We start from the raw sequence: 52,484 nt of genomic DNA, 5'->3' as shown, positions 1-52,484 counted from the left end.
GTAATTTGTGACAGACGGATATCAGCAAGAGTGAAAGGGAAGGTCTACAGGACGGTAGTGAGACCAGCTATGTTATTTGGGTTGGAGACGGTGGCAGAGCTGGAGGTGGCAGAGTTAAAGATGCTAAGATTTGCCTTGGGTGTGACGAGGATGGATAGGATCAGAAATGAGGACATTAGAAGGTCAGCTCAAGTTGAACAGTTGGGACACAAAGTCAGAGAGGCGAGATTGCGTTGGTTTGAACATGTGCAGAGGAGAGATACTGGGTATATTGGGAGAAGGATGTTAAGGATAGAGCTGTCAGGAAGGAGGAAAAAAGGAAATCTTAAGAGAACGTTTATGGATGTGGTGAGAGAAGACATGCAGGTGATGGGTGTAACAAAACAAGATGCAGAGGACAGAAACATATGGAAGAAGATGATCCACTGTGGCAACCCCTAATGGGAGCAGCCAAAACAAGAAGAAGAAGATCATAAAACTTTATTCCAGTAGACTTCAGAGTTGCCCATGTGCCTTCTGGCAAACTCTATCTATGATTTCATGTGCATTTTTTTACCCAGTGACTTTTTCTTTGCCCATCTCCCAAAAAGCTATGACTGGTGAAGCATCCAGACAACAACTGTTGTGTGCACAGTTTCTCCAATCTCTCTCGGTGGCCTCCCTCAATCATTTTCTTCATGCATGGTCATTCCATTTTTGTGGATGGTCCGCTCCAGGCAGATTTACAGCTCTGCCATACTCTTTCCGTTTCTTAATGACTAATTTAACTTGACCTCTTAGGAACATTCAGTAACTTGGATATTTACTTGTCTCCATCCCCTGATTTCTGCTTATCTCTTGACATGTTTGGAGTGTTCTTTTGTCTTCATTGTGTAAGTTGGACTTTGATAATAACTCACTCCAAGTTTGGCGTCCAAGATAATTTAAACTCTTCTGAAAAACCAATATCAAGAATTTGGAGATTGCGCAGGTTCTCACAAATAAAGTTAATAACTCACATAGCTAAAGAATAAAGTGTGAAGTGTGAATAAGGTGATTGAGGAAACACCATAATGTTTTTATTTGACAGAAATTCCTGTACCAGAGGCAATGTGTGACATGGAACTTTGCCATGATAGAGGATGAAACCATTTGCTCATTTCTCAGCTCATTTTCTATGCACATAATTTCTAATAAGCCCTTATAATATTCAGAGTTCATTGTTGGGTTCCTGTGTACAAACTCAGCTCACATTCTGCCATCAAGTTCAAAAAATTCAATCATCATCACCTTGATGTTGGATCTTGATTGACGCATGGGACTTCAAGACAGCCACAACAGCGCAACTAAAGATACTCATAAAAGAGGACTTCCAAAACTGCTTAAGAATGTGGCAAGAATGGTGGGATAAGTGTGTTCAAAGTGGAGAGGAGTATTTTGAGGGGGATTAAGGGAAATGTGTCTTTTACTGTAATAGATTTTTTTTTAAATTGAAAGTATTTTTTGATCACACCTTGTAAATTAGTACAGTAATGCATTTCTGAAATACTAAGTATAAACAAACGTACTATATATAATATTGAGTAATCTGTAACTATTAATAATTATATATATATTATTGTTATATATAATTCTGAAACAAATGAATGTAAAAGCTTACATTCAGTTGCATGTACACTCATATGATACAGAATGAATCCAAATCAAAGTCTTAACTACTGTGAAACTTTCCCGGACACCACCAGTCGGAAACCACATGTTTATAAAAAGCACACGTTTATTATTCATAAATAAACTCAGGTTCACAGTCCCAGAACACCACACAATGCACAAAAGCAATAATCACCCCAATAAATCTGTTTCTCAGTCCAATCCTTGGCCGCCTATCTCCTCCTGGGAGCTTTGTCCAACTCCCACTCCCGACTCTGGCTCCCAGACTGTAGGAAGGCAGCGCCTTTTATCCCTGCCCGGATGTGCTCCAGGTGTCTGATGACGTCCATCCAGCAGCACTTCCTGGTGTGGCGGAAGTGCTGCCCTTTGCACCGGAAACATACCGGGCGTCCCTGGCAGGTTCCTTCGCCATCTTGCCGAGTGTGGAGGAAGTAACTATTTTCGAGTCCTACGAGGCTTGAGGCGCCCACTGGCGGTGGCCACGGGTCCCAACAGGCCAGAAGCTTTTTGTTCTTCTCCTGTGGTCCTCTCCTGCTCCAGGGCGGTTTCCCCCTCGTGGCCGGAAGCTATTCCTGCCACCTTCTGGTCCTTTTAGGCATCCCGGCCAGGTAATCTGCCACACTACTTAATGTGCTGGAGAAGAGTCTACAATCACAAGTCCACAAAGTACAATTACAATGACTTCTGGTCAATGGATTGACTGTCTACAGAGCCCCTAAAAGGACACGAACAGTGCACTGTCACTTCACAAGCTCCATAACTGACTGCTCTCTCTGAAATTGTACACTACCTGCTAAATAAGTGGAGTGTCCAGTACACTGTCATATTGGTCATTGCTAATCTAGATAGAAATGTTACTTTTGTTATAACATGTTTACAGTCATCAGTTTATAATATGGTCTTTATGCATAGTATATAACTGCTCTCTGTAGGTTACTCTAGAAATGCACAAAGGTTGGAGGCATGAAGTCACTATGGAAATGAACAAAACATCTCATTTAAAAACATCTCATTTTTTCCATACATTTTCTAAACCTGCATTTTCAAGCAAACGCTACAGATGGTTGTGACCAATCTCAAGAGCATTGACTACAAGGCATGAAAGACTTCTGCCAAAGGTTCTGCAAAATGTGGCAGTTCATCAGAGAACTTTGCCAATGAATCAAGGAACATTTATTTGAGCCAAGTAACAGAAAAACATAAACACTCCTTTGGAAAGATCTTGCACATTTCACACAGAATTTCAGACGGAAAGAACACCAGCAATAAGGTGAACCAAGATCTATGTCTGGGTGGTAACGTTATTTACTGCCTCGCCTGACAGAGGCGTAGCTAGGGGGCGGGCGGAGGGGGCGGACGGGCGGCACATTATTGGTCAAAAGGCTCAGTACAATTCGTGTGTAAGCAGCAGAGTTCGAAAAAATGTCACTCATGAACGAAGAAAGAAAAATTCTTTGTTTTTTATCCACAAATGCTTCATGCTTTCAGACTGTCCTTCTGTGACGGCATCAGACACAGCATTTGAAATTTATGAGGCAATAACAAAAATAAACATAAACATTACACTGATAATAATTTCTAGGAAGATAAACAACTAATTTACAATTTATAATTTCGTTTCGTTATCAATCTGAATGCGTTCTTGCTCTGCGCAGAAAACATCCCCGCCTATCACTTGTACACTACACTGGTTCTGGTTTTCGCAGCGTTATATTAAACTAATAATTAGAACACGGCTTATCAGTGCGTCTATACTCTGTTCTTGTCTAGTTTATGTATATGTGAAAAATTATTGCTGTTTCTCTATATGTGAATAAATCTATGCAAAATGTTAATTTTTCTCTATACGTCATTTTAATTTTCTCTCTAAATAGGTTTAACATATTCAGATATGTTGGAGAGTGGCAAATTGAAGCACCGCCCTGCCCCGAGCGCCACTACCTCGCCAGTGCAATCCTTCCCTCAATAAATACCTTTTTGATATATTTTGTGTTGGTGCTGTACGTGTTGGTCTGATATGACCTGAACAGTTTGACTACACTATGTAAATGTAACAATACTTCTACTATTACTACTATTATTTTACCAATATTATCACACAGCTACCCCTGCTGCGAACATAAGGAGACCGTAATGTTATGTGTAAAAAAAAAAGCCATCAACATTTCAGTACCTTGGACAGCAACAGCTTTACACTGACGAGAACGCGACTTGGTCACGAGCAGCTGCACGTCTTTTATTAAATGCTGTACTAACACTGCAATGCTTTAGCAATTGTTTTGTTGGCAACATGTTCATTTGCAATTCAGATAACCAGCTGCTTATTTGTTTATGGTAATTTTTACAAGACCCACTGTGAAAACAAAATTAATCCTCAACGGTTTTTTTTGTCATCATTACAGGGATAAGGTGTGCTATGGCCTGTTCTCAGCAGCATCGAGCTACGGGCGCTATTTTGTAGCTAGACACACTTTTCGCTCACTTCTATCCGATCAATTTAAAGTCACAATCGGCAAATCTTATTCGTATTTAGGACATAGTTCGTAATATTATCATTAGAGAAAACACGGACAGAAACGGATAAACCGTGCAAACGCAAAGCAAATCGTGTCCTGGTCCAGAATCGAATCTTGAGAGATGTGAAGCATTGCTGGTCACTGAGCCAACATGTAGTTTCAAATTGTGTTTAAAGTTTAACGATAAAGGGTTTCGAAAAAATGATTAGAAACCCATAATTATGACAAATAGTGGTATAAAGAAAATAGTGGGGAATTTTTCATTTTGCTTGTGCTTTCCGTTTTTCATGTATTAGAGCCACAAAGTTCTTGTTTATTGATTGAAGAAATTTAACATATACATAAAGGTCGACTAAAAAGGGAAAAATTGTAAACCCCAAACAGCGCACAGTACCCTTCCACAAAGCCACCTCCATACCCCCCACCCGAGCCTATCAGCATAGATAGAGAGGAGGATAATAATTAGGTAACAGAAGCATCAGAATTGTGATATCAATGGGCATCAAATAATAAAGTTTTCATTTTTTGAAATTGAGGTAAACCAGTTGTCATGGACTGAAAGGCTGCTCCTTTAATCCAAGGAGTTGACAGTTCCATACGAATTAGATTTAAAAAGGAAGCTCGCCAATTGTCAAGAGAAAGCAGCTCGGAAGATTTCTAACGAGAGGCAAGAAGTAATTTAGACGTTACAGTGCAGAGCAGTTCACACTGGTGAAATGTGAGAGAAGGCTTTGAAAGGTCCAACAAAAGTAAAGTTCGATGACAAAGAATGCTGTGTACATAGCCGCACAGTTTTCTAACACGGGAAAAAAAAAACGTAGCTTCCCGACTGGTTGACCAACCGTACTCTCCAGCGCCATCTTTCGACATACATGAGTAAAACGCAGAACACAGCCTACAAAAGGCTTCGAATCATTGCGGCAGCACCGAAATCAATAAACGGTGGCCAGTTCATCCAGCGTTTCGACCCGCAGACCCTGAAATGGGAGGGTCTGACTCAACGTAGTTAGACGACGCCTTCCTTGATTTTTTCCTGCCTTCCTGTTTGAGGATGAGACTTCCCAGCTCTATTTTTGTGTCTGTCTCCCTATTCACAGCCGAGACGATCGCTGCCCTGTACCTCAGCAGCACTTACAGATCAGCGGGAGACAGGATCTGGCAAGGCTTGACGCTTCTCTTTACGCTGGTGCCTTCAGTTCTGGTGCAGCTCACCCTTATTTTTATCCATAGGGATCTCAGCCGAGACAGACCTCTGGTGCTGCTCCTGCACATATTTCAGCTGGGACCAATCGTCAGGTAAAGAAGCTTCGTTAGATGCGTTGTGATCGGGGGATGGTGGGTGTAGTCTGTCATCATTTCGATTATGTCCCACATTGTAATATAAAGAGTACCTGCTATTTTTTTTTCATTCCTGGGTGTATTTTTGAAATTAAACATGTATTGATAGTATGCATGTAACCGCGACTTCACAAGATCGAATTCCACGCAAGTCAGGGATAATAAAAAAGCACAACTATTTTTAAAACGTAGCCGTTTAGTTGGTGCTAACCCAGCACTTCACGAACTAATAGCTTACTACCTCATTATGTCGCGCCCAGTCGTAGTCCGTGTGGAGTTTGCGCGTTCTCCTCGTGTGTGTAATGGGTGGCCTTCAGGTACTTCGGTTTTCGCCCACATTGTCACAGATCTTCAGGTTAGGGTATGTTAATTCATGGAGTCAATGTTAGTATGGCTGTGAGTGTGTGCTGAGGTGGGCGCTGCAATGTCTTTGCCAAGGTGGCTCCTGCCTTGTACCCGCTGTTGCTAGACTAGGATCCGGCGACCGTGACACTGAATTGGACTAACCGGGTTTAAGAATGTTATGGTAAATACAGCCTTGTTGACTACTGTAAAGTGACAAGGTAATTCCAAATGATGTAACACTTAATACTACCAGAGATCCAGAAAACAGGTAATTCATTTTGTAAGGTCATATTAGGGTGCATTTCATGTCCTGTGAGACACTGTAGGCAATAGAGGATCTTTCAAAAGAGCAAGTTTCTTAAGACAAGTCTAATGTCCTGCAGTCTGAAGATGTGGTGACAGCGACTGATATGACTGCAGCAGGAATGCAGATGCAAGGCACAAGTTCTCTGCAAAAGTAGAAATAAAATTACAGGAAATTTTGAACAGCTTGTGGATAACCCATGTTTTTAGAATATTAAAACAGTTATGATGAGAACAGGCCATTCAGTCCAACAACAGTGACTTGGATATTTTCTTGGCTTCATCCCCAATGCGGTGGTTAAATTATTTGAGCTTAAACCATAAAGGCCAGGTTCAATCCCAGCTTCCTACTTACTTTGAAAATCTTATGTTGAGTGTAATGCTGTGTGTGTGTTTATATATATTCACATATACTGTATACACACACACACAGAGTAGATAGATAGATAGATAGATAGATAGATAGATAGATAGATAGATAGATAGATAGATAGATAGATAGATAGATACTTTATTAATCCCAATGAGTATATACTGAATATACATTATATATGTAATGTACATTCAGTATACTGTATGCATATATATAATACACCATATTTATACCCTTACATTCAGGGGAGGATTAATCACTAACAAAATAAGCACATGCTTATGGTCAGACAAAATTCCATTGCCCAATTTATCATGGACCATATGGTGCAAAACTTCAAATGTTGTGCCTGAACCAGGCTCCACAAAAAGGGGCTCCCACATTAATTGAAAAAATTCATTGCATATATATATATATATATATATATAGATAGATAGATAGATAGATAGATAGATAGATAGATAGATAGATAGATAGATAGATAGATAGATAGATAGATAGATAGATAGATAGATAGATACACACACACACTAGAGCGCTTAGCTCGCTTTGCTCACCAACCCCCACCCCACCGGCCTGTGTTATGCACCAGGCACTTTGCGTCTCTGCCGCTTAAGTATGTGGATTTCACTTTCACCAAACAACAAATACACACATACGCCTCTTCATTGTGAAGAAACACTGCTTTTCCCTGATGGTAACACGAATTAGACGATCTACAAGTCTCTCACTTAAAGTTTAAATCCGAACAATATATTCAATCTCTTTTCACTGTTCCATTATTTCACTGAGTAATAATTTTTGTTTGTTTGCGCTAATGAGATCTTTACTATCATTTTTTTGAGACTTTCGAATTTTAGTACTTTTATTACCTCTAACCTGCTGTGCATGTGTATCACAACAACGGGTTTGAACTCTTAACAACGTTCTACTAATCCATCTGTTCTTTGTCTTTTATTTCCAGCCCCGGACGTGGTTAAATCTATTGACACAAAGTCTCATTACGCAGGACATGAAAGTATCTCACTGAAAAAGTCTCGTCTCATCCCAGGATTTTTTTTATATAATACAGAGAGATTATATATATATTTAATAATAGTAATAATAGAAGCAGGCTGGATGCCTGATCTTAACAAAGTATAGAAGCAGATGTGTTATGTAAGATTAGTTTTTAGGATCTGATCAAAGTCATTGCAATTAGAAAAAGTAAGAGAAAACCTTTCAAATATAAACAAAGTGGAAGTATAGAAAAATAAACATTATTTCCCAACTTACTGTAAGTTTTGTTCACAGTAAAAAAATAAAAAGTTATTTTATGGTTTATTATTGTTTATATAGTTAGGTCCATAAATATGTGAACAGAGACAACTTTTTTCTAATTTTGGTTCTGTACATTACCACAATGAATTTTAAATGAAACAACTCAGATGCAGTTGAAGTGCAGACTTTCAGCTTTAAGTCAGTGGGGTGAACAAAATGATTGCATAAAAATGTGAGTCAACTAAAGCATTTTTTTAACATAATCCCTTCATTTCAGGGGCTCAAAAGTAATTGGACAAATTAAATAACTGGAAATAAAATGTTCATTTCTAATACTTGGTTGAAACCCCTTTGCTGGCAATGACAGTCTGAAGTCTTGAACTCATGGACATCACCAGATGCTGGGTTTCCTCCTTTTTAATGCTCTGCTAGGCCTTTACTGCAGCGGCTTTCAGTTGCTGTTTGTTTGTGGGCCTTTCTGTCTGAAGTTTAGTCTTCAACAAGTGAAATGCATGCTCAATTGGGTTAACATCAGGTGACTGACTTGGCCATTCAAGAATTTTCCACTTCCTTGTTTTAATAAACTCCTGGGTTGCTTTGGCTGTATGTTTTGGGTCATTGTCCATCTGTATCATGAAACGCCGCCCAATCAATTTGACTGCATTTAGCTGGATTTGAGCAGACAGTATGTCTCTGAACACTTCAGAATTCATTCAGCTGCTTCTGTCCTGTGTCACATCATCAATAAACACTAGTGTCCCAGTGCCACTGGCAGCCATGCACGCCCAAGCCATCACACTGCCTCCACCGTGTTTTACAGATGATGTGGTATGCTTTGGATAATGAGCTGTTCCACGCCTTCTCCATACTTTTTTCTTGCCATCATTCTGGTAGAGGTTGATCTTGGTTTCATCTGTCCAAAGAATGTTTTTCCAGAACTGTCCTGGCTTTTTTAGATGTTCTTTAGCAAAGTCCAATCTAGTCTTTCTATTCTTGAGGCTTATGAGTGGCTTGCACCTTGCAGTGCACCCTCTGTATTTACTTTCATGCAGTCTTCTCTTTATGGTAGACTTGGATATCGATACGCCTACCCCCCCGGAGAGTGTTGTTCACTTGGTTGGCTGTTGTGAAGGGGTTTCTCTTCACCATGGAAATGATTCTGCGATCATCCACCACTGTTGTCTTCTGTGGACGTCCAGGTCTTTTTGCTTTGCAGAGTTCACCAGTGCTTGCTTTCTTTCTCAGGATGTACCAAACTGTAGATTTTGCCACTCGCAATATTGTAGCAATTTTGCGGATGGGTTTTTTCTGTTTTCGCAGCTTAAGGATGGCTTCTTTCACCTGCATGGAGAGCTCCATTGACCGCATGTTGTCTGTTCACAGCAAAATCTTCCACATGCAAGCACCACACCTCAAATCAACTCCAGGCCTTTTATCTGCTTAATTGATAATGACATAACGACGGACTTGCCCACACCTGCCCATGAAATAGCCTTTGAGTCAATTGTCCAATTACTTTTGAGCCCCTGAAATGAAGGGATTGTGTTAAAAAAATGCTTTAGTTGCCTCACATTTTTATGCAATCGTTTTGTTCACCCCACTGAATTAAAGCTGAAAGTCTGCACTTCAACTGCATCTGAGTTGTTTCATTTAAAATTCATTGTGGTAATGTACAGAACCAAAATTAGAAAAAAGTTGCCTCTGTCCAAATATTTATGGACCTAACTGTATATATACAGTGGTACCTCGGTATACGTCTGCTTTGGAATAAGTCCAACTTGGTTTACGTCCTGTTTGGATGTGGAACATTTTGCTTGGCATACGACTTGCGTGCTAGAACCCCGCGTGTGGTATAGCAGGTCCGAGGCTTCAAAAAAAGGGCCAGGTTTTAACCCGTATAGCTGTGTCATTCTCTGTGGGTGCGATTGCACAACGGGGAAGTTAATGAGGTAGTTGGAGCGAGTCACACCTGCACAGGTGGGCTGTGATCGGAAAGAGTGAGACTGTATTTTTTACCTCGGATTTTATCAGATTTATTTATTGTTGTTTTTATCCCCACAGTTTTTATGGATATTTATTAAATAATTTTTTATTGAAATCAGATGCACTGCACTTTTTGTTTGGACGCTGATTTTTGTTTTAAATAAAAGCATTTGGCATTCTTGCACTATCCCCCTGGCTTCATTTGAGAATTGTCCTCATTTGTCAGCTCATCTCGGTGACATTACCAACGCTGTTGGGTTCAGGGCTCCCCGTAAGGACGTATGGGAGCATGCAGCGGACCTGCATTGTCACACCGCACGCTACCCTACGCTGCCCACGAGCGTCAGTGCGCCAGTTGCTAGCATTCAGTGAACAACCCGTGCTATAACTCTGTGAATTTTCACGTGATTTTGTGTTTTTTCATATAAATTTCAATTGATTGTTGAAAAGTATGAAGGTGGCATGTGTATCCGGGACATGGCTGCTGCATAGCGTATGCCGAGAACGACGGTATCTACGATTGTGAAAAACAAAGACGTTATTAAAAAGTAAAGTGAGGTTAAATTTTAATTTATTTCATCTAATTGCTTTTGTATTTATGTATTTTAGTATTAAGCAGTGTTTAAATTATTTTATACAACCCCATCAATGTATAATATGCCAATAACAATAGGATTTTTTTTCAATGGAACGAATTAATCATTTTCCCTTTATTTCTTATGGGAAAAATTTGTTTGGTTTACGTCCTGTTTGGTATAAGTCAAAGGATCTGGAACGGATTAAGGATGTATACCAAGGTACCACTGTATATATACATATATATATATATATATATATATATATATATATATATATATATATATATATATATATCCATCCATCCATCCATTTTCCAACCCGCTGAATCCGAACACAGGGTCACGGGGGTCTGCTGGAGCCAATCCCAGCCAACACAGGGCACAAGGCAGGAACCAATCCCGGGCAGGGTGCCAACCCACCGCAGGACACACACAAACACACCCACACACCAAGCACACACTAGGGCCAATTTAGAAACGCCAATCCACCTAACCAGCATGTCTTTGGACTGTGGGAGGAAACCGGAGCGCCCGGAGGAAACCCACGCAGACACGGGGAGAACATGCAAACTCCACGCAGGGAGGACCCGGGAAGCGAACCCGGGTCCCCAGGTCTCCCAACTGCGAGGCAGCAGCGCTACCCACTGCGCCACCGTGCCGCCCACTATATATATATATATATATATATATATATATAAAATCTTTTAAGTGCTTAGGGCCTCTAAAAGTCTGAAAGAGATCACAACTTCTGGGTCCTCCTTGTATGGTAGCACTTTGAGCAGTGAGAAAAGTACTATATTATTATGATGATGATGATGATGATGATTCCTGACCTGCTTACATTGAATCAAGCAGGTTTAAGCATATAATGTTATATGTTGACTTGTTGAACCACGTGTTATATGTAATATTATTTACTCATTGGACCACATGTTACATTATATGTTGACTTCTTGTACCAGAAAACACAATTCATTAGCCAAGTCAGAAATTTTTCATCTTATTTGTAATTATTGTGTGTTCGGGGGACAGTTATTACATTTGCTTATATACCTGGGGCCTTTATACAAGGAAACATAAAACATTTCAGCTAAAATTGATTAAATTTGTTTTGTTTTTCCAATTAGGAAGACAGATAAGTGACGTTATTTACAAATGGACACACAGTGTCACTAGCAGGCTTTGAAGCTAACACCTCAGGGTTTGAAGTCTAAAGCCTTAACCAGTACACCACATTGTCTGCCTTTGTTGTTGTTATTATATTTCCATATTTCCTAAAGTTCTGTAAAAGCTAAATTTTATCCTTGGGACTAATAAAGTACTGTTATCTATCTATCTATCTATCTATCTATCTATCTATCTATCTATCTATCTATCTATCTATCTATCTATCTATCTATCTATCGTCTGTCTGTCTGTCTGTCTGTCTGTCTGTCTGTCTGTCTAAGCAGTATGTGTGTGTAAACAGTCTTAAATCAAAATGCAGCATTTTAAACTCATCTACATGGGTTCAATTGTATTCTAACATTTCAAAATAAAGTTCTCAGTGAAGAACAGACAGAATGGTAATTTACTAGGGGGCTCCGCCCCCTGCTCGCTTCGCTCGCCAACCCCTGGTGTTGGAAAATGACAAAGAGCGTGATGTATGAATGAGATATAGAATAGTGTGAAGGTGTAGATGATGCAAATAGAAAGTAAAAATAAAGTGTGTGGCACAGTGTAAAGGGTTATTGGAAAATTTCTTTGTACACGCCTTTTAAGTGTAAAAGGTAATTCCAGGTCAGAGCTTGTAAGGTCAATGAAGATGGTCATCGTCGTGATCAGAGTCAACTTTGTCAGAGCTTAGAAAGAGTTGTGTCTCTCCAGGAAGTAATGCAATGACTTGGTTATTTATGTTTTCTACATTAATATTGTTTGGACATAATATAGCGCGATGTGTTAAAAGGGGCATTTGGTCTAATGAGATTGCTGTTCCAAATATCTCTGTAACTAAGTCGTCGCAGATAAAGGCTTGAGGAATTGTAATAATATCTGGGTGAAGTCTATCTGTATTGGTGAGTGTACCATCTCCCAGATGTAATAAGCAATTGTTATAATATGGCATGTGGAACAATAGCTAAGCACTGTCTAAAATCTCCTCCTAATAAAAGTACCTTTCCTCCAAAGGGAATATTATTATTCATCAACGTTTGTAGAAGTTTATGAATGGTGTTGAGTAAGTGACTGGATGCCATTGTACATTCATCAATAATTAACAGTTTTGCAAGACGGATGTCATGTGCAGTGCCACTGTTCATGTTCATAGTGGATACCGATTTGTAGGATCTAATGCAGTTCATTAAGTTTTCACTTTCAGGTACATCGTTAGTTAGAAGGTTCTGTAGATATTCAGGATATGAATGTAAAGGAGGCAGTCTAATTTGACCCTTTTGACAACAACGTGTAAATTCATTACTTGTATTGTCAGTTGTTTCTTCAGGGAAGTGAAGTGAATGACAATGATTGCAAATGACATTCATTAATCCCAATGAATTTTCCTGAATAGTGGACTCATTATTGAACGCGTTGTCAGCTAACTGGCGCAAGTGTTTATCAGGTGTCTGTCGTTGATGTCCGTGACGTGTATCTTTTGCTTGTGCCGTTTGAGAGGCGTGTTGTTGTATGTGTAGTATTTGGGACGTGTTGTTTTTGAGCTGTAATCGATTTCCCTGTGCTGTGTGAGAAGCCCGTTGTAGTCTACTGCGTGCATTGTTTGTATTGAGTGTTGCTCGTTTTGTATGTCGGTCAGTTGAGCTTTCTCTTTGGAGACTTGCCTGCTTGTTTTTTGGCATTCCAAGATGCGCGGTGTAGACGTCTGCGTTTATTTATTTTGTCCCTTCGCTGCTGTTTCTGTATGTCTGAGACGGGAGGTGTTTCGTTTTGAATCCGTGCCTGTTTCGATGCAGCACTTTGAGACGCGCGCTGTATGCGTTTACGTTCATTGTGTCTGTCCATATGCGTGCGTTTCTGTTAATGTGTTAGTTGAGCTTTGCGTTTTTGGAGCCGAGACATTTTTACTTCCGGAGGTTCAGAAGCGCGTTGTATGCGCCGCCGTGTATTTTGTTTTTTCATGCGGGTTCGTGTGTTTGGTCCCGTTATCCGAGCCGTATCGTTTTGTACCTGTGATCGTGTATTCATGACTTGTTTGTTCTTCAGCGTGAGAAATATGGATAAGTAATAAGGAGGATCGCACTCACTGTTAATATGGAGCCTTTTCTGCAGTTGAACGGTTAATAGTGCTTCAGTGTAAGGAGATCCACCTATGCTGCATAGTGTGAAGGTGTTGAGATGACGTATGTTTAATACGGACGGTTCCTTCAGAAATGGGGCTTTGGGTGTCACTTCTTATTGATGTTAGTGTGTTTGTGGGTCTGAATTGTTGTTTTTGTGAACATTTCGTGTGCAATGTCCGTAGTCTGTCCCGTTTCATGTCTAATGGGCTTTGTGTGGCGGTTACGGCTTCTTTTTTTTGGTGTGCTAGGAGCTTGTTGAATTCTCCTCTTTGTGTGCGTCCCGTTTTGTGTGCAATGGGATTCGTGCGGCGCTGTGTGCTTTGCCGGCGTCTGAGGGGGGGGGGGGGATGTTGCTTGGAGGGGGTGGTGGGATTGGTGGGGCGCGAGCAGCTTCTTTTTTTTTGTGTGCCAGGGGCTTGTTGAATCCTCCTCTTTGTGTGTGTCCCTTCGGTGCGGCTTCTTTTTTTTTGTGTGCCAGGGGCTTGTTGAATCCTCCTCTTTGTGTGTGTCCCATCCATTGCTTGTAGGGGGTGGGGGGGGGTGCTTGGAGGTGGGTGTGGAATTTGTGGGGCGCGAGCGGCTTCTTTTTTTTTGTGTGCTAGTTTCGTGTGCAATGGGTTTCATGCGGCGCTGTGTGCGTCGCCGGCGTTTGACTCCTTTTTTCTGTGCTGACTCCTTTTTTCTGTGGTCGCGGCGCCTCATTTCTTTGACTCCTTTTTTCTGTGCTGACTCCTTTTTTCTGTGGTCGCGGCGCCTCATTTCTTGGGGCACCTGCGCAGTACTTATTTCTTGGGGCGCCTGCGCAGTACGTCTTTTGCTTCCACGGCCCATGGCCGGATGTCCTTGCGTCCATCCGGTTTAACATTCTCAGTTAGTAATGTGGATAGTATTGAAGCATAAAGAGACACCTGAATGTTAGTAGCTGGGGCATTAGTGCTGCAGTCCAACTAGTGTTGTTGGGTTTCTGTTAGTTTATTGTGGCTCCAGGAACAAAAGACATCTGATAAAATTAGTTCTTCTGTAGGAACATCTGGAGCCACTAGGCAGAGCTCTCTGTGGTTGGTGTTGTATGGGAAGTAACTGGAGAAGTTTACCCTGACTGGAGCTTAAAAGTTTCTTATACGCAGATCATCAGTATTATAGGAATACTGGATGTGATACAATCATCAGCCTTGAGAATATGTACAGGAGATTTTCCTACACTGCTTGTTTCAGCACTGTGGATGAAATCTCAAGAAATACCTTTTAGATACAAAGTGTCTACTCTTGACTTTTCATGTTTTTGAATTTTGACAGGATGCATTTTAGAACATCTAGCTAAAACAGTGTTTATAGAAAGGGTGGGACATCAGTACCTTAAAGAATTTATAGGATATGGAGGAAGGTTTGGAAGAACTGTTAAAAAATTGGTGGGGAATGGTGAGTATTAGGTTTTGTTGATCTAAAGTTCCTCCTTAGCTTTTTACTAAATCTAGAGATGGCTCTAACATTTTCACTCCCCTAGACTTAGCTGTAAATGGCACTTCCAAGCGTGTACGGGCATTGTTTTATATTTGCATTACATGGAAGAGCAGAGGGGCCTCCTTGGTGTTTCAAGCATGCTGATAAACACATATAACAGCAAACAGAAGCGGAGGGGGTTTCTGCATTGGTGTTGTTTTGAATTTGAGTGCCTGTGCATTGGGTCTTTAATGTTTAAAAAAGTAATATCCCCAAACCTTTGCTGTCCTAGGCAACCACCTAGTTGCTGGCTGGCACTGACTAAACCTATAGTAAATTTTTTTCCATACAGGGAATAATTAAGTTTGATGAAAAGGAAGAAACTCCCAGAAATAACTTTCAAAAACATATTGTATCCAATTGGTATGACTTTATACAAATTATATAGAAGTAGATCTAAATGTGCAGAAGCAGTTTGTATTCTCCAATTCAATATGTACATTTTGAAGAGATACACAAATTTCCTATCAGTCTTTCCAGCTGAATTAATGACTGTAATATTTGCATTAGCTTGGATAGAGAAAATAAGAACGTATAAAGTGATAATTGGTGTAAATTTTATGGCAGTTTTACTTTCAATTCAAAATGAGTGTAGTACTAGGATGTTGTACTGTATTCACCATTATGAATGCACAGTAGTGAGAGGTCAAGCAAAATGACACCTTTTATTGGCTAACTAAAAAAGATTACAATATGCAAGCTTTTGAGGCAACTCAGGCCCCTTCTTCAGGCAAGATTGTGTTTATATATACACTAGGACAAGTAACAACATTGCTAAATCTTTAAGTGAGACATCTTAAATGCAAAAAATGAATAGACCTCTTCAGGCTAAGATTCATTTAACAAGAGAGAAGAACAATGTATGGTTAAGATCTTTGGATAAGATAACTGTCCAACAAAGTCTTTTGAAGTTTGTAATGAGTTTTTCAAAACAATGTGGATCTGTAGACAAGTTGTCTGGGTCAGTCTGAGAGATGCAAACAATCCTCATACTTGGCCATAAAAATGAGGGAAATGACTCAAGACCTGATATGATTATAGAAATGTTGTATATGCTCAGGGTTCTGTTCAACCATGCATATGTAGAAATAGTGGAAAATGAAGTAATTGACAGACTTTCTATGAAAGCTTCACATGCAAGTGAAGTAGTTTTGATGTTAAGAGTCTCTGTAACAAGGAAAGGTTAAAATTGTGGTAAGAAAGGTTAGAATTTGGAATATGGGTAGGCAGTCAGTAATTATCCAACCCGCTATATCCTAACACAGGGTCACGGGTGTCCGCTGGAGCCAATCCCAGCCAGCACAGGGCGCAAGGCAGGAACAAATCCCGGGCAGGGCACCAGCCCACCGCAGGGCACACACACACACTAGGGACACTAACCTGCATGTCTTTGGACTATGGGAGGAAACCCACGCAGACACGGGAAGAACATGCAAACTCCACACAGGGAGGACCCGGGGAGCAAACCCAGGTCTCCTTACTGCGAGACAGCAGCGCTACCACTGCACCACCGTGCCACCCAATGGATAGGCAATTATTTCAAATTCAAAATTCAGTTTATGGGACTATGTTATTGGAAAACGTAATATGGATTATATCATTATAAACATGCATAATGCAGACCACTCTGGACTAAAAAGTAATCTAATATTAGTTGGAAAAATAACGAAATAACGAAGGGGAGATTGGTTTTTATGCAGGTAATGGTTTTAGGTATCAATGGTCTAATGTTAAAAATATTATTATCAAGTCTAAAGTAAGCAAAGAAATTTATGACAAAGTTTTCACATTTTGTAAAATGGACAGAGCTACATAAAATTATACTAAAAACAACAGAACTGAATATGACAGTACTGCACCACAGGGTGTAGGAACTGTCCGAAAATGAAGAAGAAGAAGACGAAGAAGAAGACCACCCCTGAGTGTGGAGCTGGGAGGAGAGGAGGGACAAGTATTTGACTGGAAGTTGGAACAGAGAAAGTCCATTTAACAGAAACAGAAAGATATAAATAAAATATGCCATTGTAGTGTGCTGCTTTTGATGGGCAAGAGATCAAACAACTCCACATGCTAAACAAATGGATCAAGGCCTGTTTAGGTTGGCACAGACGCTCACCAAGGTTTTGGTTTGTTTCCTTTCTGTTTATTCAACAGCTTTGTGTTATTCTGTATTTATTTGGCTGATCTACTTGGTATTTGTTCTGAGTTTGAGTGGGCTCAAAAGCCATTCTGTCTTTTGTAACATTAAAATGTTTTCTTTAAGTTAAGAACACTATTTAAGAATATGTAAATTGTTATGCAATATATGAATGTATGATTTTGATTCAACTGACACTCTGCTGAAAATTACATAGTTCACGTTGAATAAATGTTTTGAGTGGTGGGAGATATTTAGTCACCCTGCACTATCCACCAGAAGCCCCTGCTGGCTAATGTGTTTCTGACAAAGTTGCAAGAACGGCATGCAAATTATATCCATTCATCCATCCATTATCCAGTACAGGGTCATGGGGATCTGCTGGAGCCAATCTCTGCCATCACAGGGCGCAAGGCAGGAAACAAACCCCGGGCAGGGCGCCAGCCCACCGCAGATGTAAATTATACTGGATATTAATTACATTTTCTAGCTAAAGGATTATACTGGAAAGAGATAGACAGATAGATAGATAGATAGATAGATAGATAGATAGATAGATAGATAGATAGATAGATAGATAGATAGATAGATAGATAGATAGATAGATAGATAGATAGATACTTTATTAATCCCAAGGGGAAATTCACAATATCAGCATATTTATACATGGCACAGCTGTCTTAACATTCACCGGCATTTTCTTGAAATTGCTCCTCCAGTCCCGCCACCATCATTTAAAGCAAGAGTTGTGGTGTGTAACATGTGTACTGGTGCTATAGGTTAACACATGAGAACAATATACTATCCATCCACCCACTATGAACCCACTTAATCCAGTTCAAGGTCTTGCGGGCAGAGCCTAGGATAATATACTCAAAACGTATAAATTTAATTCAAAAATGTTTACTAATAAAGCAATATAATAGACCAAAGTATGAATGCCCTGCAGGCAAATAACATTATGAGTAATGTTTTCAAAATAACAAAAAAGCCAAAGCCATAACTATTCTATTCACACCATGTTGTAAATGAAAATAAATGTGATGTATGAGTCAGTGCCTGGTGATCATAAAACAGACAGTCTAGCCCTAGGGAGATATTGTCACATTATGCAGTTGCTTCTTCTTTTATATTGTCATTTTGTAGACTATAATGCAAAATAAATAGAGCGCCGGCAAACTGATAATTGGATGAAACTTAAAAGTGCTTTAAGACAGCCAAATAATTATAATGCAGGGCATTTGTGCAAGATTTTGTACATCCACAGTATAAAAATGGGGAATTTTAACTGCAGCTTTTTAAAACCCAGTTTATCTCAATAGCAACAACTACGTTGCAATAAAACTCAGGGTGGCATGCTGGTTTCTTACAAGACATCCACAAGCAAAGACACCTGCAATGGGGCAGCTCTGAGAGGACATCTTCATGTCGGCTGAGGAAGTCAGATAAAGACAAGCATTCAACCCCCGCAGAGAAGGCAGCCCTTCTTAAAGGTGAACTTTTACAAACATTAAAAGCTACGTCAAATATGGGGTTTTGGCAAAGGAGAGTAATTTGAAACAAATGTAAAAGTATCATAAAATTTTAAATATTTTCATTCAGTAAATCTGAGAGCATATATCTTTAATGATAAGTTACATATTAGATGGGTAAACAGAGTGCTGTCAACAGATGGTAGCTGAATGCTGGAAGTCATGTGACTTTTAATTCAAGGAAAGACAACAAAATCATTAAGGCCTTTCTAACCTGATGGCCCCTTAGGGAGATTTCACGAGAACTCCGCGTTTTCATTTCATGTATAAAAATAGAAACTCAAAATGATGGGCAGCAGTGATCTTCCTTTGATTTGGATTTTTTGCTAATCCTGCTATTTATATGACACAGTAATGCTTTGTGTTTGAATAGAAAATACCAATTCCTTTACAGCATTTTACCATAAATTATTTACATGTAGTAATACTGGTACATGATTTATACTTCCTAAATATAAACATATAAGAATTAAGTAATCAAAAAGCAAAATCATTAATATTGCATTAGACAAGGAAGAGATTAGCCTTGCATCATTAATTCAGCAGTATTTACCTTTTTATGTATTTTTAGGCAACATATAAACTGTAAGGTAAATATTAAAGTTAATAATCAACATAATAATGACACAAATGCATTGGTCACTAGATTTATTATTAAACAGTAATTCATCCAGCTCAGGCAGATCAGGAGGATGGTCCGTCATTCATATCAGTTGACATATTCATCATATTTACTGACCTCAGCACAACTTTTTTTCCACTCTGCTAATGAAAATTACCTGATAATCTGTCTTACAAACACAAAACTGCTCTGCTCAGCCCACCCTTTAATTGTTTAGCATTAATTCTTGTTGGAAAAGCTGACGGAGGAGGTTTACATCTTTTTTTTTTCCTAATGGAGAAAAGCATGTTTCAGTGTCTAGAGGCTAATAGAGACTGCTGTAAAATGGATAGTGAATGAAGCCAGCTGATCATAAACACCACCTTAACTGTTCTATTTATCTGCTATAGTAAATCACACTTAACTTAAGAGTAACGTCAGAGCCTCTGTCTATGTCCGGTTACTAATCAGGGAGTGGATGCAGAGGTGGTGCACTCCTTACAAGTACTTGAGGGTCCACATCAACGACAGGCTGGACTGGTGTCATAACACATAGGAACTATATAGCAAAGTGCAGATCAGGCTCTTTTACCTTAGGAGACTGCGCTCCTTTAATGTGGGAAGTGGCATCCTTCACTTCTACTGTAACTCTGTGATGGCCAGTGTGATTTTTCTGTGCTGTTGAGTGCTGGGCTGGTAAAATCACTTGAAGAGAGGCCCACCGAATCAACAAGCTAATTAAAAAGGCAAGTCTAGACCCCTTGGTAGCAGTCACAAAGGAGAGAATTAAAACAAAACTGAGTGCCATTATGAACAATGCTTCACATCCTCTCTATGACACACTAACACTGAGGACTTTCAGCCAATTAATTATTCAGCAGAAGTGTGTCAGAAAACGCTACTAGGGCTCCTTTATACCAACAGCAAAATGCCTGCATAATGTCTCACTGTGACACTAACTGTCAAATCAGAAGGTTTCTCTTAATTAATTTTCCCACTTTTTTAGTTATTCTGGTGCATGTTCAGACTATAGTCTATCTATCTATCTATCTATCTATCTATCTATCTATCTATCTATCTATCTATCTATCTATCTATCTATCTATCTATCTATCTATCTATCTATCTATCTATCTATCTATCTAAAGAGCTTCTGTACAAACCCAAATTTCCCTCTGGCAACAAATATAAGTTCTATCTATATGAAATATTTTGTAAAGAGTGTAAACTGTAACACTCCATATAGCCCTCTTGCTTGGAATAAAACTGGATATCAAGCACTGCAAGACACCATAGCCATTTAAGGCACTAACCTACTATATTAGGAGATATTTTCATTCGCTCGCCAGCCCCTGTCCTTGGGTAACCTGCAATAGATTTGAAAGAGATTATTGTCTGTCTTGATAATTATTACATATGTATCATGTTCACCGTCACAACATATGTAGGTCTATGTAATATATGTAAATGACAATAGCAGTTTAATTGTTATGTTATGTAAGTATAGAATGTCTTTGAGTTTGCGCAGATCTATGTATGAGATATATTGGAGTGTAAAGGTGTAGATGATGCACAAAGGATATCTTCATACACCACATTTGTAGTAAAGATGGCGTGTTGTCCTTGAATGAGTTTTCCTTGGTATGGAGTTATTATAATCTTGACGTTAACGTCACATGCATGCCGAACTCTTGAGAAGGCTACATAAATTTGTCCATGTCTAAATACAGGCTCAGAGAGGTAAAGGCTGACTCTGTCCATGGTCTGTCCTTGGGATTTGTTAATTAGGTATACTTTGTTTACTGTTAGTAATATGGATAATTGCACTTACTGTTAAAATTACCTATTTCCGTTAGTTGAACTCTTTTGGGGCGGGACGCGGAAGCCTCTTCTGTTTGTGTTTTCTGTGAGTACTTATAGTGTTGTATTACTGTAATGTGATTTACATATGCTGTGGAGTCAGGATCTTCGGGGCTTCTGTACTATCTCGGGTTTTTGCTTGCGGTGATTTAGAAGTGTGTTGTAGGCGCCTGCACCTTCCGCACTATGTCGGGTTTGACTATGCTGTGTAGTGTGGACGTGTGTCAGTTGAGCACTTTCTTTTTGGAGCTGTGCCTGCTTTGCTTGCGGCATTTCAGACGTGCGTTGTAGGCGCCTGCGTTCATTGATTCTATCCAGGCGGGCTCGTGGTTTACCATTCTCGGTTAGCCTTTGTTTTCTGTGGTTGTACTGTCAATATTGTATTACTGTAATGTGCTTAATATTGTATTACTGTAATGTGATTCACATATGTTGTGGAGTCCGGATCTGTGGGGTTTCTGTACTATCTCGTGTTTATGCTTGCTGTGTGTTAGAAGCGCGTGGACCATGCTGTGTAGTGTGGACGTGTAGTTCAGAAGCGCGTTGTAGGCGCCTGTGACTTTCGTACTTTCCCGCGCCTTCCGTACTATCTTTGTAGACCTGTGGGGTGCAGCGCAGAATCCTCTTTTTTGTGTGGCTGTGTCGTTAGTCATTAGCTATGGGCGTGTTGTTGTTTCATTTCTTATTCATGTTAGTTGAGCTCTTTCATTTTTGGGCCGTGACTCCTTCGTTCGCAGTGGATCAGACTTCGCTTGCGGTTTATGAGACGCGCGCTGTAGGCGCCTGCGTGTCTGTGCCGTGTACCTGCGTCCGTGCCTTCCGGTTTACCATTCTCGGTTAGTAATATGGATGAGTTTAAAGTCCTCAAAGAAATTTATTAATTTATTTATATAAATAACTTATTTAATTTAAGCTTGTGTAACTTTCCTAATGCATCACTTTGTTTCTGTGTCAATTAATCTTGATTTTTATTTAGATTAAGCTACTAACAGTTATTGTAAATTCACTAAGTACTTAATATGTTTCCATAATTTCTTCTTAAATATCTTCCCATACTAATAATATTCAAAACATGAATGTCGTTCAAGACCTTTCTTTTACTTTATAGCAATGTGAAGCCTACTTGATCTAATTCAGGACTGAACATGAGTAATGTCTATTACAGCAGCATCTGGTCTTATACAGAAGATGATCCTGGACAAGGTGCCACTTCATCCCTGAGTCTACTTCGGCACACAGGACCTATTTAGAACTGCAAATTCACCTACAGTTGAACCCAGGATGCTAAGTCAATGAGGCAAATAGTGTTACTGCACTGCCACACTGCTGATTTAGCTGGAAACTTTGAGGATGTTTCATACTACCATGGCTGTTTTCCAGTTATGTTTTCAGTATTTTTTTTTCGTATATTTTATTGATGTTCCAGGTGATCTAAGGTTTTGGTACTTTTTTGTTGCATTTTCTCTAAACTCTAATTTTGTCCATCCATCCATCCATCCATCCATCCATCCATCCATCCATCCATCCATCCATCCATCCATCCATGCACCCATTTTCAGTTTGTGTGTTGCAGGTTCTTGAGGAACTAGAGTATATGCCATGATATGCCAAGGTACACCTACCCTCACTCATGTTTTTTTTCCAGTGAACGTTTTAATTGATGTACTCATGATTACTGATAAGGTCTTAACAGGCATGATTTTTTTTTTTTGTCTGCAATTTCTTTTTTACTTAACCACGTTTCACCTGCTCATAGTTAGACACCCCCAACTCAAATGTCAAGATGTATTGTTTTTTGTACCTGGTTCCTATTTGGGGTTGCATGGGATGCATGGATGTGGTCCATGTAATTAATTCATCCCTTCATTCCCTGAGCCTATTTATTCTAAAACGGGGCCATGGGGCCTGAAGGCTTTATCAGCAGCATCCTGTGCGAAAAAGGCACAAGCCTTGATGATAGTACTGGTTCCTTCAAAGAGCACACTCACTCAGACAGAGGTCTGTTGAAGGGACCAGCATGTCTTTTGGGATGTGTGGTGCAACTGGAGTACTTGGAGAAAACCCATATGGACTCAGGCAGAAGATACCCACTGTGCCAGAATGCCAACCTCAGATGCTATATAGTGAATTTCTGAAATATGTACTATGTTGGCAAAAAAGAACATTGAACTTCAGTATAATTTTTGCATGGCAAGTCATATAATTCAGTTAAAACTTGGCTACTTTGGGACATGTAGAGGATATTCTCCCATGAGGTTATGACACTGTTTTTGAAATAATTTATTTATGAGTATTTTTTCTATAGTCTATTATTTTTTTATGGATAGTAATAGTCATCTGCTTTAGCTGTATAAATTAAATCATACATTAATTCACAGTTCATCAAATCTAAACCTAAACTTAAATCTAATAAATTTAATAATAATAAATCTTAAGATTCAGCATAAGTCCTTACAGTAAGAGTTTGTATTAGATATTTCAAAAGTGTTAGTCCTCTCTTTATTTGCCTTGTTTTTGTTAATAATGATTTTTCACTTTGAATCAGAGCTCCTTTATATTTCTGCACACATACACATTTTGTACATGTTTGATTAATCATAGAGTGGGATGGTGAAACCGTGTTATACTGCACACCACACAATGTGCAATGTACTGTACAATAAAGACGAAGTGTTGGAATGATTCATTGCTTGGTGTTAGTCATCTGTCTGCTTTAAAAGACCTTTCACAATTATTTGCATGAAGCAGGTGCTGACTTTCCACTGCGGTACTCACACAGATTTACATGGAGCTGCCTTTGAAAGGCATCAAAAAGAGAATTAAAATGAACAATTTCTTTCTCAGCTATCTAATTACAAGTGGTGTTGCCCTGAAGGTTTTTGATTGTTACTCCTAATTTATGGATAATATAGAAACACAAATGTAAAAAACTGTTTCACTTTAAATACTTTGCTTCTATGATCATTTTTGAAAACAATATCAAGTATGACCACTACCTCTTCATTAATATGTTTTTGTTCTGTCATTTATAAGGTGTTTTGAAGCATCTTTCATCTATGGAAATGCAAGCAGTACAGAGGAACCGTATGTCAGTATTACCCGGAAAAGGCAGATGCCCAAAGGTGGCCTCTCAGAGGAAGTTGAGAAAGAGGTTGGACAAGCAGAAGGAAAATTATTTACCCATCGGGCCGCATTTGCAAGGACATCTGTAATCCAGGCTTTTTTAGGGTCAGCACCCCAGCTCACTCTTCAACTCTATGTTTGTGTGCTTCAACAAGATGTTTCAGTTGGAAGAGGTAAGTTGGGTGTTGTTGGTCTAAATAGACAAATGTAGACATTTATTTTTACACAATGTAGCCAGTAAAACTAAAATGAGCATAAAAGACAACAAATTCAGGCTTAGTCAACCTTATTTCATTGAGGGCCACTAAACTGGGTCCCTTTGTAAATTTCAGGAACAAAATGGATGCACTTTACCCAAAAAGCTGGAGCTTTATAAATAAGTTCAGGTTTCTTTCTACTTGTGCCCAGAATGTAAGAGCAAGACTACAGGGTACAAACAAGTAATATATTGATGAAAAAACATCATTTTGCAAGGAGATAGAACACATTTTGGAAATAAATCAACATTTTTGGAACATAGCACAACAAATTAGCAAAATAACGCAATCATTTGTATTGCATACAGGCAATGCATTAATGTGTAAAAGAATACAGTTGGAAGTTTTTTGAGTGAGGACAATAAGCTTCCATTGTCTACTGCCATTACTTTCAAATACAATTTATGTTGTTCATATTGCAGTGTTTGGGGTTATAGGTGCTCATATGAGTCATTTTATGCCTAATTCTGTTGTTTTTTAAAATATCTGGGGGAAAAAATGATGACCTTATTTTTTTATTGTGAGGATATACTATATGGTTGTGAGACATGGATGCTATCCAGTGACCTGAGATGAAGACTGGACTCCTTTGGTACTGCGTCTCTCCGGAAAATCCTTGGTTACCGTTGGTATGACTTTGTGTCGAATCAGCGGTTGCTCATGGAGTCCTGAATGAGGCACATTACCTGCATTGTGAGGGAGCGTCAGTTACGGCACTACAGCCATGTGGTGCGTTTCCCCGAGGGTGATCCAGCTCGTAAGTTCCTCATTGCTGGGGACCCGAGTGGCTGGACCAGGCCAAGGGGTCACCCACGTAACACCTGGCTGCGGCAGATAGAGGGTCATTTCCGGAGGGTAGGACTGGACCGTGTGTCTGCCTGGGGAGTTGCCAGCCAAGATCCCGAGCTGTTTCGACGTGTAGTGGGTGCGGCAACACACTGTACCAGTGCATGCTCCCCAACTTGACTTGACTTGAGGATATACAAGTAACAATGTGGTATACATACAGTGCATCCGGAAAGTATTCACAGCGCATCACTTTTTCCACATTTTGTTATGTTACAGCCTTATTCCAAAATGGATTAAATTAATTTTTTTCCTCAGAATTCTACACACAACACCCCATAATGACAACATGAAAAAAATTTACTTGAGGGTTTTGCAAATTTATTAAAAATAAAAAAACTGAGAAATCACATGTACATAAGTATTCACAGCCTTTGCTCAATACTTTGTCGATGCACCTTTGGCAACAATTACAGCCTCAAGTCTTTTTGAATATGATGCCACAAGCTTGGCACACCTATCCTTGGCCAGTTTTGCCCATTCCTCTTTGTGGCACCTCTCAAGCTCCATCAGGTTGGATGGGAAGCGTTGATGCACAGCCATTTTAAGATCTCTCCAGAGATGTTCAATCGGATTCAAGTCTGGGCTCTGGCTGGGCCACTCAAGGACATTCACAGAGTTGTCCTGAAGTCACTCCTTTGATATCTTGGCTGTGTGCTTAGGGTCGTTCTCCTGCTGAAAGATGAACCGTCGCCCCAGTCTGAGGTCAAGAGCGCTCTGGAGCAGGTTTTCATCCAGGATGTCTCAGTACATTGCTGCAGTCATCTTTCCCTTTATCCTGACTAGTCTCCCAGTCCCTGCTGCTGAAAAACATCCCTACAGCATGATACTGCCACCACCATGCTTCACTGTAGGGATGGTATTGGCCTGGTGATGAGCGGTGTCTGGTTTCCTCCAAACATGACGCCTGGTATTCACTCCAAAGAGTTCAATCTTTGTCTCATCAGACCAGAGAATTTTCTTTCTCATGGTCTGAGAGTCCTTCAGGTGCCTTTTGGCAAACTCCAGGCGGACTGCCATGTGCCTTTTACTAAGGAGTGGCTTCTGTCTGGCCACTCTATCATACAGGCCTGATTGGTGGATTGCTGCAGAAATGGTTGTCATTCTGGAATGTTCTCCTCTCTCCACAGAGGACCTCTGGAGCTCTGACAGAGTGACCATCGGGTTCTTGGCCACCTCCCTGACTAAGGCCCTTCTCCCCCGATTGCTCAGTTTAGATGACCGGCCAGCTCTAGGAAGAGTCCTGGTGGTTTCAAACTTCTTCCACTTACGGATGATGGGGGCTACTGTGCTCACTGGGACCTTCAAAGCAGCAGAAATATTTCTGTAACCTTCCCCAGATTTGTGCCTTGAGATAATCCTGTCTCGGAGGTCTACAGACAATTCCTTTGACTTCATGCTTGGTTTGTGCTCTGACATGAACTGTCAACTGTGGGACCTTATATAGACAGGTGTGTGCCTTTCCAAATCATGTCCAATCAACTGAATTTACCACAGGTGGACTCCAATGAAGCTGCAGAAACATCTCAAGGATGATCAGGGGAAACAGGATGCACCTGAGCTCAATTTTGAGCTTCATGGCAAAGGCTGTGAATACTTATGTACATGTGCTTTCTCAATTTTTTTATTTTTAATAAATTTGCAAAAACCTCAGGTAAACTTCTTTCACATTGTCATTATGGGGTGTTGTGTGTAGAATTCAAAGGAAAAAAATGAATTTAATCAATTTTGGAATAAGGCTGTAATATAACAAAATGTGGAAAAAGTGATGCGCTGTGAATACTTTCCAGATGCACTATACTATAATATGCCGTCATTTTTAAAAATGGTTGTTTCCAGTTTGCATCGGAGAGGTGACACCTAGGTGCACAACTTGGTAGATGCAAATATATAACTATTTAACTTTCCGAAAACAAATACTTTCAGTAAGTGTGAGCTTTTCAAAGGGCTCTTATTATTTTCTAATTTACTCACAGACATCATGTGAAGACGTTTGAGCACAGTCTTTTGGTGTTATTTATAAGACAACAGTGCAAAGAATTCATGAGACGCAGGTTCATGAGTTTGGGGTATAAGGTCAGATAGCCCAGTTTAATAACAGGAAATAGACTTCTTGGTAACAATAATAATAACAAAAGAAAAGCAGTGCTGAGGGACTTGTGAGCAACAAAATCTAAGGATCGGCGCTGGTATCTGAAGGTTGCTGATTCAAGTCCTGTTACTGCCAGAAGTGATCTATTCTGTTGGGCCCTTGAGCAAGGCCCTTAACATGGAATTGCTTAGTCCTGGGTATGATGTTAATCTGCATGCAGCCCTGCAAGCAGGTCCTCCAATTTACAGAGAAAACTAAAACTGAAAATTGCCCCAGGGGCCATTACATTGATTGACCCTGTGCTCTGACCCCCAAAGGTAATGCGAAAAGACAATTTCACCTTGGGGATTAATATAGGGGATTAATATAATATATCAAAATAAAGAAAAAGAACAACATTGCGAACTCACCCTCCAATGGTAGAGGGTCCAAAAGTAACATTCACCCACCTAGTTAAATCAGTCCAATCCCAGAAGGGGCAGGGTTTGGAAGTTGCACTAGGCATCGTCTAGGCATTATTCTGTTAATTGTTCATTTTATTCTGTTAATTGTTCATTTCCCTTTGGAAATCAAATAACGTTCTGTCTGTCTGTCTGTTTGTCTGTCTGTCTGTCCGTCTGTCTGTCCGTCCATTCGTCCGTCCATCTAAAGAGCTTCTGTAGAAACCCAAATTTCCCCCTGGCAACAAATATAACTTCTATCTACAGTGAATACACCTGACTTGAGCATTCATAGTTTTCATACACTTTCTCTGTACGTTTAGCATTTGTTTGCTCAGAGGTTGATGCGCTTTATGCTTCCTGAGCAGCTCTTCTTTTCTCCACCCTAGCGGCCCGCTTCTTCTCTTCCTTTGTCGGCATCTTTTTGTGTTAAAACTCATTAAGTCAGTGTTTGTATTGCAATTACTTAGTACATTTTCTTTAATTTTTCACTCAAGCTGGAACTTAAGTCTTCAATCTGCCTGAAGAATGATTTAAGATATGAAGAGCTAGGGGAAGTGACGGCGAAGGTGGTAGGGATGAGAATGGCGCCCATATGCATGCACTGCACGGCCGCCCTGCTGGCCACTGCCAAGAGTTAATTCTACAAAAAAATAAAATAAGAGGAATAACCTTGGAGGTCAACCATGCTCGCTAAAGTGGATAGTAGACGTCACTTAGTATATGTATACCAAAGTTCAGGTCAATAGGTCACAAGGTTTGTGAGCAGGTGATTTAAAATCCTGGACAGACAAACGGACAGCCACAGTAGCGTATTATGTAAGAAGATCTATCTATCTATCTATCTATCTATCTATCTATCTATCTATCTATCTATCTATCTGTCTGTCTGTCTGTCTGTCTGTCTGTCTGTCTGTCTGTCTGTCTGTCTGTCTGTCTGTCTGTCTGTCTGTCTTTGAACAACTACAACAAACTGATCCATTTGGGGCCATTTTCCTCAAAACTGTACAGGTTCCTGTATGATCAAAACTGATACCGAAAGCTCCATCTTTGGATCACAAACCTTAGCCTTCCAATGTAAGTTATTTACGTAACAGTAAGCCAGATTTAAAAGGATAAACGCTGATAAAAAGAAAAAAAAAGTCATAAAATGTATGCATGGCTTAACATTTAGGTGTGTTTGGGACTTAGTTAACTGTTTTGAATGCTGGAGAATTTCTAATTATTGTTTATTTACTTTATCAAATACAGGTGCAGATATATCACATTTAAATTTTTATGTTAATAAATATTTTTATACCAATGAATCATATTCAAATATAATAGAGTGTAATGAGATGCATTAGTAGAGTACACCAAATACACATTTGTCATTACAATTTCATAGTTAAAAGCAAAAGCCAAGGTGGCAGAGATAGCTTTCATAGATGCCAGATAATAACTTGAGTTGTGCTTAAAACTGCATCAATTAATGTGCTGTTGTTAGTTTTTGGTTTTTGGCAATCTATAGCTAATTGTAGGCCTTTTTCAACATAGCATTTTTGAAATAATTACTCAATGAAGCAGAATGCATCTCTACCCTCACATACAGTGTAATATATCCTTGTTGATAAAAATTAACCATAAAGAGGCATTTCATCAGCTACTAATGACTGACTAGAAAGAGCCCAAATTAACTTTTAGACGTTCAAGATTTTGATCACATTTTACTTTTAAAATATTCTTTTTGCATGGGTTGCATAAAAAACCTATTATGTCTTTTTTGTCTCTTAGAGTTATGGCCTTGCTGAATGCCTTTCTCACATGCCCTTATCCAAGTATTTCTTTTTTTACTTTATATGTTTCTTTTTTCATCTTTAGGCATACTGATGACTATTTCCCTGCTTTCAATTGTTTATGGGGCTCTGCGTTGCAACATTCTCGCCATAAAGATCAAGTATGATGATTATGAAGTGGATGTGAGACCAGCGGCATATCTCTGCATATTCCTATGGAGGAGTTTTGAGATTGCAGTAAGGGTTGTCGTTTTAGTTCTTTTCAGCTCTGTCCTACAGATATGGATTCTACCAGTGGTTCTGCTCAATTTCTTTATTTTCTTCTTCTATCCTTGGATTCTGTTCTGGCAAAGCAAGTCCCCCTTTCCAGAAAACATTGAAAAGACATTGACAAGAGTGGGTACTACCATTGTTTTGTGCCTTTTGACCTTTCTTTATGCTGGCATCAATATGTTTTGTTGGTCAGCTGTGCAGCTAAAACTTAATGACCCCGACTTGATCAACAAGTCCCAAAATTGGTATAGAATGGCAGTTTATTACATGTTGAGGTTTGTTGAGAATGCCACACTAATTCTGCTCTGGTATGTTTTTCAAACAGACTTCTACAGATATATCTGTGCGCCTTTGCTTGTCTTGCAGCTGCTGATTGGTTACTCCCTAGCAATATTTTTTATGCTTGTATTCTATCAGTTTTGCCACCCTTGCAAAAAACTGTTTTCTTCAAGTATTTCTCAAGGAATGTGGGAGTGTTCTGAGTTACTTTGCCTTCTGTGTCAAAAACGTAACACAAGAGAACCTGATGACAAGCCTAACTTGGAACCGTCAAGCACATTTGACAAAGACATCACAAATGATACACTAAATGAGTCACAGAATGGGATAACCAGTCAGGATCTCTCTGTTAATCCATGAAGAAACTGGAAAATACTGGTAAACTAATAGAACTACGTTTACACCAGATGGAAAGAAGTGCAAGTTCTATACTTGAACAACTCATTTTCAGGATTAAAAAGTTAGATCTCTGTACAGATTTGAGAGTCTCATTCAGTAAGTTCTTTCATTCTTTGTTTGTATTATATTTCATATGTGGCTGTGGCTGGCTCTTAACATAACATAACACTTTGAAACCCACTTAATCCAATTCCGGGTTACTAGGGAAGCAAAGCCTATCCAAGATAATATTAAACATACTTGAACAAGACCATCTAAGACAGTTACAGTTTAAATACTACGATATTTATGTCTGTTATTATGTGGAAATGCTCAGTATGAATGTATGTCCAGAAATTATATTGAGTAGAAACTGAAAAAACATTCTTTATTTCAAAATATAGCTAACTGATTTCTCCCACAGACTTTTCGCTTCGCTTTACTTTTTACTCAAAGTTCTTCTTTTTCTTCACTCTTGATAAACACTCAGTCCTAACCCTGCAGAAAGCTAGCAGAGGTGGGAATGCCAAGGCCTATACTGAATGTTGTGCCCCATTTTTTGGTTTGTTTTCTTTTTAAACAAATGCCCTCTGTCGTGTGATGCCTATTTTATTATAATTGTAAAAGGAAAAACATGAGGAATGAGAATTTCTCAGTTAGAGCCCTGTTTAGTGATTTCTCAGCATGTGGTGTTTACCCTTATCTTTAACTGATCTTTTTTAGAATTAATTTTTAAATTGGATGTTTAGTATTGACTGGTCTGCTCAATGACATCATGCTTTATTTTGTAACATGTATATTTATCATGGACATACAGTATTGCTGCATAAGGTGAGGTGATAGAACTGATTCTACTGTATATTTAGTAAGGAAAGTAGAAATCACAATCAGGATTATTCCAGTTGGTGAAGCTCACAGGTACACATATGAGTCAGTCTTCAACACATTCCATCACATGATTGCTCAATGAAGTACCAATGAGTATTTGGTTAAGAATAGTAGCAAATATTGAAACTTCACATATAATGAGGCAGCTACCTTTTTCATTATTATTATTTTTTTCATACCTACAATACAGTATATGGAAGTCTAATCTTTGTTTCCCATCATTCAACAGATGCAACCCTTTTTATCAAGCACCTACAGGAAAAGCGTCAGGCAAAGGGACAGAGGCTGCATTATGCAATTGTAGATCGGGGAAGCCATTTTCCAGGGTGCTGCGAGAGGGAATGAGGTGGGCATTGATGAAGTTAGGTGTGGGCCAATTATGTTCCTGCAGTGATTTTAATGAATGAGGATGAGGAAGCATGAATGGTAGTCAAGCGAGCACAAGGTGAAATTGAATGTTTTGAGGCGAAGGTTGGCTTCACTGTGGATCTCTACCAAGTCCATGACTTTTTGTGATAATAATAGAGCATTGGAAGAGAAAAGTGAGTGGAGGAATGCCATGAAACCTCTTATATGCCAATAATCTTGTACTTGTGAAAAAAGTGAAGTGGAATTGAAAGAAATAAAAAGCTAGTTTGAAGACCTTAAGGTAAAAGCAGTAACAACCAAAGTGATTGCTAGGGGCTTTAGGACAGTAGGTATGGTCAAGGTAGAAGCATGGCAATGTTGTGAAAAACTCAGTGCAATGTATATGTTGTCAGATGTTGGTACATTAAAGTGGTTATCATATAAAGGGTAGTTTGAGGACAGCATCCACAACCTTTGTTTGTAGAAAGTGTAAGACAGGAGTGTGGCCTACTGATGTAGTACACTAAGTGTACATTTAGATGTCAACAGTGGAGTTTTTTTAGAGAAAGTAGGGGCTCTACTACTTAGGTGGCATGCTGAGTGCAGACAGAGGTGTGAGCACAGCTGTAATATTTTCTCTGTGAGTAACTCAGTTTTATGACCATGTAAACCCTTAACAGGGTTACTGTTAGCGATTTCATTGTCTGTGCACATCCATTGCACCCTGTTAGCCCGTGCATGTCTTTGCTATGCACATGCATCCAGCAGCCACAGAAAGAAAATGGTGGAAGCGTCCACAAAGATACATTTCCTGAGGCAAATGCTTGGTTGATTGCATTATTCCTTCTCCTGGCTGAAATAATTTGTCTCAATATTTCAGAACTTGCTAAATATGTCGATGAGCTGAATGTACAGTATAGTGTTAAACTCATCAGCACAATCTAAGAAAACACAAACTTCATGTTTACTTCCAGATTCATTGATGAAGTTTAATCTTTAGATCATTTTAATGGCATTGGAGTGTTTGGCAGAAGGACAACTCCATAAGTGGATTTGCATATAAACAGAGGTTTTTAAGAAAGCAGGTTTATACCTTAACCAGGTTACTCACCTTATCTTGTTTTTTTTGTGTGTGTGCATGTAAACACACTTGGTTATCACTTCTAATGGTTATTACTACAAGTTCCTCCACAGATTTTATTGTCTCTCTTCTTGTTGTGTCCTCAGAGGATATACTTCCAGGACATAATTTTCTGTCCAGTATTACTTTGGGCCTGGAAGCCTTTTATTTAATTACAGTCTAGATTTTGTTGTTTGGTTTTAAGAATCCATTACAAAGTTATGAATACAGGTAGTCCCCAGGTTACGGACACTCGACCTACGACTTATAAACGAGGCCGCAGCTGTGACGCATGCACCTTATTAACTGCCGCTCCGTCATCTTTGGCCGGAGGATGCTGCAAGTAGTGGCTGGAGTGTCCCTGTGTCCCTCGGGAGGCTCCCGGCAGCAAGCGAGCGGTGACCCGTGGTCCATAGTCACTGGGGCCACAGCTATCGCTCGTGTGCAGGACAGAGGCTTAATGGGGCGATTCCCTGTCCACCCACTACGCCGCCGCAGCTACTGCTCCTGACTGGACGCAGGCTGGATGGAGCGGTGTAGGGCATTTCACTGCCCGCCCACTATACACGGCTCTCCCAGAATCGTTTTCGGTGGGTGGCTGGTAATGCTGCAAGTGGTGACCTGGTTGTGGCTGAACGGAAGCCATTGAGGGTGAACGGGGTGGCGGGGGGTAGCATTGTAGTGTGCTTCGGGTGGCTGCCTGTTGAATGGGGGCGATGGTGGGCGATTCACTACACGCCTTTGGCCGCACCGTATTCGTTCTCGGTGGGCAGATGCATGCTGCAGGCTGCATACTGTAGTGGAGGTGACTGTGTGGTGGGTGGGTGGTGAAAAGTAGAAATAATAAAAAGGTCAGAGAGAGGTGAAACTCCATCATTCATTGGCAGAGCACTTGGTTACAGTCGGTCAACAATAGCATTTATTAAACTAATGTACCTGTTCCGACTTACATACAAATTCAAATTAAGTACAAACCTACAGTCCCTATCTTAGATAGATAGATAGATAGATAGATAGATAGATAGATAGATAGATAGATAGATAGATAGATAGATAGATAGATAGATAGATAGATAGATAGATAGATAGATACTTTATTAATCCCAAGGGGAAATTCACATACACCAGCAGCACCTTATTGATACAAAAAACAATATTAAATTAAAGATTGATAATAATACAGGTAAAAAAAACAGACAATAACTTTGTATGATGTTAATGTTTACCCCCCCGGTGGAATTGAAGAGTCGCATAGAGGAACGATCTCCTCAGTCTGTCAATGGAGCAGGACAGTGACAGCAGTCTGTCGCTGAAGCTGCTCTTCTGTCTGGAGATGACACTATCTTGTACGTAACCCGGGGACTGCCTGTATTAGAGTTTCAGTGGATCATGGGAGGAAGGTCCTGAAATATGGCCAAGTCAATTTGCAGCTACCAATGCATTAATTCAGTAATCTTAAGATTTCGCTGTCTGTCTGACCTGCTGTAAAGACAAACAGCACACTTCCTTGATTTCAGTTCCTGTCTGTAAATTCAGTATCACTGGCAAGAAATTGCAGAGGGTTCTTGTCATCTCTGATGCACATTGTCATACAGAGAGGCTGGCTACAAACTTGACACCTCCAAGTCAATGAGCTGGAGCTTTCTCTGTTGCAGTCAATGAGTAGTGGAGCAAGCAGGCCTCTGACTGTTTAAGTCCAAGTATATTGTCTTGTGTACAAAACTCTTACTTGAATGGCAGCAGAAGGATCTCTCCCTCCCACCATTTTGCCATGTCCATACCAATTAGTGACAACAGCATCTAAATATATCATTGTTGGGTGAGCAGAGATAATACTTGGAGTGGAGGAAATTTCTAAAAGATAACTGATCTGTCTATAATATCTGTATGAATATTCCCTCTGAGCAATCTGAGTTTAGCTTAGGTGTGATTGGTCAGTTTGGCTTTGGTAATATAACAAGAAGGGAGTGCAAGTATGAGATGCATGAGGAAGAGTAATGGCTTATGTGGCATACTGAGAGAGTCACCTTAAAAGATGACAAGTATAAAACTGGACAGGCGGTGAGAAAGGTGCCTGGAAAATAATAACAAAGTCTGAGAAGCAGGCTTTACAGGAACACTCTCAAGAGAGGGAGCACATTCACACATGCAGATACAGAGGAAAGACACTAAAGGTGCACATATGGCAAGAGATAACAAATATGTTGTAAATATTCTCTTACCTGTCTTTGACAAGTACCATAGCTAATTTAACAATAAAAACAGAATGTCAAATCAAAGGTATAAACAGACTAGTGACTGACAGCTGAATATTTTTTTTCTCATTAACATCTTGAGCATTTTATGTATTATAATTTACCCTATAGATGTTGGAGTTGCACAGAAATAGACCTGTGTTTGCTTTTTTCAGTCCATCATTTTTCTGTACCAGAGCTTTCTGGTAAGGGATATGGGGATCCAAAGCCTGGAAGCAAGAGGAACAGAGTAGATGCTGAACCTCTATAGACTGCTAAATGGTTGTCCATCAGAGGTTAGTTATAGACATACCCACCAAGTGCCATTTTGATGTTTTCAGCTGGCCTAACAACACACCTGTGTTTACTGTGGGTAGAACAGAACTTTCTGGAATAAACCTACTGGGACAAAAGGGGGGGCACAGAAGGCATTCCAAGTGGGAACTGAAATATTTGCTGAAAGCCTCAGGCACACACAAGGTGCTGGAAATATGGAAACATAAAAGGAAATACATACATTTATAAATGACACTGATCGAGCTGTTTTTAGAAGTGAATTACTCAGGCATTTGAGAAGATCTGTCCCATAATACTCATTCTAGAATATGTGAAGCATATTTTAATTACTCAGAAATCAACAGACAACTACAGCTCAGTCGTGTTCTGCCCCTGCAGTTTGCAATTTGTTGAAAAATAAAACTGGTACTATGGCAGGCAGTAGAATTACATTATTTAACAGCAAACTAAATATGCCAGGATGGCACAGAAGCACTGTGGTTTGAGCTGCCACTTCATGGATTAAAACTTCTGGCCTTGAATCTGCTTCTGGTAATTACCTGAGGGTTTTCTTCTGGGTTCTCTGGGTTTCCCACATCCCCAAAGTTGTGAAAGTTATCTTAATTGGCAATTCCAAATTGACCCCAATGTGAGTATTGTTGTGGGTGTGTGCACAAGCGGGCTGCTGCTAATGCGGATGTTGTATTCTGCCTTGAGCCCAGTAGTGGCAGGATGGGCTCCAGCCCCCAACAACCCTTAATTGTATTAAGTGGGTTTGAGAATGTTATCATATAATATGAATATGCAAAATAGACTTTTTTACTTTCTTTATAGATTATATTACTAATGTTGAATTCAAACTTAATAGCTTGCTGACAAGACCTTTGGTATTTCTTCATATTAGTGTTAATACTTTGGTTTAGAGTAATGATCAAAATTAGCAATGCTGCTGTCTTCAGATACAAATGATTGTACACAGTATTAGGCTGCCTGTCCTTAGTAATTGATTCCTAAAGTTGTGCTTGTGTAAAAATGTAGTGGACGTTTTACACACCCTTTCAGTTTTGAAATGTGCAAGTGCCACTGTAACACTGCAAATAAAACTGTGTTTTGTAAATGTACTTCTCCTTGGTCACCATTCCAAAAGGCAATATCAAGATGTCAAGTTTCTTTCCACAACCAGGTTACAACAAAAATATATCAATCAGTAAGTTATTGTGTGTGAATGAAATCCGGAGACCAGGTCAAGACCAAATATAAGTGATTCCCACCTTAGCTTGTTTGCGAACAAAGCAGTAAAATTGCAGGATCACAGCAACTTTTGGAAGATGCACTGACATGAATGCAAACAGATCATTTGCAAGAGATTTGGGTGCTGACATGCTGTATATACGCCTGCGACTAGCTTGAGGACTTTCACAAGCAAGTGTGGAACTTGACATTTTCCTGTTCTGCAAGTTTAATAATTTGGAAATGAACAATGGGCAAGCTTTCCCTCCAAGATGAAAGGCAAATAGCTATGCAAATTTCAGAAACAGCAAAAGATCAGGTAGTAAACTACCATATAAAAAAAGGATCTGGAATACACAAGTATACTAAGGCACGAGATTCAGGTTATTAAAAAGAGAAAACGGGTTGGATATGGTTTATTGACTATAGTTTTTAGGTTTCTCAACCTAGGTAGGTAGACACTTACCTCTTGACTGTATGTCCATCTGACGTTGTTGGGAGTGAATGCTAGTGATCCAAAAGTGAACAAGTCATTGTTGCAAGTATAAATGAGCAAACCCCACAAAACTTCTTGGACAGTTAAGCCACTAATTCCAGAATTTTTTTGTGCATGATTACCTATTGCCTTTGAGATGGTATGTTAAGAATGTTCACTGAACGCAATGTTTGTTTCTTGCAAGGAAATGTTTGCTTTCGTTTTCATTATTTGTTTGGTTTACCTATCTTTGTCACTGTTGTAATCACCATCACTACTCCTCTTGATTGCTGATTCCTTCCTCTGCTGCTGCTTTTTCTGTTTGCTGTAAGTTATGAATAAATATGTTTTTTTTAATATTTTGTTTTGTAGATTAATTTTTTAAGAGTATGTTTTTCATTTTCAAGTACTGATTTCTTTCTGTATATTCTGATCTTTAATGTTATAGCAATTAACAGTTCATCTCTATATATATAAAATCCAATGTCTGTCTGCTTTTCAGAAGAGAACTGCTTAACGGATTTAGATTGGGGTTTTTTTTTCTATAATTCTCTTGAACATAATGGCTTTCTTCTCTCATCGCGCTAAGTATCATAGTTCGCTTGCTGTACTGATTTGTTTGCGCAAATCTGAGAGACATGCAGCAGACTGAGGAGAGGGGGGCAGGGCCCTCTTCACTCACACGCCAGCCTCGGAGCGTACCTAACATCCGCTTAGCTATCGAACGAGAAAACTACTTAACAGATTTGGATCAGGCTTTTTTCTAGAATTTGTTTGAATATTCAGGTAGATTTTGCAACTTCTCTCATTGCGCTAAGAATCATAGTTCACTTGCAGGAGCGATATATTCTTGCTAATCCTAGACAGAGGCTGTGGGCCGAGGTGAGGGGGTAACCAAGCTGGGCCCTCCTCACTGTCCTGTTTCACTACTACGCGGGCGGTGCCACGGGGCATGGCTAGTTCCCTATATATTAAAGATGTTGTAAATGAAATGTGTGTGAAATGAAAAAACAGAATCAAGATTAATGGTGGGGGCATCAAATAACTTAATTTTGTGTCTTTAATAGAGGAAAAAACAGCACCAACATACTTAAACTACTATTGGTAAGAAAAAAGAACTTCACAGGCATGGAGGTCTGTTCTCCTCAGAAGTTGGTGCAAAAGTGGCTGCTGACTTCCGGTGAATGTGTTGTTTAGGGGTGGTGGAATTGACCTCGTCTGTCTTAAGGTGGCTTCTCCACCACCATTCAAAGGGAACTGCATGAACCAAAGTTAGCAGCGATTTCACTCTCAGTTCCTTCCCCATTTTAGTCCAGCAAAAAGCAGTAAAACGCTCCCCATGCTTGCGTGTCTGACGTGCCTTATCACAATTCTGTCAGAAGAATAAAGTTCTGTGCTTTATAAGAAGCTATAACCCTGACTCTTCATGCTTTTTCTATTATGCAATGTAATTCAATGATCAAAAAATGGGTTAAGTAAAATTAAACATTCACATTTATGTCATATTTTCTAATCTCATACATTCACTGATCCATAACAATACTAAATGGTGTTATTTGTCAAAGATGGCATATTACCTGTTGAGATCCTATACAATTGCCTATCAGTCTTTCCCGCAAAACTTAAACAGGAAATTTATCAAGCAAAATAGTACAAATTCAGAATTGGGTCTTATCTGCTAATACACAAATTCTGTACTTAACTTCTCTTTCTGGATGTGCTGTTGGTTAATCTTAATACATAATTCGCTAGTCTCCTCACTCACTCACTCACTCACTCACTCACTCACTCACTCACTCACTCACTCACTCACTCACTCACGTCCGTCTGAAGCCGAATGTGCAGTCGCCTTCTGCGCACGTCACCTTCTGCGCATGTCCGAAGCCGAATGCGCAGTCGCCTTCTGCTATGCTGCCCGAAAAACCTTACGAGACTGACATCGCGGCAGGTGGCGGATTTATGGCCGTGAAAATTCAAAGACAAAGGCGACTTCGATTAAAGCTCTAGAGGCCTGAAAGGCGATTTCGACTACAGCTCGAAGCCTAATTACGCATTCATTCAATACACCTATATCAGGTTTGTGGTTCTTATACTTATTATATATTATACTATTCCACTCGTGCCCGTTTCATCTTACGTTGTCGAAACGGGCTCTTTGTCTAGTTATTGATATTTCTTTTTACCACTCTCAATTCTTTGTCTCCTCTCTTGGTGCCCTCGCTTCACTTTGAGCACAATTTCTTCCCTACTAGTAAACTGTAGTTTAAATTTCTGTATTTACTCCACTATTCTGATTCTTTTCATATCACATAGTCTAGTTCTAAGAATTCAGAATTGTCAGAGAGTTTAACCAATATGGAAAATGTCCTCTGAGTGATGCTCCCATATGTCAGTATGTCAATATCTAACATACTGTAGGTAGACCTGCACCATGACTTTGCATGTCAAATAACAGACACCCAATACCTTACATATCTACTATCATACTTTCTTGGTGAATCTGTTTCAATAACGAGTACATTTCTTAAAGTGTGGAAAAATGATGATCTCCATTCTGTTATGTCCTACACAAAAACAAAAGGGAGATAGATCAGTGTCAAAACTCTAAACTAGAGTCATCATGGAATGACCTTTAAGCTTGCTCGATTACAAGAAGCTGAGAATGGAAGAAGGTTGCCCACAGACAGCTATGTGTTGTGCAACCCCGAAGCTGGTGGAGGCATTAGATGAAGCAGGTAGTGCAAAGTCTTAAAAGAGATGGAAGTCAAAAACCTAAAACGAGGAGAGACACAATTTCACAAAAACTCAAAAAGTCAAACAAAATTCTACAAGAGGTCTTTAGTGTTTCCCCTTCCTGGAATTCATTTATACAAGTATTGCTTTTCTTTGTATAAATGCTTTTGGAATCTTTCATTCCTAATTATAAACTTTTTCAACACCTGCACTGGTCCCACCTCTTGGGGAATCACCTGTGAAATAAAAGACACATAGCAATGGCGTAGAAAACAAAGCACAAAGTTAAGAAAAGGAACATTAATAAAAATAAATGACACAAGCAAAAAGGACATAAAACAAGGAATTGAACCCCAGCCAGGGAAGGAACTCTAGCTGAAGTACAACAGGTTTCTTTTTTCCCATACAAATGCCTATGACCTAAAGCGTCACCGTCTTCAAAGAGAAGGAATAATATTTACTAATAACAGTTAAGAGTAAATTTTTTTTAATGTCAGTTATATTTAGGTAACACAAGAATGGTCTTACAATGAGTGTATATAATGTTACTGTAGTAATTGAGATGGACTAGACATAAGTAATTAAATTACTTTTTGTTTTTATCTGTCAATTATTTTATTTATTTTTGCCTTTTTTCATTCCTGGAGTAGTGGATTTTGTAGTGCACATTTAACACTGCTTATGTTTCTCTTCTTGGTACTCAAATGTGGCACTTGGTTTCACTGCCCACCTGCCAAGTTGTTTTGCCTGCCAAAGGAAAAGTCATCTCTGATGGAGGATCACAGGAATCATCGGGTAGAGGGGTCCTTTCATCGGATTGGCCAACCTACCACTTACTAAGCTATGGAATGACCAATAGTGGGAAGCAGCTTGATGGCCAAGGTCTCAAGGACTCTGCAAATCCAAATCGTATCATGTAATGTTATCTACTGTTGAATTCTGCTCTGTACTTGTAATATTTCTATTACATTATTATATTGTATTGAGGATTACTTGTGTTCTGTTCTGTGTATTGTATTGTATTGACCCCCTTTTTTTGACACCGACTGCATGCCCAAACTACCTGGAAAGGGGTCTCTCCTTGAACTGCCTTTCCCAAGGTTTCTTCCATTTTTTTCCCTACAAGGGTTTTTTTGTGAGATTTTCCTTGTCTTCTTAGAGTCAAGGCTGGGGGGGCTGTCAAGAGGCAGAGCCTGTTAAAGCCCATTGCGGCACTTCTTGTGTGCTTTTGGGCAGTACAAAAATAAATTGTATTGTATTGTATTAACTGCATTTCTATTAGGTTGTTGGTATCAAAAGCTCCATGTTATATATTTTTCAGCCACTAGATGGGGACGTTTCAATGAGCCATCATTCATTCCTTCAGGAAAATGGTACAGTATGTAAACTCAAAGTATGAAACCAGCTCCTTCACCATAGGCCATTGGGCTAAAATAATATTTAACAAGTCATGAAAACATAGATAGATAGATAGATAGATAGATAGATAGATAGATAGATAGATAGATAGATAGATAGATAGATAGATAGATAGATAGATAGATAGATAGATAGATAGATAGATAGATACTTTATTAATCCCAAGGGGAAATTCACATTCTCCTGCAGCAGCATACTGATACAAAAAAACAATATTAAATTAAAGATTGATAATAATGCAGGTAAAAACAGACAATAACTTTGTATAATGTTAACGTTTACCCCCCTGGGTGGAATTGAAGAGTCGCATAGTTTGGGGGAGGAACGATCTTCTCAGTCTGTCAGTGGAGCAGGACAGTGACAGCAGTCTGTCGCTGAAGCTGCTCTTCTGTCTGGAGATGACACTGTTTAGTGGATGCAGTGGATTCTCCATAATTGATAGGAGCCTGCTTAGTGCCCATCGCTCTGCCACAGATGTTAAACTGTCCAGCTCCATGCCAATAATAGAGCCTGCCTTCCTCACCAGTTTGTCCAGGCGTGAGGCGTCTTTCTTCTTAATGCTGCCTCTCCAGCACACCACCGCGTAGAAGAGGGTGCTCGCCACAACCGTCTGATAGAACATCTGCAGCATCTTATTGCAGATGTTGAAGGATGCCAGCCTTCTAAGGAAGTATAACCGGCTCTGTCCTTTCTTAAACAGAGTATCAGTATTGGCAGTCCAGTCTAATTTATCGCACTCCCAGGTATTTATAGGTCTGCACCATCTGCACACAGACACTTCTGATGATCATGGGGTCCATGAGGGGTCTGGGCCTCCTAAAATCCACCACCGGCTCCTTGGTTTTGCTGGTGTTCAGGTGTAGGTGGTTTGAGTCGCACCATTTAACAAAGTCATTGATTAGGTTCCTATACTCCTCCTCCTGCCCACTCCTGATGCAACCCACGATAGTAGTGTCGTCAGCAAACTTTTGCACGTGGCAGGACTCCGAGTTGTATTGGAAGTCCGATGTATATAGGCTGAACAAGACCGGAGAAAGTACAGTCCCCTGTGACGCTCCTGTGTTGCTGACCACAATGTCAGACGTGCAGTTCCCAAGACGCAAATACTGAGGTCTGTCTTTAAGATAGTCCACGATCCATGCCACCAGGTATGAATCTACTCCCCCATCTCTGTCAGATTATGTTATGTCCAGCATATTATAATGCTGGAAAAGGGCAATACTTTCAAATCAGAAAACTGAAACAATTGGAATCAAAAGATAAATAACAGTAATTGCTTGAATAATTAAATAAAGTAAATGAGGAATTTATTTTATTGAATGCTTTTTGTACTATTTTGTAGGCTGGTAAAATGGACGTCTTAGAGAACAAAGACCTTCAGTTTAATGGACAAAATGACAATAATTTTGATTTTAAACATAAGCAGTATGTGTGTAAATAAAGATAATGAGGAGCCCAAAATCTTGGTGTTTGTAGAGAAATTGGGAGTCACTAGTTTATGGAAACTGCCAGTACTGATGTGACAAATTGAATTATGGTACGCACATAAAATAAAAACACTCCATTCGCAACATTTTACCATTACTTATTCTAGCACAGTCAATGTCAAATACAAAAGACAAAAACTAAGCTCACTTTGCAAATGTAAGATCCAGTCCCAGTTTGTTTTATACACACTGCTTGAGTCTGTTAGTTGATCCAGCTAAGAACATGAATATTTGTAGGAGGGATCCTCTGAGACCAGATTGGTGGGATTATAGGCTTGTGTTTAAGTAAGCAGGAAAGATTGAAAGTAAGTTTTCCTTTCAGTGTTTGTACAGCCAAAGTTCAAAGAAACTATCTTGTGGACATAGTTCTTTCATTTTTTCAGCCTTTAAATAAACATGGAGGCAGCTCCTTTTTTTGGGGTCCTATAAGTTTCACATTTTAAATTCAAAACCAACCTGTATGCGAGTGTCAGTTCACTTTTTTATCTTTAAAAAATGCTGCAGGAGTCTTTCTTTTTTCCATTGAAGTTTTCAGGAACTGATTCCATGGAGGTGTGTTTAAAGGGATTTAATAACACTCGTAGATTTCCTACATTGTCATGTATAATTTTAGAGAAGTTGAACTGTCTCAGGTCAGACTGTTACGTTATATTTAGCTATATAAGCCTTCAGTATTTCATAATAAACCGTTAATGATCATCCAAGGGCCAGACAACACTGCAGAGGCTTGAATAAGTCAGACAGCTGTATTTTTCTGTTCAACCACTGGCTTTGGGGAATGAAATGCTATTTCTTATCATATGGCCCCCCCCATTGACTTTCCATTAACTTAACATCCCTTCCAGGACAGGTCAATATTGCTCTCATCCAGAATTCTACTCAAGTAAGTGTAATTTGTTTGTTGTACTCTTATTAATTTAAAGTATATGCAGTAAAATTTGACTATTTTAAACCCCTAAACAGTCATCTGCCTGAGCATGTTCGGACCTGGTCAATATTTGGATGGGAGACTGCTGCTGGAAGAGGTGTTGGTGAGGCCAGCAGGTGGTGCTTACCCTGTGACCTGAATGAGGATCCCAATGCCTCAGTGCAGTGATGAGGACACCGTGCTGCAAAAATGATGCCGTCCTTCAGAAGAGATGTAAAACCGAGGTCCTGATTGTCTGTGGTTATAAAAGATCCCTGGGCATCCTTCATAAAGAGTAAGGTGTCCCGATGTCCAGGCTAAGATGTCCACCTCAGCTTAATCACTCTGGTCTCCTAATCATCCCTTGGCTCTAACTAGCTATCACTCTCTCACCACTTCATCACCTAATAGCTCATGTGTTTTGAGCATACTGGCACAAAAATGGCTGCTGTTGCATCATTCAGGTGGGTGCTGCACATTAGTGGTGGTTAAAGTGGCTCCCCACTCACTATGTAAAAGTGCTTAGAGTAGTGGGAAGAGCACTAAATAAATGTAAAAAAATATTATTTTATAAGCTTAGAGAGGGAAATAAAAACAATACAAACAAATGCCCTAACAATAATGGCAACCACAGCCATTCCAAAATGGTTGGTCATCAGTCACCTTAGATATTCTACAATGTGCAGTACTACAGTGCAGGTTTAGGATGATGAGACATCCATTCTGAGCTTTTATTCCAAAGTCCTGAGAGATAACATCTACACGATGGAGGCAATACCAAGCACCACCACAGGACATCAAGAAGAAAAGAGAATGAGAAGTATGTAGGCAAAATCAGCCATAATAATTAAAAAGGCAACACGAATTACACATCAGATGCCTTATCAAGAATTTGTTAGGCTAAAATAATGAGCCTTCTAAATTAAATGTAGGAACCAAACAAAGGTAAACCAAAGACCGGAGGTACCATATTTAGTCTATTATCCTGCTGTTTGGTGCTTGACTGAAAGAAATAACAGCAGACTGGAAACAACATCATGCCTCTGCCTGCCTAGGAAGAGCATAATATTTGTTCCATTATGAGCAAACAGTTGACCAAAACTACTGTATAAATTAATCTGTGCTAGATATGCCCACTAAAAGATGGTATAACTGGGACTACCAAAGCATTTGTTTAAAGGCAGATTGAATTTCATGCCTTTGACATTCCAGCTTTATTCCATTCCTCTATTCGTTTTGTTACAAGACTTTTCAATAGTGCTCTGTTACAAACATTTAGTAGAGCCAAAAAAAAAATAGGGAAAAGCCTCCAAAAATACGTCTCTCTGCTGTGCTTGTGTTCTCCCCAGCATATTCAGACAATTGCCACCAAAGAAAGAAACAAAGAAAATGAGAGGATCACTGTGATGGGGCATACCCAACACTTGGGTGTTACAAAGACCCCCTAATAAATCAACAAGATTAGTTGTCAAAGTCCAAAAAGTGCCTGTTTATCTCTTTCTCTCTCGCTCTCTCTCTCTCTCTCTATATATATATATATATACAGTATATACAATCCAACATCTGTTTGTGTGTCTGTCAGCTTTTCACAAGAGAACTACTTAACACATTTAGATCAGGTTTTTTTCTAGAATTTGCTTGAACATTCCGGTTGATTTTGCAACTTCTCTCATCACACTAAGTATTATAGTTCGCTTGCAGGAGCAATATATTCGCGCTAATCCAAGACAGAGGCTGCAGGCTGACTGTCCTCTGTCATGGGTGGCCTCTGCCTTGGAAGGATTGGGGGAGCAAGTGTGGTGCTCTCCTGGTGCTCTAGATGGCAGCACCCCTGGATGGCAGCAATACTTCGGACTCCCACAGGGCTTCATGGAAATTGAAGTTCGTTACAGCCCTGTTGGGATCTGGGGGTGCCGCCAGGATGTGCTGCAACTGTCCCTGAACCTGTGTAGGTGGTTCTTCCGCCATACCTAGAAGTGCTGCCGGAAGTGGGTCAACGAGCACCTGGAGCACTTCCGGGTGACCTATATAAGGGACCAGCAGACATTACTCAGTGAGCCAGAGTCGGGAGGATAGAGACAAAGCTTGCTGGAAAGGAGTGAAGGACATAGAAAGAATAAAAAGTATTGTGTGTACTTAGTGCTTGTTGGAACTGTGTTCTGCCTGTGGGAAACGGGGAAGGCATTAACCACAGGTGAAGAAAAATAAAAATAAAAACTTGTCTGTCTGTGCCGGGTCAAGCGTTGGTATAGCGCCTTCTGTTACACCTGTTTCACTACTGCACAGGCAGAGCTGCAGGGGATGGCCAGTTGATTATAAAAGCAAGTGCAACCATGCTTTAGGCAGACATAAAGTCTTCATAAGTGTAATAAATAGTCATAAATATACAGTATAAAATTAAACCATGTTGAAACAAATTGGACAAACAAGAGATCTCAGTCCATCATCAGAGCAGCAAATTTTCAGCATTAGCACTTAGTCTATAAGTGGAACCCAATCACAACCATCGCCGTTTACCAGACGAATAAAACTAGTGATTTTTTCTCACTCCACTCACTCCTTTCACACGCCTTATTACTCTGAGTCTTCAGTTCCCCTTGATATGAATCAGCAGCCTCAACCATGTCCCGACACCAAACTGGGACTCCTGGGCTCCCTGTCCCCCCGCCACTCTTAGCTGCAGTGGAGCAGGCTTGACCCTACTCTCATAGATGAGGCACCATACTAAAGATGACATGACCCTTTCAATCCCTTTCTTTTACTCGTCACCTTCTCATTTTTCTTCTCCATCCACTTCCTGTTTCTATGTCAGTTCACAGTCATTTCATTTCTTTTTTCTTATTATGGTTTTCTTTCTTTCTTTCTTTCTTTCTTTCTTTCTTTCTTTCTTTCTTTCTTTCTTTCTTTCCTTCACACTTACCTGTCACTCATTATATACTATAGTTTAATCACTAGTTGTCACAGGAGCTCAAACACATTAATTAACCCACCACAATCAGCCCCTATTCATTAAATAGAGATTGCACGTGCCTGCAAAAGTCCTAACCTCGTATCATGCTAGTTTAATAGTATGCCGAACCAAAAAAAAAAAAACTCTAATCACCAATAAACCTCAGTCACCTGACCAACACACTGCCCACAAGTGGTAGCAAATTGACATTGCAGTATTTATCATCTTAATGTGTTTTCTTAAAATGACATTGGCCTCTACATGTTTCCTTAACACAATGCTATTCTTATGTGTGGAATAATTTTAATATATTAATGTGTATTTATGTACATGTATGAGGATATGGTTAGTTCCTACTGGTTTCCAGTTGCTTTAATTAAATTAGCTCCCAATACATATCATTAAGAAAATGTAACTGTTTTTAAACTGTTTTTGCAGTACTTTTGCTATATGATTACATTTTGAAAATGCTTTCAGTTTATGAAAGTGATTCAAAATCAGGAGGAACAAGTAATCCTTTATCTCAATATCTTTTACTGTAAAACAATCCATTGCCTGGCACAGGAGAGCAATAAATTATTATGTCAGTAATTTACCATCTCACTTTACTATAACAAAAGAGAAGCTTTATTTATCCCTAGCAATTTATTGCACCAGTAAATATCTGGGATACCTATAAATGTATTTAATGAGAAACAAGACAAAATGACACTTTTTATTGGCTACCTGAACAGATTACAACATGCAAGCTTTTGAGGCAGCTTGGCCCCCTTCTTCAGGCAAGCTGCAGTCATGGACTATTAAATGTACAGTATATACTGTATATATTTCTACAACCTCAAAAAGACTTTTAGCTTGGATGTCCTAGGTGACCTCCAAACTCCCAGCTCAAAAGGCTTCTGTAGCAATAACCAAATTAACTTTTAGGGCCAATAACACCATTTCTAACTCCTGGGGGGTTAATCAAATCAAAGCCCATGATTGCAGTCCCACCGACACCCATACTCCTGGCTTTTATGATGCCCTGCACTTCATACTACAAATTGCAGTAAGATCTCACTCTTTCCATGTGAAACCCATTTATAAAAAAAAGCATAAATTGTACATTGTGAGCCAGGTGTCTCCACAATTTATATGCAGAAAAGTTGCCTGTGGAGACGCATTTTCTTAATTACCCCCTAGAAAACCAGTAGCCAACAAAAGAGAGTTGTTCAGTTGCTTTCATAGTCATACAAACACCATAATCCCTGCCAAAAGAGGAAGTATGGAGCAACACTCTTCAGGACTGAGTGAAGGAAGAAATACATACATGGTGAACATTCCAGCAGCTGAAAGGTGAAACTCTGCATAAAATATGGCAGAACTGTAATGAGTGAAAACTGCTAACATTTTAGCCTAAGAAAAAGGGAGAGAAATAAGGACTTCACCTCTGATTAATTTATAAATGGGAAAAAGGACCATTACCGTTTATAGATCCCAACAGAAGTCACACTGTCACAAACAGGTAACAGCTATATGTGAGTGTGATATAAGACGCCAATGTAATTTGAAATATATCTGATCAAAAAACAACAGACATACTTGTCAAGTGAGATGTGTCTCATGTAGCTATTACCACTATACCAAATCTGTCACTAGTTAACTTAAAAAGAATGACAAGTTCAGGTACATTTCACATGATGCCTAAAGTGACAGTTCAAAGTGGAAAGGCTATTAACTGTAATAGGGGACAACGCCGCTGACAAATAGCTATTAAAGCATTTAGTTGCCTATTGACTATCCTAACTACAGGGTCACAGGCGTCTGCTGGAGCCAATCCCAGCCAACACAGAGTGCAAGGCAGGAAACAAACCCTGGGCAGGGCACACACACACCAAGCATACACTAAGGACAATTTAGGATCGCCAATGCACCTAACCTGCATGTCTTTGGACTGTGGGAGGAAACCGGAGTACCCAGAAGAAACCCAGGCAGACATGGGGAGAACATGCAAACTCCATGCAGGGAGGACCCGGGAAGTGAACCCGGGTCTCCTAACTGCGAGGCAGCAGCACTACCCACTGCACCACTGTGCCACCCCTATTGAATATAACAAATCAAATTACAAATTATTTATTATTTATGTTGTTCCTTTGTTTTTTTGCATGTCTTTCTCTCTATATATATACTGTATATAGTCAGAAGTACATGTTTGGGGACCTCCCAGATGGCTCAGGTAAGCCAGGTAATACCACTGCTGCTAACTAGGTTTCTTGCCCTCTCTCTCTCTCTCTTTCTCCCTAATGGGTGGCTATGGGGGTAAATGAGTAGGCTATGCAGAAAAATGTCTATCATTACCTAAATATTTTTGGTAAACTCCTTAAATCAAAGTTGAAAGTCTACACTTCAGTCACATAATGATTGCTTAATTTCAAATCCATTATAGTGCCATACAAAGTTAAAAGATTGTGTTACTGTCCAAATACTTACGGATCTAACTGTATATATACCTTCAGAGGGTGTAGGAATACAGTCTGCTCCATCTCCACTAAGACAGACAGAGGGTTTTTAAGTAATCAGCAGAGGTTGGGACACCTGTACAAATTGTTTGCTTCAGCTTACAAGGCTTAATTTACTTTAATTGCTACAGAACATCACTAGATTGTAACCTATTAGTTGCTCCTGAATAAGGCCCATTTGTAATATTCTGAAATTTCTTATTTTTTAGTTTTTGCTAACTTAAACTTTAAATTTAAACCTTTACTGCTTAGCTTTTCACCATTTTCAGTCATTCATTGCATTTCAACTGATTAAATTTGAGTAAAGCCTGTAAAAGTTCTAAAACCTTTGACTGGTAGTGTACAGTATATACTGTATATATATATTAACTTTACTTCAGTCCATTATTTATATATTGAATGAGCATCTATTTTATACTTTTATTGTCTGGAGCCATGATAACATGTTATATTTTCCTTTTAATTTTCTATTGCTGTATTCTGTAATTTAAACTGATTACATTACTGGTGTCCCTTGAAATCAGAACTATTGCTGTCTTTATCTGTCCTTTCCCTGACTTTCCCCTATAAAATGATTTAGCTGAGAGTTTAAAATTATCACTCCAGTTCATTAGCACATGATGACTGTTCTATAAATATCTCTATTGCTATATGTACAACGTACTAGTAAGATAACTGGGACATCCATTCCAGGAGAAAAACAAAATAGCTTGTCACTTTGCAGGACTAAATGTATCACCATGTCTGTTACAGACAAATGAGAAACTTTGGGAACCCCTCTCAGCCTGCATAATAATTGACTCTACTTTCAACAAAAAAGATAACAGTGGTATGTCTTTCATTTCCTAGGAACATCTGAGCACTGGGGTGTTTTCCGAACAAAGATTTTTAGTGAAGCAGTATTTAGTTGTATGAAATTAAATCAAATGTGAAAAACTGGCTGTGTAATAATTTGGGTACCCTTGTAATTTTGCTGATTTGAATGCATGTAACTGCTCAATACTGATTACTTGCAACACCAAATTGGTTGGATTAGCTCATTAAGCCTTGAACTTCATAGACAGGTTTGTCCAATCATGAGAAAAGATATTTAAGGTGGTCAATTGCAAGTTGTGTTTCCCTTTGACTCTCCTCTGAAGAGTGACAGCATGGGATCCACAAAGCAACTCTCAAAAGATCTGAAAATAAAGATTGTTCAGTATCATGGTTTAGGGGAAGGCTACAAAAAGCTATCTCAGAGGTTTAAACTGTCAGTTTCAACTGTAAGGAATGTAATCAGAAAATGGAAGGCCACAGGCACAGTTGCTTTTAAACCCAGGTCTGGCAGGCCAAGAAAAATACAGGAGCGGCATATGTTCAGGATTGTGAGAATGGTTACAGACAACCCACAGATCACCTCCAAAGACCTGCAAGAACATCTTGCTGCAGATGGTGTATCTGTACATCGTTCTACAATTCAGCGCAATTTGCAGAAAGAACATCTGTATGGCAGGGTGATGAGAAAGAAACTTTTTCTGCACTCATACCACAAACAGAGTCGCTTGTGCTTTGGACTGATGAGACAAAAATTGAGTTATTTGGTCATAACAAATAGCGCTTTGCATGGCGGAAGAAGAACACCGCATTCCAAGAAAAACACCTGCTACCTACTGTCAAATTTGGTGGAGATTCCATCATGCTGTGGGGCTGTGTGGCTAGTTCAGGGACTGGGGCCCTTGTTAAAGTCGAGGGTCGGATGAATTCAACCCAATATCAACAAATTCTTCAGGATAATGTTCAAGCATCAGTCACAAAGTTGAAGTTACGCAGGGGTTGGATATTCCAACAAGACAATGACCCAAAACACAGTTCGAAATCTACAAAGGCATTCATGCAGAGGGAGAAGTACAATGTTCTGGAATGGCCGTCACAGTCCCCTGACTTGAACATCATCGAAAACCTATAGGATGATTTGAAGCAGGCTGTCCATGCTCGGTAACCATCAAATTTAACTGAACTGGAGAGATTTTGTATGGAAGAATGGTCAAAAATACCTCCATCCAGAATCCAGACACTCGTCAACGGCTATAGGAGGCATCTAGAGGCTGTTATATTGGTAAAAGGAGGCTCAACTAAGTATTGATGTAATATCTCTGCTGGGGTGCCCAAATTTATGCACCTGTCTAATTCTGTTATGATGGATATTGCATATTTTCTGTTAATCCAATAAACTTAATGTCACTGCTGAAAACTACTGTTTCCATAAGGCATGTCATATATTAAAAGGAAGTTGCTACTTTGAAAGCTCAGCCAATGATAAACAAAAATCCAAAGAATTAAGAGGGGTTCCCAAACTTTTTCAAACTTGTATTTCTCCCATGTGTCCTCCTCTCTCCTAAAAGAAGCCCAGGGGACTTTGGCTACTCTTGGGGTAAAAAATTACACTTCTGTTCCCAGGATGCTTCTTCCCCGAACTTATATTTGGATGCTATGTCTGACAAACCAAATACACCCCCAACTTTGTGGTGTGTTGCCTATTGTGTCTTGCTAGAACTTAGTGACACCTTACTTTGCTCTGCATAGCCCAAGATCACATTAAACTGTACATCTGACTCGGTTCCCCAGTAATATACTGTATACAGAAATTTTAGAAGAGGAGTGTGTTGGTAACCTGCTCTAAAGTTAAACACTCACTGACTATAAAAGTATTACTAAATGCAGAGTATCATGAGGAGGTCATCCTTTAAAATTTAAATCACATGAAAATGTAAAGGAGAAAAGGAGAATTAAAGGACTGCTAACCTATCTCTCTCTCATTCTTCCTAGGGCACGAAGCGGAAGCGGAAGCAGAAACAGAAGCGGACAATGGCCGATAGTGAGGTGAATCGCGTTGAAATTGTAGTCGAGGAACTCCAGGCACTCGATGAACAGATTCAGAAACTTCTGTCCAGACGAAGATACCTCAGAGATCTGAAGGCTCGGCTGTTGGATAAACCGTCCTCACCATCTGTTATCAGCGTAACATCAACCCCGCGTTGTGCCGCTCAAGTCACCTTCACCCCCGCGCCTCGTAGGAGCAACACAGATGATGACCTCGGTGTATTTCAGCAATGCAGGCGGGGGTTCAAGGCCAGAACACCTCCATCGGCACAGGCAAGCATCGTAACGCAAAACCGGTTTGACCCTCTAAGCGTCCCCAGTTCGCCTTCAGCTCCTAGTGATGTAATAG

The 52,484-nt window shown here is 39.6% G+C and overlaps 1 protein-coding gene and 1 long non-coding RNA gene across 2 annotated transcripts; both read left to right on the top strand.

Moving 5' to 3' along the window:
* Nucleotides 1–4,816: 4,816 nt before the first annotated feature.
* On the top strand, nt 4,817–31,002 carry xk (X-linked Kx blood group (McLeod syndrome)). Its single transcript, XM_028801094.2, has 3 exons — nt 4,817–5,462; nt 24,282–24,544; nt 29,867–31,002. Exons 1-3 carry the CDS (start codon nt 5,218–5,220, stop codon nt 30,691–30,693), a joined length of 1,335 nt encoding a protein of 444 aa, XP_028656927.1. The 5' UTR covers nt 4,817–5,217; the 3' UTR covers nt 30,694–31,002.
* Nucleotides 31,003–31,041: 39 nt separating this feature from the next.
* On the top strand, nt 31,042–36,694 carry LOC127527663 (uncharacterized). Its single transcript, XR_007934850.1, has 2 exons — nt 31,042–33,301; nt 34,445–36,694. It is a non-coding gene; the product is annotated as an uncharacterized LOC127527663 (long non-coding RNA).
* Nucleotides 36,695–52,484: the final 15,790 nt, after the last annotated feature.

This window comes from Erpetoichthys calabaricus, chromosome 4, assembly GCF_900747795.2.
Source record: "Erpetoichthys calabaricus chromosome 4, fErpCal1.3, whole genome shotgun sequence".
Taxonomy (NCBI): Eukaryota; Metazoa; Chordata; class Cladistia; order Polypteriformes; family Polypteridae; genus Erpetoichthys; species Erpetoichthys calabaricus.
This window is presented reverse-complemented; position numbering and strand designations above follow the sequence as displayed.

What these genes read in the sequence shown, in the direction of transcription:
- xk (XM_028801094.2), top strand. Translation starts at nt 5,218, where the DNA reads ATGAGACTTCCCAGCTCTATTTTTGTGTCTGTCTCCCTATTCACAGCC. An exon ending in CAGCTGGGACCAATCGTCAG is followed by an intron (nt 5,463 to 24,281) that starts GTAAAGAAGCTT and finishes GTCATTTATAAG; the next exon opens with GTGTTTTGAAGCATCTTTCA. An exon ending in AGATGTTTCAGTTGGAAGAG is followed by an intron (nt 24,545 to 29,866) that starts GTAAGTTGGGTG and finishes TTTCATCTTTAG; the next exon opens with GCATACTGATGACTATTTCC.